Source organism: Leptosomus discolor, chromosome 14, assembly GCF_034619465.1.
Source record: "Leptosomus discolor isolate bLepDis1 chromosome 14, bLepDis1.hap2, whole genome shotgun sequence".
Taxonomy (NCBI): Eukaryota; Metazoa; Chordata; class Aves; order Leptosomiformes; family Leptosomidae; genus Leptosomus; species Leptosomus discolor.
Genome location: NC_141404.1, coordinates 12,767,594 through 12,839,388, shown reverse-complemented (window position 1 = coordinate 12,839,388; position 71,795 = coordinate 12,767,594). Strand labels below are relative to the sequence as shown.

The window sequence follows — 71,795 nt, the reverse complement described above, 5'->3', positions numbered from 1 at the left end:
CTGCAACATTTTAGATTTGTAATCTGAGCAGGGTCAGATGGCTCTGAAATGCTGCGGGCAAATCCTAAAATGAAAACAGTCAGAGAGTTCAGAGGGAATCTGCATAATTCCAGAAAGAGAAGTTATTGCCCTTTTGCCTGTGGCATAACGAGGCAGACCAGGGCAACTGGAGCAGAGATCTCTGGCTGCCAAAGAGACCATCTTTGCACTGACTTCAGGGGCATCAGCTGGTTCACAGTAGCAGCCAGGCAGGACTGGGTTAGATCTGGGAAGAGCATGCATGGGACAAGAGATGGCACGGGGTGCTGGCAGCTGCTGCCTTCTACTCTGTCTTGCCCAAACCAGCAGGACCACTTCATCTGATAAACCCTTGGAACAGCCACTGGTACAGCACCTAATGCAACAGGAGAACCTGTTCCTGGTGCCTTTCGTATTTAATGGTACACACAGATTTCCATACTCCTCCTGTTTCTGTCAATAAATAATCTGGATGCTCCTTCTCATTGCTCTTATCCAGGTACAAAGGACAGTGCAAGCTACATGCTGCGCCTTATCTTTCTCCTGATCAGCTCTATTCAAAATGAAAATCCAGATAGAGAAAGGACACTAAGGGCTGCTTGTTCAGTATTCTCTCTGTGATTAGATGATTACACCAGGGAAGAGAAAAGGAGGGACAGCAAAACCAAATAGTAGGAAGTCAGGACTCAATAGCAGGGCAGAAGAAGCCTTTTTATCCCACGACAAGTGCTGAAAGTCGGAAGAGGAGTTGTTACCGAATTGCAATTTGTTCTCTCCTGTCCCTTGTCCAGGGAAGATTGTATTTTTTATTATCTTAGTCTCAAGCATTTCAGCCAGTCTATGCTAATTCTCCATGCCTTTCTCCCCACCCCCATCAACTCCTGCTCCCACACACCTGACTTCAGCTTTATCTTCATCTTTTAAAGCAGCTTGAATCGCCATTTCAGACCCTCCAGATTTATGGTTAAAATTAAAGTTTTGGCAAGCCTCTGTCACTACGTTGCCCATTACTGTGGTACAATATAATGTAATTAATGTTTTTATGTTTAAGGAAGAGGAGGCACATATGTTCCTCAGCTGCTGATGAACAGATTTATAGGTAACACATCTGAGTCAGTGCCCATGTTTAGATGTTAGCCTGACAGATCACCAATCATTTTGTAAAAGCTGTGCACCACTGCCCTGCTTCCCTAGATTTGAAAGCAGGACTGTGCTGGGATACCATAGTGAGATGATAGATTTCAGTTGACACAAAGGGAGGAAGCAAAACATCAGTAAATGTTTCAGCATATCTATCTCTTCATAAGCAGATGTTCTTGCTTAACACGTACCATTAAGCTAGAGTACACCGAGTGCTTTCTTAAAGAGAAACCCAGCCTGCTCAGGGTAGGCAGTTTGCAAAGGCACCTGAGCCAGCCCATGTTCTGGCCTCAAAAACTTAAGCCCTTACTCAAGCAAAATCCTCTCCATGGAAGAGGCGAAGCTGCCAGGAGGAGTGAACTTGTAACTTAGATGGATCCTTCCCATTGCTTGTTCCCATTCCCATTTTGATTAGACTTAGCTGAGGGGCACAAGTTTCATGGTGCTGGAGCAGTGGCAGGTGGCACTCACCTGGGCTGAGTGGTCCTTAGCAGAAAGACAGGACACACAGCTAGAGGTGACCAACCCTCCCGCCGTCTCAGGAAGATGTTCTAGATGTCTGTCAGAGCACCGTCCAATGTCTTTACTACAAGACAGAAGTGTGCATGTGTTTAAACGCCACCAGTTTTCACAAAGTTTCGACCTCTGCCCCAGTGCCTCCTGTTCCAGCACCTCACACTGTTTTCCTCACTCCTCAGGCAGGGTTTTGCCCTTTCTTAAATCTGTTTGCCCAGAGGCATCACCAGCATCCCTGATGGGCTCAGCTGTGCCCCAGGGTGGGGCTGTTAGGGGCATGTGTCCATCATGGGGCAGTCCCAGCCTCTAGTCACAGAGGCCCCTGCAGCCCCCTTGCCAGCGCCTGGGCATGGGCCCCCAGCACAGTGCTACGTGTCCAACATGAAATGAACTGGAACTACATCCACCTGGGTAACTGCAGCTTCACAAGCGCAGTGGAGAAAGGCAGACCTAGAACATACTGAAGTTCACGGCTCTGCTGCACCTTCTGCTGCTCGTACCAGTTGCAGAGATTAGAAACACACCGATAGCCTTCCCTGGTCAGTGGACTAAAAGGGTGTATGACAAATATGTTGGATAAATACAGAGATTTAAGTAAGAGAAACAAATGCCTTGCAACAGAGGAAAATTCTGAGCTCCTGTCTCCTTTGCAACAGTCAAGTTTTCCTTCATTTTTATGGTTTTGTTTTGTTTTTTCATAGACTCCAACAAAGGGAGTCGATAACCTGGGAACTTTCTTTTCTTTTCATTGTGTCCTTGTGTACTGGTAAAAGGGTGAGACTCAAGGCCTCAGCCCACTGTCCTGCACACCAGAGAAGGGAATTCCTCTTCTTTTGAAAGGTGCAAGACTAAGCTCTCATTGAAGGATTTAATTAGCCTAAAGGATGCGAGTTTTCTTCTATACTTATAGCTGGGGGCTGCTTATGCATTTTGGTGAGTCATCCTCTACTTTCAAGCATAGGCTGTCTTTCAGAGCCCAGCGTAGTCAATCTACTGACTCAATGGCATTAAGAAAAAATAATGCAGTTTAAGAAAATCTTTGCACAGAGCAGATTTGTTAACCTATACTAAAGCCCATTCTGGGCAGCCTCATTCAGAATTAAAGTGGCTTTAATTCAAGTTAGTGTTTGAGATAAATCTAAATTAAATTTGAATTTAAATCATTAAATCTGCACAGGGATTTAGTGCAGTTTACATAATCAATTTTAAGTTCATACCCTTCATTAATTTGGATGACTATCATCCAGTCTTTGCTTACTTAAAAATAGTTCTAATGCATTTATTAATATTATAACACTCAAACTGGGTTATTCGTGAAGAAACGGGGAGTTTGAGCTTTCTTTGAAGTTTCACAAAATGAGAGTATCTTGCTGAAGAACCTCATTTTGTTCTCACGCATATTAAGGGCAGGAAGGGCTTTTAATTCCACTCAAAGAGCTTCTGTGTTGTCACAGCCAGTAAAGCAGGGACAAGGAGCATGGCTCTTCATTCATTAGCACCAGCCGGGGAGCCCAGGCTTGTGCTGCACTCACATGGCCATGCAGCCTCCCTTCCCAAACACGGGTGGCATTCTGCGCTGGGTCCTGCCTGTGCCCAGCTCACTCTTTCAAGCGCTCTGCCTGCTTTAGTCTTGGCAGCGGCCCCAAGCTGGTGCAGTGCTGCGAAGGCCACGTTGAGTAGGTGGTGGTAGGTCTGCAAAGTCAGCCTCGCCAAATCTGCTCCCACAGCTTCGCACGTGCAGACGTTGGCGCAGCTCCAGCCCGGCCCCTGGGCTCACCCCACTCCACGCTATCCTCTTCTGGAGGCAAGGACCAAACGCCACGGTGTACTCCAAGGCTGGGCAAGCAACACAACTCCCACCTCCCAGAGCAAACCGCTAGACTAGACTAAGAGGTTTATGTGGGCAATGTGGATCCATCTCTGCCACAGAGACTGAAGTGCCTTTGAAAAATGCAGCCTTCGGTGTAGAGTCCCTACTTTTTCCCCTCCTCCATGAAATGCCAGCCTTTTTTGATTAAAATTCCACCTGTCACCACATTTCAGAGGAATGCAGAGTGGATTCATTTTACAATATCAGAACCAGCTGCTCACAAAAATAGCTTTCACTCTCCCAAGGTCTACTAATCATTTCAGGAGATAAGTATAGAAGAGGATATCTCAGCTGACACTGGAGAGCACGAATGTTGACACAAATATGAATCTGAATTTTCTGACAGTAGGTGATCGTGTTGCTTTAGAAGGTTTAACAGACATGCCACTCAGCCAACAAGACCCTGTTTAACGCTTCACTTTAAGTATTTGTACCATCTTTGGGGTTGTCAGTTCTGGGAAATGCAGTTCTTTGAGAGCAGTTTCGGCAATCTCCCTGTGTGTTACACCTGTAAAAGCACAATGCCTGCTTCTTTTTCAGGCTGGCCTGATGATAATCTGGAATCATGTGACAGCTACTTGCAAGAGTGGCTGCTAAATCTTTTTCATGCTTTCCCTGATTTATAACAGCTAGTTTTCATTGGTGCCAAGTGCTCACTATACCAATCAGGTGTATGCAAAAGCAGCAGTTGTGTTACACGAGGATGTGTCCTGTCCACAGTCTCTGGAACTTCATCTCAGATTGCTCATGCTTCAGGGCCTCAGACTAGAAATCCCGTATTAACCTATTTTGTGTTGCTTCTAAATTTCAGTGGATCAGAAAATCCAGTTTCAAGCAGTTCAAACAACATTGGAATGTTTCAGTAGGGTCTTTTCTCTTTTGTTCCATGTCATGGGTTGAGGCCGGGCTGACCACTGAGGCTGTCGAACCAGGATGTTCCACCAAAAATATTTGACATGAATTCATAGACAGTGGTAGGTCCCCTCAAATTACAGGTTGGGGCAACCAGAATATTCAGATGAAGGCTAGCCTGTTTCTAGCAGTGAACTGCTGTGTTACACTTGTAAGGCTGTATTTGTATTGCTTGCTTCTGGGGATCTGAAATTTCATGGGAATGCACTGAAAATTATTAAAAATTAAACTTTGTATCTGCTTTATATGTTCAGCATTAACCTTGTCTTTCATTGTTTTCTAACAGTGATAATTAGGTGTTGCATTACTCTCGGGTATGCCTTGTAGCACCCCTGGGAGGGCTTTTATGCACAAGATAAATACTACTGCATACACAAAACTAAACTTTGTTGAGATAAAGCATCTGTTGGTTTCATTTTCAGAACATTTGCTTTTACCCTCTTCCTCCAGGCCGACACAATTCTTTTAGAATTTCCCTTTATCAGATTTTGTTATTCCTTCTACCTCTGGGTTGCTGTTTATCTCAGGCCTTTCATTCTGCACCAGTGTCATCCTCACCACACGGGTGGACTTAACCAAACAGTTAATGCTGTTACGTTGTTGGATCCTCCTGTACAGGACTGTGCTAGTGCACATCAGCATCAGCGAGGGTGGGAGCCTGACAAACACATGGGAACTGTCACATCGGGACCAGTGTTTGTTGGGCTGTAACTGATATGTTCCCAGTGTCCTGTTGGAGCAAATGACTGTAGAGGCAAACTCTCCTCGCAGTAAATATAACAGCAGACATTTTAAGTACTTAACAGTGAGAGCTACGAAAGCAGCATTCAGCCTGATTCAGGGACAGGCTGGGCCATCTCTGTATCAACCAGCACCTTCTTCCACAAGTAGTCCTCATGGTCACTAGTGCTCTTTAGTGGGATCAAGGAAATAGAAGTTTGGCTACATTTAGTAATAATAACAACAATTATGATGACAAAAAGAAGAAGGTAGGCCAATGGTAGTGATGGATATCTGCAAGTTTTCAGCATTTCTGGATATGAAGAGATTTTCTTAGCCTAACTTCTGGTTTCCAGTTTAAAATTCCCGGCTGCTACATCATGATAATCTGAATTCCTCACATCCATCTACACACACACAGTGTCACAAAATGCTCTGAAGTGAATGACTACTCAGTTCTTTCCCTACCCAGAGAGATGGACATACAGAAGCTAATTAGATCAATTAATGTCTAGTGAAGCTAGGAGAAATGCAGTAAAAACACTGCTGTCATACATGCCTATTTTAGAAATTTTTAGTTATGATTCCGAGATGTTTTAAAGTGGGTCATGTGTTCCTGCTTTTAGGATTTACAAGACTAAAAAATTCACTCTAGACAAAACTTGATGCAGCAGTCATGAACAATAAAAAGGCACCCTGGAGCTGCAGGAAAGTATCTATCTGATTTGAAAGTCTTGACTACAGGGATACAGGGATACTAATCCTAACTTTCAACAATAGGAAAATGGAAAAAGTGATGATAAAAATAAAGCTGCAGGTAATAATTGTCTGAGCATGAATTGTAAAAGTGGATCTTCAGTATTCAACCCTCCCATGAAAAAACCACATAGACTGCTGCACGTTATTTATTTAGTATTATTACTATAGCTATTATTATAACAATCAGCATGAAAGGCTAGAGCTGAATGACCACCTGCTGTTTGTGTTGATGCTCAATTTGCAAACAGTCAAGTACCATTTGGTTTGTGCCAGCTTGCTGCATTACTTCAGCCATAAAAGATATTGTGTAACCTAACAGCAGCTTTTTCACTAAAAATAGGTGTTCTGCTTATATCCAGTAGAAAACTGGTATTTAATGATTACAATACAACGTATTCAGATTCTTTCAGCTGCTTCAAGCTGAAAGAACAGCTTTTTCAGCTGCAACAAATGGGGCAAATCTCCTTAGAGGAAAATTTAGTAACACTAGCAAACTCAGAGACAAGACAATGGGACGAATCTACTGCTGCCATAGCACTGCAAAAGGCTGCCTGTGTGACCTTGGGCAAGCCTTCAGATGTGGTTTTAGAAAGGCTGAGCATTTAAAACTCCTCTTGAAATTACCAGCCGGTCCAGGGTCTAAGCACCTATGAAAATCAGACCCTTTAATCTTCACCATTTGTCATTCTGATACCACACAAGGGTAAAACGGATCTTTTGTACTGACCTCTGAGAGTCAGACTAGGCCCTCGCTTACAGAGTCCAGCCTGAATTCACGGGGTTTTATTTTTCTTATGATGACAGATCACCTGTCCAGAAAGAGGTCAGTTAGTGCAGTTACCTGAGAAAGGAAGTGTGATCTTGTGTTTAGAGGGAGAAACTGAGAGTCAGAGCTCTTGGGAGCTGCTATTATATCGCACTGTGGCTTTGGGCAAGAGGCTTCACCTCTGACTTTCAGTTAACCTGCCTGTAATACTTATATCACCCAAGCGTGGTGATATTGAATTGTTGTTTATAAAGTGCTTGGGGATTGCTGGAGACATAATCACCCAAAAATTAAAACCACAATTTTCAGCAAAGGTACAGAAGAGGGAACCTGTGTCTAGGCAGACAGAAAAGCCGTTCAGATCCCTGTTGCCGCTGCTTGGGCACAGAATGTGTTAAACTGCAGCATACAGAGACGTTTCTTATTCATTAACAGCCTTATTGTGTGATGAAAGGAAAGGCAAACTCTGCGACCATTTTGCTGATGTTAAGGATTTCATACACATAATAAATTATACGTGAACGTTGTTGCCATTCATCCATCCCAGAATTCAGCCCCTCAGGGACTCAATCATGCTGTTCTCCTGCAGCCAGGAATATCAATGCACTGTAACAATGAGCTAAATCCACGCGTATCTCATCAGCGGATGTTATGAAGATAACATAAAAGGGGAGTGAAGGAATGTGGACCTCGCTCCCTACCTGATCGGGGGAGAAGGTTACTGACCTCATCATCTAATGTAATAAACACTATCCAGGTAGGGAGCTATCACAGTGCCCTGAGCAATATGAAGCCCCACAGAATGAGATACAGCACAGTACATGCAACTTTCATACAGATTTCCGTGTGGGTAGTTTTTGGTTTTGATAAGAAGGAGGAGGCTGTGGGCCCAGTTGTGAAATACGGGCCAGCAGCACCAAGCCTTTTCTCACAGCACCCTCATGTGCTCTCAGCAGAAAATGCTCAGTGTCACAGGGGGAATACTGTGTCTTTCAGCAATGCTGTAACTTGCTGAAAGAACTAATTTAAATTAAATAGGACAGCCAGTACATATTAATTAAGTATCAATTGATTCTTAAAAGAGTTCTTATTGAGGGTTCTCAAGTTGGGAAGGGATAAATCTGGCTGTCATGTAATTAATTCAGAATGACACAGGCAACAAATGCATATTACATATTTTTTCTCTGAATATTAACTTGTAAAGAATGTTTACATATCCAATTAACATTTAACAAGATAACCTTATACTACATTAATTAGCTATCTGCTAATTAAAAATGTACCAAAATTAATACAGACATTAGGCAAGTCAACTGTACAACTGCTTATGCATAAGGGGAAATCAATATGAAATATTTGGAAAAGCTCTTTGAGGCAAAAATGTGGAGCATCTAGTCCTATTACATTCCTGCCACTGACTCTGGAAACCAGCATCTGGCCAAAGTAAACAAGGAGCAGTGGGGTTTACTTTTTCTTATGTACATGACTAACGAACTCCTTTCTGGCCACATCTTACCCCGGTGTTGCTGATCTTCCATATTTAGGAGTCCTTACAAAACTAGATTGGATGCTTCTCTTTGGTTTTGATCTTAAACATGGTGGATCGGAAAAAAGATGGGGATTTTGAGGGCTATGTGAAAGACAGATAAATAAAAGTGACTAAGAAACTCAATTGTTATTAAACTAAACACCTTGCTTGACCTCTTAAATAGACCAATACTGCAAACTTCTGACCTGTGTACAGTAACATATCCTCCCTGCAGACTATAATAAACCAACTGCTCAGTGAACAATGAAAGGAAAATGAGTGGTTGTCCCTGCGTTTTAAAGAACAGAAACAGTTCTTGCCCATTAAAATGAGACATTAAATAATACTTGTGTTTGTGTCTATTTCACCGATTTTAGCATCTGAGCACTTCTTTTGGCACCTGTGAAGAATTACATACACCTGATGGAGGGTCATTTTCTTAGGCAACCTGCTTTGCCTTTGCCAGTAATTGCAGCACACTGGAAAATCAAGCCGGTTTTGACTATAAAATGGGCTGTGATACTCTGAAACAGCATAAATTCGCCTATTTTTAAAAGAAGTAACTCGGAAAAGCAAAGCAGAACTAGAAAAAATACACCAAGGCTTTGCTCCTCTCTTGCACGTAACAGACCTCCTGCTTACATCAAGTATGCCCCCGCAGCAGCAGTGCAGCTTCCAGCCGGCACACTGGTGTGAAGGGTTGTCTATGTGGATACTTCAATGTGCTGTAAACCTTTGGGAAAGTGTCTTGCACTCATCAGTTCAACACTTGACTCAGTTATGTCCACCACGTGTTTTATTTCTGCGTATGTATGTGCATACATGGATGCGCACATATACACACATATACCTCTGAATCTTTTTGTATGATTACTCTCTTTCCAAACTGTAGCACTGATTAAAGTATTTTAAGATATAATTCATCTTTTTAATAACATCATCAAGCCATTTACATTCAAACATTACAATATTCCGTTTTCTTCTGAGTTTAATCATAATATGGATATAATTTAATCCCTTTTGTAAGATTTTTTAAGACCTATGTCATTCAAAACCTGGTAAGTTATAATAGAAGTGAAGAAGAAGAGAAAACGAAAAGCACAGAGAGAATTAAAATTTTATAAGGAAAAAATAAGAATTAGATAAACACTGAGATGTAACAGCGAAAGGGAGTGGAGGAAGATGCCACAGAAAGTGTAAAGGAAAGCAACTGGGACGCGAACAGGACAGGAGGTGGAAGGTAGGTGCAAAAATAATGGAAAAAGCTGAAAATAGAAAGTGATTCTTCTGCAGAGTTTAAAAGTGATCAGCAGAAAGACAAGGAGGACATGGGAGGGAAAGACAGATGTCCTGTTTTTGTAATGGAACTGACTATGCTAGTACCCCCGCGAAGCCTCTCAGCACGCCCCTTGTAAATGAGATGTTTTCGGAAGCTCAAGAAGAATCTGACAGAGTTGACAGCCTATATGGTCAGACAAGAAATCTCTGGGTGTAGTCTGTGGCCCCTCCCTACCTCCTGCTGCTCCCTGAATCTTACAAGAAAGCACAGTCCTCCCCAAAAGCTTTTTCTGTGGACCTAGATATAGGGACCTGTGAAGAAACCTGAAGATTTTCAGCATACACGCACTACCGAAGAGGGCTGTTAGTCCACTGCCATATTTTCAGCTGTGTTAAGACAATGAGCAGCTCAATTCCAGCTCAATAAAATCCAAGCAGCAGAGATAAACAGCACTGTTGAGCCAGAGAAATGCAACCAGATGTTGGAAAGGTACAGAGCAGTGCCGAGACCCGTGAATAAACAGAGGCTACTAGTCAGTAGTTATGGAAAGAAAGAGACGTTGTTGTTGGCACTTTGAAGTATTCAACTAACAGAAGTACCGTTCACTGCTAAACAGCATGGACAGGTAAGCTTGGCTGATGCTAGCGCAGCACCGACGTTTCTTCAGGGTGAAGGAGAAAGTCCAGCTGAGCACCAAGCATCATAGACTAGATTTTCTAACAGTAGAGCAAGATTTCTTGGAAGAACATGAAGCCTGCAGCGAAGAGGCAATGCTGCAGCTTACTGCTGGTTAAGTGAAGAGCAGTTAGAGATGCAGAGTGATACAGTAGAAGGAAGACTAGGAGTCACAGCGGTGCAGATCAGAAGCCAAAAACATTGGCTCCAAATGCCTCAGAAAGGCAACAGATAGAAAAGGAGTTCTTGGCAGCACTCTCTGGAATGGAATGATTCTGTGACTGGCTTTTGGCTGATCACAAGCTATTAGAAGGTATGAGAGAGAAGCAAATGCTCAGTGCTTCCATTTCATAAATCCAGTCCTGGAGGCAGTTAGGGGAAAGGATAGCCTTTTCAAGGTTCCATGGAGAGGAAGAAGTTATGGGTTATGTGGCTGTCTGAGATGAACATGACAGCGGACATGATAGACTTCAAGCCAGATGGAAACCATTTTTCACTTCTCTTATAGAAGAAAGAGAAAAGACACTGGGTAGGCCTTGACCTTTCTGTTGATAAGCTGCTAAACCCTGATTTTAGATTTGTAAGTGTCGTATGTATTACATCAATGAAGTGCACAGCAGTTCGAAGTCCCACTTCCCACAGTTTGTGACTGTTATCTAGGACTGACATCTAGGATGTGATTCTAGAGCTCAAGACTCTAACAGCAAAACCATTTTTTTTGAGGAGAAGGATGCAGATATTTAGCTTAATCTGAGGTCTCTTCAGGCCTTAGAAAGTTTTACTAGCTTCTAGGAACCCCAGCTTTGTCCTTCACCAAACTGATTGCAAAATTCAGCTTTTAACTGTGTGACAGGCTTCTCATGGACCTTTCATGGTATACTATAGCTCAGTGATCAGTAATACATTCTTTAATAGGAATTAATCTAACAGGTTTTCCCTCTCTAAAAGACTGCTTCAAAACCATGGAAATCAGTATGTTCCCATGCAAATTTTAAATCATTGCAAGCTTTTGAGGGTTTAAACACCTATTTGGAAAACAGCAAGCAGGTAGCAGGTATCTACATTGCTGAATTCTGTTGCCAAATCTAGGAGAGAAATACCAGTTTACATGTGAAAGAAACTGTCAAGTAAGTGGGCACGGGTATTGCAGTGGGAAAGCTGGCTTTTAGAGGGTTTCTAAATGTTTTATTACGATTGAGCCTGGTCTGAGTCTTGTGATCAGCTCAGAAAAACTCAGTGTTCTTTACAGCCTCTGAACTACTTGTATCTTTCTTTGGGGTGTGCTAATTCTGTGTATTTTGGTGTGAAATACAGTCCTGGACTTTTGGGGGGTGTTAGTATTCCAATAATTTCCAACAATATCATTTACAAGTAATTTTTTTTTGTTTTAATCGCCATGAAACTTTTAACATGTCCTACTTATTTGAGTTTCTTGGTCTCTCTGGATGCCACTTCCCCCATCCGAACAAGAGAAATAATGACAGCTACCTTACAGATGAGTCATGAAATATAGTCATGCTCATGTTTGTAAAATACTTTCAAGACACTGAGTGCCTGTGCTTGGCTTATAAAACCCTTTGCTATTATTAGATGTTCTGCTATCCTCTTTTCCAGAAATATACATGAACATTTCAAAACAAAGAGGGCGAGCTGCTACTCACTTTTAAAAGATTAAGTATGTACATAATCTGCTAGATTCCTCACTTCTCAGCTGATCTACCAACTTTCTTATACTCCTACCAATCACAAAAATTGCACAATGAGGGATTTTCAATTGTATCTTTACTCAGTGGGAAATTTTGAATGAGAATGTCCCTGGAAACAAGGGGGCAGGAAGTGGAATGGAAAGACAGAAAAAATAATAACATTTTTCAGTACTAACATCCAAAAGTTTCTTACCTATCTTGTGTTTTTAAACCTAGAATAATTGGGAGGAGTGGGCTGCTTGGGATTTTTAAAGTGTTACTATTGCTTTTACACAAAACTGTAAACAGAAGCAATCTAAGATTTCAGGTTAAATTACGGTGTGTTTCAGTGTTTTTCCCCAGAACTCATAGTAAATGTATGGTCTCTTACACCTCAACACAGAGCAGGATGACTCCTATTTGGAAGCATGATAGCTGTAGTCCCAGAGGAGACAATAGTTATTTGCTATTTATTGTTACAGACGGCTGCATTACCAGAGGGATTTAAGGACATTTAGCACAACACATGCACTCTATAACTGAGTGAACATGCCCTTTTGCAAACACATCTTCCCCTCCCAGTGCTGCCTGGAGCACTGAAACTTTCAGGCATTGCCTTATCTGCGATTGCTGACACCTGTTCTATGGGAAGAGATAATTCTAGAGCCCTGTCATTTTCTTCTCCAGCTGCCATCTCACCTTCCAGTCTCCTAAGGGCCCTGTCACCCTTAATCACGGTTTTCTTTGTGATGGAAACCACAGGTGAAGAACCAGACAGGTTCCAGACTTGCCCACAGCAGAATTGTTTTCACTGTATTCCCTGGGAAAAGGATGGGGAAAAAATGGGGAGACAAGGGTGAAAATGCAGATGTACTACAATAGACAGCTACACCAAAAGCAAATGAGCATGAATAACTCTCCTGTTGGATTTTCTTCCTCATTAATTCCTTCCTCCATATGGAGTTCAGGTACACTAACACTCCAGGCAAGGATGACGGTGTCATAAGGTTTGGGCTCAATTAAATACTTGTCTTTGCAAGACTGAGAAATGAATTTTTATTCAAAGCTCTCCAAACCTACATATACCAGTTCCACTCAAGTCAACAGCAGCAAAACTCTGACTCAGCTTTGTGGAGCCTGAATTCCTATTTATTCCTATTTCTTCCTATTTATTCTTCAGAACTTTTTCTGCCAGATTTTAAGGTGCTCACCATACATAAAACTTTTTCTTCCATTTACATGAAAACAAAAATAAAAAACCAGAAGCCAGTGTTATGACAGTGCTGGCCAGATTCTTCCATATACATCCAATACATCAAATCCTTGGAAAATATGGCTGCACTGATGACATTCAGCTTTTTGTGAAATCTAGCCCTCAATAATAATTCATTGTTTCTAAATTAGGACTTAACCTAACATACAGATATTGGGATGGTTACATGCCTCTGAGATGAAACAAGATTTTGTAGAGACTAGGGTCAACGTGACAAAGAATTCCTTCAGATTTCACAGGGTGGGGGTTGGACTGGGTAGAAGTGACATTAATCATTTTTCAGGTTCACTGTTTTGGCATCACAGTTCAAATGTTTTACACTGATCAGATCCAGCATTCAATGAAGGACTCTGCTGGAACAGCAAACCTCACCCAATTGCTACTCAAAATAATATTCAGTCCAGGTCTGCTCAGACCTCGGTCACCACGTCCCACACTATGATTTGTGGTGGGAGTCGATACTGTTTTCATTGCCTAACCTTACACCACAAAAAGCTGTGCAGCTACAGTAGAGAGTGATACTCTTCTTTGAATGTCACTCTATGCCATTTCTCTCTGCTGTTGCATTAAAAGAAAAATGAAAGGCAGGTTCTGGAGTATAGTATGTCTAATTTAACAAAAACTGTAAGAAAATGTACTGTGCTCTTACTGCAAGATTATGTGCATTTGCTGAAACTACACTGCTTGTTACCAACTTGGTAAAGACTCCTATTACCTTCAGCGGTCTTTGGATCTGACACTAAGTGAGGCAGCATAAATAGATCAGGATTTAGAGGAAAGTTTAACTGTGCACCATCAATTTTATAGCACCTTTAAACCAATATTTACAATAGCTAGCATCAAGTGATTCTCTATTTAAAATGCTCCCAAACACACTATTGACAAACCAGCAATTTGCCTTCCATCTCCAAACTCTGGATGGGTATTTTTGGCCCTATCTTTTTTTTTTATATATTGACACTTAACTTTTTCAGGGCAGAATGTATATTGACGGAGCCATCAAGAGAGCAAACACATTAAACCTAAAACAACAAGCAAAAGCTCTAAATAATACAAAGCTGGACCTACAAGCCTGTATGCTGAAAAGCTTTAGATAACTGGGTCTGCAAATAGATCCTCAAGCTTCCATTTGGGTTCATGTAACAAACAAAACAAAAGCAAATCTTGCAATAATAAAGACAATAACAATTTATGGTGCCAGGTCAGGGCTGGACTTGGCTTCTCTGGCTCCAACCGTTCAGCAGTATGTTAGTCGCACAAAGAACTTGAATCTGTTCAGAGCTGCCCTGCTAAAAACTGCATCAGCAAAGTCTCTGCTAAAATTTTTGTCCAGTAAAAAACAGGTATTATTTGTTTAAATGATAATTCTCAGGTCAGCCAATGGGCAAGACAAAGCACAGCTCTTCCTTAGCCCTGCCTGGGGAAGGAACTTGCAGACAATTAGGCTCAAGAGACAGCAGGCACCAGGACATTACCACACAGCAGCTGCGACTACCCAAGGCCCCACTGTCTCTGTGAAGGCTTCTGTTTGAGAGGAGAATCTGGTCCATCGTTTTTATCAGATTTCTTTCATCTGTTATTTGTAGGAGAGGAAACAGCTGCAGGTCAAGTATACTTCGGGCAGTACAGCAGCAGGGATCATCTTGACCAATGCGCACCACTGTGAGGTAGAAACCAAGACATCTGAAACTACATATCCCTTAGCAGCACAGGAGTAACAACAAAATAGAGAACAAAAGTTGCAGGTAAAGGTAATGCTATTTTCTCACAAAGTCTGAAGAAGGATGGATATTTTCAGTCCTCTACCTTCGATTCTAGACTTTGATTCACTTCTGTGTCCCTTTACCTCTTCACTCAGCTCAGCAATCTTGAGGCAACTGTTTTGATCACCAAGTCGTGTGTGTTTTCTCTTTTATAAATCATCCCTGTCTCAGTAGGATGCAGTGTTACAGCCCAGTCATTTGCTTCAGGAAAGGGTTTCCTTCCCTCTGGCAGTATGATCCTTTCTCCTCTCATGTTTGTGGATCTGGGCTTATGAAATAAACATTGGTTTCACAACTTCAGAAATAAAACTCCTTGTTCCTGTGCTGCATGAAGAATTCTGGCCTGATTTTAGGCCTCTCAAAGGATTAAGATCATGGCTGAAGGTTGCAGGATTGTTTCTTTTTGGAATTTTCTTCCTTTCTGTGACACGGGATCTACAGCAGCACTCAGGTCAAGCATGCAGAGGCTTAGCCTCTTCATACAGCCAGAGAGATGCAGGTATTTCTGTGTCTGTGCAAGCGCTCCCAGTGTGGGAAATGCCAGGGCTCAGCCTTACAAAGTTGGTATCTGATTCCTGCTACCTTTAGCAGGGTACTAGGGAAGAAAAGAAGAATGCTTTTCTCAGGTTGTGTCTCTTCTGAAGACTGGAAACGTGGGAAAGCATCTGTGAAATTACCATAATTACCACAAATCAGGGTAGTAGTATCAGGAAAAACACAGTGGCATGGGAGTCATCATGCACCACACAAGCCTGGCAGGAACACGGCTACTGCATACTGAAATTTGTCCCTCAGCTTTGTTGCTGAGGCTGGAGCAAGAACAGTAAACCTGGCTTCAGCACATCTACATGGCACCTCAGTGTCACCTGCAGCTGAAGTGTCGCTTCCTTCTTATGATCCCAGATCCATGGATTGCCAGCCACTTGAAGAATTAATATGCCAACAGCAGCCAAGTTGGGCTGAAACAGCAGGATCTGGTAAGTACCGCTATCACTGACACATTGCAAGCGCAGTATGAAAGCACATGGATCGGTAACTAATGTTTTTAGTGCATTGAGTGCTACAGAAGATCCCATGAGGTCCGTCCTTGCCAAATAATTTTCTGTTAAGTTTATATATCTCTTCTATTGTTAATTCCCCTCAACATCTTTGCATGTTTCTGTTTTATTTTTTATTTTATCCTTCAGCCTCTTCCTTCTTACCTTCTACTGGAATTGTCCTTATTGGCAATTTCATTCCTTTTGAATTGTTTTGTATGAAACTTTATTGAAAAAGGAATTAAGCTTCCCCATTGCACTCTGACAATATGGTAATTGCTGAAAACCTAGGAAAAAAAAAAAGTCATGTGAGGAACCGGAAACATTTCTCTACTGGAAGGAGAAGCTTAGCACTAGTCAGCTTATGTAATACAGTTGTTGACACGGTTTTCTTAAGAGCCACGCTTCTAGAAAAACTGGTTGTAGCTGCCTTTTAGGCTTAACAATCATGCCAAGTTCTCATGCTTTTTATTTCCAAAATCACAACATAATGCTCTAAAATTTCCCTTTCACTTGAAAGGAAGAGAAGCTCCAAATCTAAGAAGGTATACACAACGTTCCTCTTAAGTTATACCTGACCATCTCATATCTTTAATTTCAGTCCTCCCAGTAACGCCATGAAGCAGTGTATGGTGTCATTGCTGCACAACTTGAGCATCAAGAGGTTTAGTGATTTGTCACAGTTCACCCAGGGCCTGTGAAGAGCAGGCAATTCCCTCAGGATCTTTGTGTCTGGCACTGGCTAATGACTATTCTCTTTTTACACCTTTAAAGAGAAAAGATGGAAAAGCTTTTTTGCACAGGCAAATGAAAAAGTGAGAGTAACAGGTACGACCTCCCTTCAGTCCTGGGGAAAAAATCCCCCTTGACTTCAGTAAATTCCATCACTTGGCTTGTAACACATTTTCTTCCCTTGACTGAAAGGCAAAGAGACTCTCCAAGTCCTGCTCCCTGCTCACGTAAATGAGTCTTTTGACTGTTCTGTGTGGAACAACAGTGACGTGCAGTGGCTGCTCAGGCAAAGCACAGCAGTATAGAACCGGGAATGCTGTTATCACAGGGACTGCTTCTGTACAGTAAAATTACATTCAGTCAGCTGGATGCCCATGTCATGATAACGGTTTATAAGTGAGTTTGGTGAAACGCCAAGTTATGATTATGTGTATTGCAAAACCCATTTCAAGCACTAACTTATACTGTATCCTTATTTCTCATATAACAGGGCTATTTAGAGGGTAATAACTTTTAAACCAAATTAGTAGAAAATATTTGTATTGATTTGCAGCACTTGTATGGGCTGCAACTGACAGCACAGGCTGAAATCTCTGCATATAATAAAAGAAAATCTGATGAAAATTATTCAATGTCTAAACGAGCTACTGAGGAGGTTTAGCAAAGTTACTTATTCGATGTGAGGCAATAGAGCAGGAACACTGCTGTTAAAGACGGTGATGTACGGGAACAGTTATCAGTTAGTCCAATGTCACAGTTAATTAGTGGCTAAGTAAGATTTTGGGGATGCATTTGTCATCCTGGAGGGACATGCTGCTTTCTAAGAGCCTTTAGTGTTTTACTGCTTGTCATGCTGTCTAAATTCCAAAAGAATTAAGTTAAAAGGGGATTTGCTATGTTAGTGGTTTGATCTCTGTGGGATTATTTTCTGAACTCCTTAGGGCAACTGTTCCCACAGGCAAACCCAAGACAATGGGGTTAATCACAGGGTTACCTGGTCTTTGAAAAGACTAAGGCTTACCTGTATCAAATTCAATCCCCTTCCCAAATGGGTGAGTGTATGGTTCATCAGTCTTTTGGAAATAAAATGGTAGAGAAGCAGCTTTAGAAAGAGTAGGTGTGGGAGTTACTACTCCAATAAAGAATGTAGAATTGCTCAGGGATGGATTGATGAGCTCTAGACAGTGTGTAGGAAGAGGCCCTTGAAGTTAGAGAGGGCAGTTTGAATTATAAGACAAATATCCCAGTTGTTATGGTGACAGAGGGTCCCGACGCACGGCTATTACTGCCAAGGAGGAGCAAAAGGACTTTCTGGTGAACAGGAGAGCAGGAAAGTGAGACCAATACAGACTCTGGAGGGCAGGTCGGTGCCCAAGAGGGGCTTGGAAGCAGGAGCATGGTTTTTCTATTGGATATCTGTAGGGAAAGTGGCCTTTTTTCTCATTTATGTTGCTAATGTAACAGCCTCCTTGCTACCCACACAGCAAGCCAGAGACCCTCGAGGGGGAACAACAAATCTTACTTTCAAGAGGAAGACAAGCCAGCAGAGCTCCCTGCATAGAGTTACAGTCAGTCATGGGTCTCTGCATGCTAATGTGACAAGCAAGTGTTCACTAAAGTAGGACAATAAAGACCCTGTACTGTGCCTTTTTTGTTAATCAGTGATTCAGCAAAGATTCAGCTGGACTATTAACACCAACTTCCACACAGGTTCATCTGTGGCAAGCCACAAAAGCCAGGTAGAGCAATTGTCTTCCAGACATGGTCACGGGAGATGTTGGTCCTTCTATTTGTTTGCACCTGTTATTTCAGTGATGCTGCAGGACAGTCAGCTACAGCTGGTTCAAACCCTCACTGCTACTGTGTGCCGAGTACCTCCAGACTGACACCTCTGTGTCTTGTTGATGCATATGATCAGGGGGACTGCATGATTTAAGTAAAGATTATTTTTTTTTAATTGTCCCCTATTCAGCAAAATGATACTCATGGTAGTAAGTCCTGTCACCTGGGTGTTGACATAAATTATAGTAGCAGCTTAAACAATGAATATCTGAGTATGAGGTGATCCTGTAGGTCTGAATCTAAAAGACAGGCTTGTGAATGTCTTGATTGCTGTTGGCTGAGAAAGCACCCTGTAGCCATTTCCTTCTTCTTTTGTTTTCATTAAATATTGCATTATTCCTGAGTTTTTGAGAAAGAAGTATTTACATGTTTACGCTGCACACTGTATTAAACAGGTCTCTCATCTGTCTCTTCACTGAATGACATAGGCCTGGTCTTCTCAGTTACTTATGTAGAACTTTACCATTTTATCAGAAGTGCCCTGGACCAAATCAGGGCCCTGTCATATGTGAAGTTTGCCACTGACAGGAAGGAGATACAGCTTCCAAGTCTGCTGGCTACAGCTGCTGTCGTGCCTGTAATGTACTGTTTATAAACAGAAAGGCAGACAATTCCAAAGGCTTGTTATTGCAAGTCCCACAAAGATTGTTCCTTCTACAGATTTTGCCTGACAGTTATAAAATTCTTTTTATGTGGGTTTTTTGCATAATTAAATGCTTCACTGTATAAAACTAGTCAAGTGGGAGCTGTGGCAATAACAGGTTTATGATGCCAAAGGGTTTTCACAGTGCTGATGCAGCCAACTCCAAAAGGCTGTGGAAATAGAGACTCCTCCACAGAGCAATTCAGTTCAGCCTCTCTGTATGCTGCAGGCATTACAGGCAACGTTAGCTTATAAATATTTGAGAAGGCCAGGTTGGATGGAGAAATACGTTAGCTCCTTCAGCAGCCAGATGTGTTGTCCAGAAGCATAAGCCATTAGCAAATGCTGCTCAGCTATTGGCAGACAAATTCCTCTCAATACCTAGGGAGCATTACACTGAGAGAATCCCAGCCTTCCACGACAAGTATTTGCCTTGTCCTTGGCATAAATGAAAACAGTAAAACAATGAGCCAAAAGCTCTTCAGAGAACTGCTTGCTGTCCCTCCAACCCCAACCAAGGAGTCTTTCAGCTACCTTTGAAACGAGTGGTATAAGCAGAGTGTCACAAGGACTAAGATGCTACTTTTTAATACTTCACTGTTCGTCAGCTCTGGTCTGCCCCAAATGAAATGTTAAAACTAATAGCTTATGAGAACAGAACCAGGCTGTAGAGGTGGTGTTCTGAATAAGTGCAGTTTAATTCTCAAGAGTGGTGGGAGATGACTTGAGAGTATAAATACACTCAGTTGTGACCGCTTGGCTGATAAGCAGTAACTCATTAACTGATGATAACTTGCCTACTTACAGTCCCATATCCCTTCCTTTCTGACAGTTTCACAAGTATTAACTTTACTGCCTTGTCCTTAACGGTGATGGAACCTGAAAGGTTCCCGTAAGATCACAAAGATGGGTTTTCTTAGGTAATATGCCGAGAAACTATGTTACGCCTAACAAGAGATTTCAATCTGTCAATGCCACTTCAGTTACAGTGGTGTATGGCATTGCATCGCTCTTCCTCTCCCTCTAATACCTGACTCCACATACCTGCAGATTGTTAACCAACTGCTGTTCATCTGTTTGGGGACTATAGTTCAGGGATGAAGGAACTATCCCCAAATACTGTTCATCCAACATATAAGCAACTAGCAAATCAATCCTGCGCCACAGCTAAGAACACTTTTTTACAGGAGATGCTCTACCCTAGTAATTTGGCTTAGAAGACTTACAGATGTGTCTCAGTAGTCTATGCAGAGGTATATTCGTAGATCTGGAGTGGACAATGGTGCCACAGCTCCCAGGAAAGGAAGACTGAATCTAATAAATGTGAGGGGTTAGAGTTGGTCTCTTCTACTTTGACAGTCGTTGCATAGTTTCAAATTCAACAATGTCCTGGCGAATGTCACTGAAGTTGTTCAGCTCATACTGAGAGCAGAGCTTCTTGATGTTGTTGGGAAAAATGTTTTTATTGAGAGAGGGTAAAGAAATTAAGAGCCACAGAAAAATGCAGCATGCTGTTTCCTGCAGAAGCCCTCTTACAATTTCTGGACCAATCCTGAAGTCTGTCCCATCCAATTATTCATTCCTTAGACAGTCTGTCCTATTCAGGAAATAAGTGATGATAGAAAGCTATTTATTTTTTCTTATTATTTGCATCCTCAGGTATTTAATTTGATTAGTTTGAGCTTAATAGTTTTGACATTTATGCCACAAATGGAAACACAAACTAATACTGCTTGATCTAATCAAAACATAACCATCAATGGAATGGCTATAGCATCTGTCTCCTAAGAAAAAAAGCAGTAAAAACCTTTAAGAATATTTTGTGATTAATTTTTTTAAAAAAACGGGGAAGGTTAACAGTACTTTTCCTGTCACCTGACATTTTAACTTAAGATGGCCAGTGGCTAGGAGATGGTACCAACTGGGATTCAGCAGTTTCTAGATGAGATTTTCTGGGCTACAAAACACAGAAGCTACGGCCTAGTGAGCGTGACAGTCTCCTCTGCTTTTCAAACAACACGAAAACAGTATGTATGGAAATCAATGCTTTCCAAATCCAGCCAACTGCTTAGTGCAGCCATGAGATGTCAGTAGAGACCACTGTTTCTGTGCAAAGCACTATGAAACGGAAAACATCTCTCAAGTCAGAGCATTCGAACTATGAGTACTAGCAATACAAATGCCAAAGTGGGAAGTGATCGAGCAGTATATACTGCCACCACGAATACGCATCCAAAGATTGAATGTGACAGTGATATGGCTGCCGAGAGGACTGGCAAAAAGGGAGGGAAAAGTTCGAGGGCCTAGTTAGGGTTAAAGCTGATGTGTAAAACACAGAAAGCTATTACAGTAAAATAGCACTATAATGTTTCAGTAAAAGTAAAAAGATCTAATTTTTTGTAACCTAACAACCATGTAATCCAGTAGTTAAAGACCTGTAACCTAAACCAGGGAAGGCTAAAACTCTGGGGGTTGAACATGTCCTTCAAGGTATCTCGGCCTCCAAGAACATCTGACCAAATTCCTGTGAGTTTGCAATTGCTGGGCTAACCACTGTGCCCACTTAGCAAACAAACTAGGAGTACTGAGGCACAGGGGAGTCTCTCTTGACCATGGTTATACCAATTCTGGGACAGTTTGATTCTCTAGTACGAATCCAGAGAACTCATTCTAACTGGGCAAATTAGTCTGTTAATATGAAAATGACAGTCAGGAGGCCAAGGGACATGTGGTTTTTACTGATATATCTTGGCTAACTATGAACTGCTTCACTGCAAGGAATTTACAAAATGAACCAGAGAAAGGATATCTGCATTTCTGAAGTAGGCTCAGATTTCTTCAGATTTCATTTGCAAAACAACTGACAAAATTGGAAGCCAAGATTACTTGAGATCCCAAGGTGTCAATCAAGCTTGGGAAAATACAAGTCTTTTGGATCTCATGGGCCAGTTCCAGTTTTCCTTAACAGCTTCAGTGGGCTGGCACTCCATGCCTTGCTGTGTTCACCTTAGCGGAGAGGTTCTGGACAGATTCTGGCTCTCCCCCACTGCAGACCAACATGGGTTATGGACATGAGGCATGGACAGAGCATGTCCTGTTTGGTATCCAACCTGCCATCCTTTTTGATTTGGAAGGAGAAAATTATGAATCATGTGTGTCAGGTGTCATATAGTCAATCAGGTTGTACTGGGTTTGCGTGGCAAGGTTTTGGTAGTGGGAGGGCTACTGGGGTGGCTTTTGTGAGAAGTTGCTAGAAGCTTCCCCCATGTTCAATGGAGCCAGTGCCAGCTAGCTCCAAGATGGACCCGCTGCTGGTCAAGGCTAAGCCCATCAGCAACGGTGGTAGCACCTCCGGCATAACATATTTAAGAAGGTGAAAATGTTGCTGCACAACGACAATCGCAGCCGAACAGAAGGAGAACACATGAGAGAAACAACTCTGCAGACACCCAGCTCAGTGAAGAAGGAGAGGGAGGAGATGCTCCAGGCACTGGAGCAGCGATTCCCCTGCAGCCCGTGGTAAAGACCATGGTGAGGAAGGCTGTCCCCCTGCAGGCCATGGAGGTTAATGGTGGAGCAGATATCCCCCTGCAGCCTAGGGAGGGCTCCAGACCAGAGCAGGCGGGTGCCCAAAGGGGGCTGTGACCCCATGGGAAGCCTGCACCAGTGCAGGCATCTGCCAGGACCTGTGGCCCTGTGGAGACTGAGGAGCCCAGGCTGGAGCAGGTTTGCTGGCAGGGCTTGTGACCCTGCAGGGGACCCACGCCGGAGCAGTCTGTTCCTGAAGGACTGCACCTCGTGGAAGGGACCTGTGCTGGAGCAGTTCGTGAAGAACTGCAGCCCGTGGGAAGGACTCGTGTTGGAGAAGTTCGTGGAGGACTGTCTGCTGTGGGAGGGACCGCGCCTTGGAGCAGGGGAAGAGCGTGAGGAGTCCTCCCCCTGAGGAGGAAGGAGCAGCAGAGACAACGTGTGATGAACTGACTGCAAACCCCATTCCCTGTCACCCTGTGCCACCCAGCGGGAAGAGGTAGAGAAAATTGGGAGTAAAGTTAAGCCCGGGAAGAACGGAGAGGTGGGGGGAAGGTGGTTTTAAGATTTGGTTTTATTTCTCATTGTCCTGCTCTGATTTCATTCATAATAAATTAAACTGATTTCTCCAAGTCAAGTCCATTTTGCCCATGATAGTGATTGCTAAGTGATCTCCCTGTCCTTATCCTGACCCACGAGTCTTTTGTTATATTTTCTCTCCCCTGTCCAGCTGAGGAGGGGAGTGATAGAATGGTTTTCGTGGGCACCTGGAGTCCAGCCAGGGTCAACCCACCACACAGGTCTATTGGCTTTGGATCATGATCAACAAATGCATGGAGCTACTTTAACCGAAGCTGTGCCCAAACCAATAGTGTCGCCTTGGTCATCAGTAGTGGGTATACAGAGACATCCAAGCTGCTCTGCAGGAGCCAGCTCAGGAACAGCACAGACCCAGACTGAATCCTTGTGTTTTCAATGTCTACACTATATTCACCAGCATCTCCTCTAAATATCTTGTATATCTGCATTTTTTCCACCCTCAAGGATTCCTTTGACCTCCCCTATCCTCTGCCATCCCTTGAGGAAGGCTTTAAATTAGTGACTAGTATTGGCCAGTAGCTCTATGCACTCCACCCACTCAAACAGTACTGCTCTGCTGAGTACATGTTTTTCTTCACTTTAAATGCAGCCAATTACCTACAGGTTTGCAATTCAACAGAAAGCAATAGGAACAATCAGTGTCCTCATCTCAGTAACACATTTTGGGGAAAATACAGCAAAGAACTGGGTATTAAATAAACATTAGTTTCAGTAAGTGGAAGAAGCTGATAAGGTGACTTGTATCAAATTACATAAAGTCCTTTCCAGGAAATTTTCTCTTTCTAGCATAATTCTTCAATACATTCAAGGCTTATTTGACTCTCCATCTTCTCTCCTTTGTATTCAGAAGGAATTTCAGAGAAATTCAGGGGTTATACAACTATGCAGGAGCAAAAGATACTCTTTATTACCATTGTGCTAGATATTGCAGGAAGCCAAAATGAGAAATTTAGGAAAGCCATGGAAGTGAGAATTGATCTAATTCAATAACAGATTCATTGGCTTTCTAATCAGATTTGATCACTTGAGTATTTCATATTGTAGCTGCATAAGTATATTATAAATACCTACCACATGTGACACAGGCACTTCAAAGTCACCATATAAACTGTAGAATAGATCTGCAGAAAAAGTTAAAGAAAAATATATATCTTAGTTCTTCCACGTCTTGGTAAATAACTCCCAGCTCTGAAATGTCATTTTATTTAATTTTACAACATTCAAAACCACTGTAAAACCACCATAATAAATATTCAAAAAATAACTCAGATTATATTGTACTGTTACAGCTTACAGTAATGCCTGAGTAACATCATACAAATTATATTATAAAAAGCTTCACCAGCACCAAAACATAGAAATACTACATTTCACATAATTCATTTAAGCACATGGAATTTTGGCTACAGAGGATTTTTTCCTTACTCTTTTTATAGACCTGATTTTGTACGCTTTAACTCGTAAAATGACTCAATTACACAGTCCCAGCATAAAGCAACATGGAAAATACGTGAAAACCAATATGGGAACAAGTGAGAATTACAGAATTGTACTGGCTATTCACAGAATTTCTACTGCTCAGTCTATTCGGGATTTCTAGCCTTACTTCATTCCAATAACAAGCAAGGTCTGCCAACTCAGGTCTGAGACTGGGATTCAGAAACTCTGGTTTCATGTGACCTTGGGCAGCTTTTCTGCCTCATTTCTCCATTCACAGCATGGTTTCCTTACACCTCCAAAGACTGTAAGCTCTTGGAAGCTCCCTGCCACTATTTTTTGTAAAGCAATTGGTACTGTGGGACAAAGATTAGAGCTGAGCTCAGTAAGAGTACATGTGCAATCTTTAACACAAGACACAATGATAAAATTGTTCCGATATTTAACAGAGGTAGGTAAATGATGCCCTTTGCGCTACTGGAGAATGTACAAGCGGCTTGCCCAACGACACAGTGTGCCTTGCTGACACAGCTCCCGAGTCACAATCTTCAACTGTAATATCCTGAAGTCCTCCAGAAATACATGATCCAACAGAAATGCAGTGGAGCTGTTAACACATTCAAGTCTTTATTCAAAGGCACAGCAGTCAGGGGAAAATTTCTTCATTAACTTCAGTGGGCACTGAAGTAAATTTTCTCTTAAACACTATCACCCAGAGGGAAAACTAATAAAGAAAAACTAGATTACTTGGTACCTAGGACGAAATTCAGGTATCCCGTGTGTTCAGTTTTACTCAGCAGTTTTCAGCACAAGTTAAACATATTCTAGCACAAAGCATACGCACAAATTTTATGAAAATGAAGCATCATCAAAATTGCTAAGTAGAAACTGGGAAATGCATCAGATACATCTTCTGCATTACAAAATTGAAAAAGCAGCTAGTAATAAGCTGAAAGAGATAAGTATGTAGCCTGAGCATCTGCTAGATTGGGGCTGGCTGCAGTAGTTAAAACACCAGGAAAGGAAGCTGGATCTTTCTCTTGCGGTACTCCCCACTGCACTGCACTTGAGAATGTCACCATTGTAGTAATCTGCTGCATAACTAACATCAAGCCATTCACAGTATCTAGGCCTTTCGTTTTATCACAGCACCAAAGCTCATTTTTAGAAAATTACTAATGTCTTTGTTTTCACCCTGTAAGTAATGATTTTAGGAAAGAAAACAGGATGCTGTGTCTCTCCTTAGACATTACATGTAACTGACACGGCTTAGGCTTCTGGGGTTCTCTGGTTTCTCAAATCATCCCATTTTTGTGTGTTGTCACAAAGAAATAGTGTGATTGTGGCACAGGAGAGAGGACAGCCTCTTTGGGGAGATATGAGGGAAAACAAAGATCCTATAAATACAGAAGGTGTACACCAGAGTAAAGATTAATATTCACCTCACCAGATGTCCTAGCCATGCTCTAGTGCTGAGGATGATCACTGGAGTTCTCCAAATATTCTGAAGTTCTTCCTGTTCTGGATGTTTATTTTTGATTTTACTTTGCACAACAAAACCATGCAATAATAACTGAGGATCTTTACGCCTCACACTATCTTCCTGGGCTGAGGTGTACAGACATCATATATCCCTATGGTCCTCCAAAGACAGCAGGAAGATCACACTACCTACCACAAAGTAGCCACCTCAGAGCAGCGCTGCTGGTAGAGGCTGCCAACACGACTGGAATCCTAGGCACACTTACTAGGTGCCTCAGAGGAGAAACCAAAAGCTAAGTGGACTGTGCATACTGGCCAACAAGGTCAAAGGAAGGCTTAGTACTCCGAGGCACTTTGCTGGGACAGCAAAAAGGAGAAAAGAGATCAAGAAATCTGCCTTGTTCTAAGCAATGAATGGAGATGTCTCACGAGCTGCCAGCTGAAATTATTTTGGAAACACTAACACCGCAAGGTACTTTCTTCTAAAGTTACAAGAGTTTCCTCATTGACAACACTTGAAATCTTTTACTGATTTATCAGAATCTTCGTGTTTTATAGCTAACTGTGAGGAAAAGTATTTACGGCAGCTGACAAGATACTCAGTCACAGCCTTGCCACTTTTATTATCCTCAGCAACCAGATGTACCAAGCAATTCACATTTCTAGGCTCTGCAGGGTTCTGATGTTGAAATGATACCTGTTGTTCATAATGCCTGTTCACGTCGCCGTTTCAGACCCACAACTCTTGCTGCCAGAAGAAACACAGCCCCGGTGAGCACTTCTGCGACAAAGGAGATCCAGACTAGCACCAGCGACCAGCCAAACCTGATGTCGATTTCTACCAGGAGATCCTTACTCCTCAGGAGGCAGACAGCTTCTTCGAAGGCAGCAGCTGAATATGCAATATAGACACTGATCCCAGTAAGTGTAACAAGAGCTGAGAAAGAAAAACATATTGAGCTAGTTAGCATCCACTGCAGAAATTAAAGTAATTAACTCGATATCTCTTAGGGCTTCTTTGCCGCTCCTTCCTATCTCCCCAGGCCAGATTACCAGTTAGCCTCTGTTTACCTTTGAAATGTAGTTGAGGCTGGTTTTTGGGGAAGGGTGAGAGGGAAGTAAAGGGAGGGTTATTTCTGTCCATTGTGTTTAATCTGTTAAATACTGAAACAAAACGTGTAACAGCAAGTCTCCGACAATAAAAATCTAGTCATGTCTTTTACAGATATCCAATGCATGTACATCTCTGTTTTCAATTCTGTACTATAATGCATTCTGTTTTCTCACTGCTGTGCACCACGTACAGTTGTCTGCCTCTACACAAGAAAGCCCACAGAGACGGATTCTTGAATTTCAGGTCAGTGACTTGAATTTAGGCTGTTTTCTAGTTTTGAGTACGGTTAAGTATTGAGTGTTCAATGTAAATGTGTTGGTCTTTACTGTCACTCTCCACCAAGTGTTGTGGAGTAATGACTATTCATCACTTCCAAATGATTGAGCCAAAGACATCCTTGAAGCAGACTAAAAATAAATTAACAAAGGCACTCAAACAAGAAGCCACATGTTTTCAGAATGAAAGGACTGTGCAGAAGCTAGCAAACTGAGGAAAGGGCACACCTAGCACAAGTACACGCTACATCCTGGACCTGGCATCTATGTCACTCAAAGAACATATACTATGTCATAACTTTACTGGATCAGTGGCAGGAAAGATGTGATAGAAAGGCCCTGGATTAAAGGACTGTAGCCCAGTGAAAGTAGACACTGGGACACTTGTAGGACAAGGTAGGGTCTCATCTGATTCTGAGGGAGAAAAATTTTGGTCTGGCTTTCTGTTAAATCACAGTGTAAGTTTAGACGAGTCTGCATTTTTGCCAGAAAGACAAGTTTGAGTAGAGGCAAACCAAGACAGAAGAGTATTGGGTTATCCAACAGTCAAAATTTGTACTCATATTCCTGATTTTAATCATGCTATGATGCCTGTACTTTATTCTAGTCCTCTGAAAGGTGGGGAAATCACTTTATACCTTTTGTCAGCAAAAATGGAAATGATCGTTTTGTTGACATTTTCAACAAGGTGAGCTGAGTTCCGTGATCCCCCTTAAACGTGGCCACATTTCAGAAAAATGGGGGAGCATATAGGATGTCCTGGGATGTGAACACATCAGTTCTGGTATTTTCAAAAAAACCCCAGGTTTCTGGAATTGCATCACAAAATACTTCTTTCTGCTGAGACAGAATTATCTGATCAATACGAACATCGTGAACTGGAATATCCCACAAAACTGCATGCCCATTACGTGCACCAAGTCTCAGCGCAGCTGAAACAGCTGAATACCACCTGAGCAGGAGGAGGGTCTGGTCTCACACCAGAGGCCACCCTGCAGTCTGCTCCCGCTGTCCTGGGAAACAGCACTAGTTGCATCTTCAGAACATGTTCCAGCACCCCTCTCCTAATACTGACTTTGTGCTTCCTTTCCCTCTTTGCAACCCCAAGTGTCTTCGAAAGGCACAGTACTCTACTCCTCAGTGGGATAATCATGCTTTGCACTTCACAGCTTTTCATCTTTCCCTTACTATTTGGAGTAGTTTTCAAATAGCCTAAGCCTTTTTACTGAATACAGCTTTCTGATGTTCTAAGGAAATAGAACTCTCTTCTTTTTCTGCAGAAGAAAAGCATAATGGGGGATGGTTGGTCTTTGTAAGAGCACTTCAGACTAAAAAGGTCAGTCAAGACTTTGAGAGAGCAGCATTTGCTTCCAGCAATCTCTTAGCATTCTCTTAGAAAAAAGACCATATGATCAGGTGATGAAGGCTGATACCCCTTTTCTGTTGGGGAAAATTTCTGTTTCAAGTCACATTGTGAAACAGTACTGAAAATCTATTTGGAGAAGAAAATGGGAGACGCATTTAAACCCACTTTTCCTACTTTGACATAATGTTTTTAGTTTTAATTCATAAATGACTTTCTAAAACATGGAGGTTTTGGTTACAGCAAAAATAATAGAAAACAAAATGTAAAAGAATTTTACTAGCTTCAAATTGAAATGTTACACTCCAACTAAAATAACTCTTTGGGGGTTCCTTTTGAGACCTACAGTTTGGGGACACCACTCTAGCTCAAAACTAGCAGTGAAGCTAACCCAGGAATGCCCAGCAAGACCCTTTTCAGGAACTCGATGCAAATGCCTTTGAAAAAAATGTCACTTTTCTTAATAGTTGTAAGACCTGTGCCAAGGCTATCGAACCCTATGCTTTACTAATTCCAAAGTCACTTCTCCATTACTCCACTATCCCATCTGTAAATAATTTGGGCACTCTGCTTTGTGTTAATGGGCACAGCAAATACACTGTGTTCAAAGTGTGACTCACTACACAAGGACGTATGGTTGTGTGTGACTATTTGCCTTTCCTGACTCTAAGTTCCAGCCTCCTATTCCAGTATCCCATTAGGAGCTGAGCAGAAACCAAGTGAATGAGGACCAGCATTATTCTGAAAGCAAACTCTTGCTTAGCTTTTTTCCCCTGGAAGACAAAGTGATGTTTCCCAGATATAATCCCTTATTATTTAGAACGGTTAAGCCGGGAGTTTGATATAGTACCTCCAAAAAGAAAAAGTAGTCCTGTCATTAGAAGCAGTAGGTAGGCCCTGGCAAGAATACTGATGAATCCAGCCATTCCTCCAAAAATCATCAATATCAGGCTGAGGGGCATCAGGATGACAAATGTTCCGTGCATGTCTGAAGAAAAATGAAGAATGTTAATATTTTAATATTTTGTTATGGTGTCACTGGATGCACTAATAATTATTGAGTGCAGAGCCCCTGATCAGGATCAAGGCCTTATTCTGCGCTGCATAAACGGCGAGCAGGACAGCTCTCGAGTTTTTGGTTTAAGTCAGCAGGACAAATATATGGTATGGGGAAAAAGGTAACATACAGAGCAAGCTCTTCACAGGATCAGAGGCACAAATACAAAGGATATGTCTACATGGATATATTTATGCAATTAAACTGGTCTCAGATATTAAGCCTAGCTGGATAACAGGTGATGCATTGCATATCAGGCAGTCACTGACAACTTCAATAAAAAGTAGCCCTGGTTATCTGAATCACACAGATCACAGTGAGTGGCACTGTTCTGTTTGGGTGGTGATACCCAGAAGATGCTTTGTTTAAATGCTTTCTTTTCTGTCACATGTCCTCTGCTGAACTGATCTAGCAAATTGTTGACCTTTTCCTTTGTTGCAGCTGACCATCAACTGGAGGTAAATTTTCCCATCCAGCTCTAATTCTGTGTCTGTCATTGTTTCCTATAGCAGTTTCACTAAGCGCATTAACCTATCCTGTTTGCTTCCTCCCATGCTAAATGGTTTACATTAGTCTTTCTTGATCCCTGCAACATTCTAATAGCTATGTAAACAGACGGTTGCTATGTATTTTTTCATATTACATTGTTTTTTCCATCATAAACCATCTTTGTGTCATTGTTCCCTTGCATGCAATCTATCCACAACATTCAACCCAACCTTTTCTAGAATAATAACCAAAAGAAAAAGTAATTCCAGCTTCCAGTATCAATTTATTTCATACAAGAGCGAAGTGCAGAGTTACTGAGAAAGGAAAACTTTAAATCCGTTTTCTGAAGGGCTCTGGGCTTTGGTGTCTCATTTAATTGCACAGAAGAACAACAATACACCATTAGCTGGTTCCCAAGGAAAAGTAGTTAGTTAAGAGATCACAGTTTGTGTGTGATCAGATGATCAATTTTTTTTAAGTCACTGTAACTGCCCACTGAATTGGAGGTACTCCACCTGCCACTGGCCAAGGATCCGGCTCATCCTCTTCAATATCATTATAAAGACAAGACACAATCATGTACGTATCTCTGTTCAGTTCCAGAACCTTGGAAGGTTAGGAAGAGCCTGCATGGGATCAAGGCAGACACTGTTAATTTCTTTACTTGAGCGGAAAGTGGTTTCATGACATAATTACTTGTTTTGTGTAGTACAGAACATGCTCACAAGGAAAAATGTGGCAAATGACAAAGTTGGTTTTTGCTTCTAAATCTGAAGATACTCCCTGGGCTTTCCTTCAGCAAAACTGGCTATGGCTGCTGTTGCTAGGTAAGAAACCCAAATGTATATCAATTCTAAGATGCTAACACTCGAATCGATCTTCAGCTTATTGTGTATAAACCACTATGTCAAAATAGTCTGCAAATCTTAGTTTAATACTAAGAGGAGAAATAGCCATAGAACTTAGTTCAGGAGTTTTATATAGTTAGAAGTGGTTGTCAGGTATGTGATTGACATGATGTGACAGAATAGAGATCTGGCACACAATTTACTTCTCATATTCTAGAGAGGCAGCAGGAACAGGCCAGTCTTTGGCCCCATTTGTGCTTCCTGAGGGTACCAGGCCTGATTTTGATTCCCCACCAGTTTGACATCCACATGTCCTCCTAGATTTAGTCTTGCATGTAAGAGGTGAAAAGGCCTTGGGGGAGATAAAATCTGACACAATTAACCTTTTAAAAGTAGGAATGTGTGAATGGTGCAACTCTGTCCTCAGACCTGGCTTTGCTGGGAGGGAAGAAACATAAGCTCATCACTGGGCTGTGCTTTGTGATTTTCCAAGTGTCCCTCACTCATCAAAGTTGCTGCTAACGAACCATACCTCGGACAGTAGCACTAACAGTGGCTGTTTCTTTGACTTTCCTTTTCATGGTGTGATTTCAGCTACTGCAGCTAGGGCTGCAATCTTAGCCAGGACAAGTGCGGGTGAAGATAAGGCTCTGAGCATAACCTTTTGAAGAAAAGGAAAAACAAACCCATACCACCGTATTCTCCTGGGGAGTGTCGTAGATTACATTAATGATCTGTGACAGTTGCATGCAACAGCACAGTAACTCTGATTTTCATGCCCTCTTCAGTGAAAATCTCAGCTGAAATCCACAAATCCCGCTGTGACAGAACCTAACTTTTCCTACACACAGCTGGGATGACATTTCTCATTAATCACCTGCAGCTTTTTAAAAATCATATATTTAATGGATTGTATTTGGTTAAACTGCACTTCTATCACCTCCAGTGTTCTAGTTCAATACCTAATACCCATTTGTCCTTCTTCTATGAAATCTGCAACTGCCTAGGAAACTTATTCTATAATGCTGCCGTGGAAACCACTGAGGAATCCGAATTCATTCTGTCTGGCATATGATATTACGCCATTATATTCCTTGATTAGAGGGACAGAATTAGTTTATAGAAGGACACGCCTTAAAATATCTTTACTACGTTTCTGTCTTCAATAATCATCTGTGAAAGAAATCAAAACATTAACTCTGCAGTCATTTTAGTGTTTTCATGTTGTGTTGAAATCATATTTATGCACTATGAATGATACATATAACTATCTTCATTTTTATTAACCTAGTATTAAAAAAAAACCCAGCATAAGCATTTTGCACAAGAGGTATGTACACTTTCCTGTAAAACAAAATTCAGTTTCCCACATCTGTTTCTCATTGCTGGAGTTCCCTTCGGTCCAACACAAAAGATCCAACACTTTAATCTTGAAAATACTGAAACAAACTGATGAACGTTTAAAAAACACTCCAGTTTTTTGTAGCAAAAATTGCTTGATCTGAGTTAATGAAGTTTTACATCAGCTAGCCAAAGCTGTTTTACTAGAGGTCTGACCAAATGTACGTAAGAATGACATCCGCAGTGTGTGTCCAGGTCTGTGAATTTGACAGTTCTAAATTACCACCCAACACAGTTGCTGATGTTTGTAACAGAAATCTGTGGAATGAACTAGAAAAACTGAACAGGGCCAAAAATAGCCAACTGCAGGTCTAGCAGTTTTGTTAATCATCTCCTGTTAACATACTGGTGCTTAATTGTTTCAAACAAACTTTGAATTTGTTTGCACAGCTTATGATAGCAAATAGTCCCTAGAAATCTGTAATAGTCACCTCATCAGAAATACTCCAAATGGCAGCAGTTCACAAGAGCTTAATTAAGGACCTGTTTATCTTCCCCAGCAGTTACTAAATAGCCAGTCAGAAAGACAAAAGCCTCTAGCTGAAACAGAATGCTGGCAGCAGCTAACACCAGTGGGGCTGCTCTGGAAAGACTTTGCAAAGCCAGGAAAAAAACAGTGCACTGAGAAAGCCTGACCTGCTTGCAAGGAAGGAAGGGAGGAAACAACTCTGAGAAACAACAAGCAACAGAAGAGAACTGCTGTCTGTGGCTAAATGTGAGACTTCTGGTCTTGAACCCCAGGGACACGAAGGCTTGGATTCCCTCCTGTTCAGCAGAGAAAAGAGGATGGTGGAGGACAGCTCACAGGGTTAGAGCACCCAGGATAATTAGCTAAGCTCTGGACTTTGTGTTACACATTTTGGCTTTGTGCTCATCTCATGCCACAAGTCTCTGAGCTAACCTGGAAGACAAATTGCAGATACTAGAAATAAAATGATGTTGTACTTGGTGCAGGTGGGCACTGATGAAAACCTTCAATACTACGAATGGGTAGAATGATAAACATACACGATGCACTGTGGTTCACATTCTACTGCTACAATACCAATGAATGTGAAAACGAGAACATCCGTCAGAAGTTGTCACCCGTTAGGTCTCAGCTGCAGTGTTGCTAAAGTTACCTCAGACTTCTGCACATATTTATTGTAATAGCTACTGTAAGTACCAAAGCAAATGTTCACTCACGGAAGGACCCCTGCACTGTTGCTCAGAAACAAAGCAGATCCATTTAGGTATACACCTGCCATACCAATTAAGTTAGAGTTTCTACCTACATCATTTGGGTCTTATTTCACTTGGCCTCTGAACTGGCTCTTGCCAGGTATTCCACCCCTAGCTGTTTCCTTCTGATAACTTAAAACCAAAAGGAAAAATTGTGAAGAACTGTAAATCCCCCAGGAAAAAGGTAATGGCAGCCAAAGAATAAGGCGTTCTGGGATTATAAACATGTAACTCAGTCAAAATGAAGCAGGCCCATAAAGGGTGGGGAGAAGTGTGAGAGCAGCCAGTTAGTGCCTGTTACAGGGTTGGCATGCTGTAGGAAATCCAGCCTAGTTTAACTATTAAACTCATTTTGCTGAGGAAGAAACGGAGGCAGCTGTTAGACCATAACAAGCGATGCACCAGCAACTGCCCCTCCTGCAAAGCGGGTTTCCCCACAGGAAGCACTAACTTCCCTGCAGCCTCATCCTTCCAGCTACATTGTTATCTAAACCAGAAAAAAACTAAAAATACTCTGGGGAGAATAATTTAAGCAGTTGTGTATGGGCAGCTGCACACTCCAGTCTTGGTTTTATAAAAGAAAACCATTTTTTTCCAGCCATATATAAGTGGAAACCACATCCTTTAACTGATCACCTCTGGATGGCTCAGGAATAGAGGAGAGCACTAGAAAGTGACGAGTAACAGGAAATCAATAACCTGCCATGACGTTCATGTCACTAACAAAAAAATCAGGATTGTCAGAGGCTTAATCATACCTTGTAGGTACCTAACGCAGCTGGTTTGTGTGTCAGGGGCAAACCAGGCAGACATGAAGGAACAACAGTAGCCCCAGCTCTGCAGTGTAAATGGGACCCCGTACCAGTTTGGGGTGCAAGGCTAAGATTCAAGGGAAACTATCTGTTTTGTGATTTTGCACCTGTTTGCAACTTTGGACCAAAATGGCCTCTTAACATTTTGGCCAAATAACATATTATAGAGGTTGCTCTGAGGTGCCAAAAGAAGAAAAAAAAAAAAAAAAAAAAAAAAAAAAAGCTTTGTGGCAATTTGGTTTTAATCAGTCAGAGGAGGGGGGAAAGTCATGCCAAAAAAATCTCCACATTTTAAGAAATTTCACCATGTTTTGAAAAAATCTTAGCTACAGCTTTCTAGGGTAGGCAAATCATATAGCATTTAGTTAAGAAGAATGTAGATGGAAGAAATTTCTATGTTACCAAGCAGGGGTCACTATCCAGCCATAACTGAGACACACAAGAACAGGTTACTTGAGTGTCCAAAAAGTCAAGCTCATAAAAGAGTTTTGACAGGATACATTTGTATCCAGCAAAACCATTACTTTCTTCTTTTGACAGCTCATCATCTGTCCTGCAAGAAGTATTTGAACCAAGTCCAGAGTACAAACTGATTTTGATGAGAAATATTTACAAAATTGTTCAATTTGCAGGGTTTACACTGGTGCTGTCTTTAGCTAAATCTATACTGGTATTTACTAATTATTAACAATACAGACTTTGGAAAATGAAAAATATTTCTACTACAAAAATGCTCAAGAGTAACCTTTTCTCAATGTAACTTTTTTGGGGGGAGGGCGGGGGGGGGGGTGGGTATGTGATTTTTTTGGGTTCATTCATTGGTTGGTTGGTTGGTTTTTGGGGGGTTGAAAGAAATTATCTTACAAAGCTGCAACTCTTGGGGAAAATTTTTCAGTACATTAAATACTGCCATTCCTTCTACACACCAACTGCCCTCTCTCTATATGTGATCCTCAACATTTAGATGTGAGCTCAAATGTTATCTTTCTTCTACTGGAAAACGGCAAAGCTGCTCAGAACTCCTGATGCAGCTTCCTTTGAAGAGTGACATCATTCTTTTACCATTTAGTGAGAGATGAATTTGGCTCATCATGAAAAAAGTTGCTCTTTCTGCTTGTTTCCTATAGCTGGCACAGGAGAATGCAGAGCAAGACAAGATATCTGGGGTGTCTTTGCTGACAGATTTCAGTTTTAAAGGTGACATTCAGAGGACTATCTTAATCCTAGTGACCCTAATAACTGTCTAAATTGTGAAAAATTACACTTTCATTTTAATCCTGTATGGGACAGAGAAAAATGTACCTCTTCAGTAAAAAGATACTGGTTTAAACACAGAAATTTCAGAAAAGCTAGTGGCAGGTAGTCCAGTGGCTGATGTTTTAAACAAATATATAACCATGCCATAATGTAATCTGCAGTAGGAAAATATTTTATACACTGTGGGCTTGAGGGAGAGAGAGGGTATATGCCAATGTTCAGCTGGAGGGAGTGGTAAGAAAAGAAATTGAAGCTTAATGTACAGGAGAAAGCATGCTGGTGTCTAATCCATTAGAAAAATTGCTCAAGAGTACTCCTGTGACGTGAAAATACATCATACTCTCAGGCTTAACAAGGCCTAGGTTGATTGCCTCATTAATATTGCTGGTAGCACAGAACTTTAACTTGCATGCCCAATTTTTTTAATTTGACAGTAGCTCTATTTGAAGTATGCAATAAGCCTGAAAGGAATCTGCTGGGGATGAACAGGAGACTGGAAATGCAGAGGGAAGGAATGTGAAGGCTTTTCATTCTCTAATGTCAGTGACCAGCACTTCTGTTTCCACATAGACCCAGCTCCTGGCACTCAGGTATAGACTTTCTCCCATCTTTTTGGCACTTGTGTCTAGTTAAGACACGCCAGGAAGAGTATGGGAACTCCGAAGAACAGGGGACAGGATTCCCAATGTGTTACTGAAGCGCCTGCGTTAGGAGACAGCTCTTATAAATCGTTTTCAGAATAATCAGCAAGAAACATGTTTGATGGCGCCATAGCTCCTGAAATTCAGTCTGCCAATCAAACAGTGAGAAATACAGGTGTACAGCTAGACAGAATGAGATTAATTCCATGTGAATGTGCCTCATGCAGCCGCCTGCACAGGCATACACAGAATGAAAAGTAATTTTTTGAAGTTTGCCCATACGGCAACATGCAAAGAATTCAGTGTAACTACACTGGAATCCAGGATCCCAGAATTGTCTTCTAAAATTCTAGGTAAAATGTGTTGTAGATGAAGATGAAAGTTTGCCCTGATCTGCCTAAATATGATTCAGTGACGACAGTCAGAAGATATTTAAGAAAGAAGTGTACGGCTGAATCTCAGGACTTGATAAACCTGTATCTCAGGACTTAACAAACCTAGATGTCACTTCGAAATATCTGTATTTCCTAGAAGTACTGACATGGCACTTTCTACATTCAGCTGCTCTTGCTGTCAGTCTGTAGCCTTACCACCCTGAATCTGCATTGAAGCTGAACATGTAAACTATCAAAAAGTTCACTCTGTAGGGCATTCTAATCAAACCTAGTAGGTTCTTTCAGTAAAAGTATCTTTGATTTCTTATCTCACCATTTTTAGGCAGACTACACCTGTTTATAATAAAATCTGCAAGTGTTTTTGCAGACCTGAAGTCTTTGTCCAGGAACCTGAAAACAGTACTTGTTATGAAAGTGAGAGATAAAAAATTTCTCTGAGGCTCTGAAGAGCCTGTAAACATAGTTATGAAACCAATTTTTACTCATACTCACTATTTTCCTACACTTCATGACTACCAAATAGCTGTCCTTTGTTTCCAAGCCAACATAATTTCTATAACCAAAAGAGCTCTGTACAGTCTCTGTTTTAGTTTTTGCAGAATTCAGCTTTCATTGAAGACCTGTAATCTAAAATCTCCTTGACTGAGAACAACGACAGATGTACCTTTTGCAAAAATGAACACAACTTTTGAAATACTAATAATTTTACCCTGAAATTTTAGACTATCTCAACATAATAGTCGAGGTGCCCACACTTAAAATGTGATTAGTCTCATTAGGTTCAATTAACTTAGAATCATAGAATGATTAAGGCTGGAAAAGACCTCTAAGACAAGTCCAACCATCAACCCAACACCACCATGCCCACTAAACCATGTCCCGAACTGTCACATCTACACGTTTTTTGAGCACCTCCAGGGATGGTGACTCCACCACTTTCCTGGGCAGCCTGTTCCAATGCTTGACCACTCTTTCAGTAAAGAAATTTTTCCTAATATCCAATCTAAACCTCCCCTTGTGCAACCTGAGGCCATTTCCTCTGGCCCTAACTTTGAATCCTCAAAGGCTTAAGCAATACAGCAGACAACCATTTTGACTGTTCCTCAGTTTTCAGCAACATCAAGCCGCCAAGGCCCTCTGTCTTAAGCACAGAAGATTAAACAAATGGCACCTATCAATTTGGAAGCACAGAGAGACAATTTGTGCTGCTAGTCTTGAACCTGTCAATATGTTTGTATGGCTGCTTCAGCAGCCCACCGGGATCTCATTCTTACTTTTAACTTCCCAGTTGCTGCTGCAACAGCTACATTGGCATTAGTGCCTCATAGGCTTGCTTTGCTATGTTTGCTGCTCTTTTAGCTATATCATGAGATGCTGCTCCAAGAGACTAAAGACACTGAGCCTCTCTGAAGGATTGCTCAGGGAAATGGCTGGCTTTGAGGGAAACAGTACCATTTTAAGACACAGGACAAACGTATGTATTCTGCTTGCACGGGGAAAACAGCCAGAGTCAGAGAGGAGATGTAAGTAACTAAAAAAATTTTTAAAAAGCAAGCCCATATACAAGCATGTATGAGCGATGTACTGTGCAGAATATGATGCAAAGAAGCTAAATCACCTTTTAAGAGAAGCCTAAAAGCATTTAAAAATGTTTGGTTTGGACTTTCTGAAATTGTTCTGACATTGACAAATGAATCTAAAGAAAAAGAAGTAAATATCAACCAACACAGAAATTTTTGAACATGATGTTCTTCAAATACTTTGAACGCTGCTTTTAGCCATTGATTTATTTTCTTAAATTCCTGCAATACTTAAGGGTTTCTTCAGTGCAAGGAAACCCACTGAAAGGTAGATAGGTAGCGGTCTTAAGTGGTCTTAAAGATTAGGTTAAATGTGTGCTTAAGCATTTTCACTGATCAAACTCTTTTGAGGGGATTTGGAACATTTTTGCCTTTTGTTTTTAACAATTGTGTATCTTCCTGAGCCATTCCAGGCAGGTGTAAGAAATTAGCTGAACTTGACATCAAATAGATGGTTATTTCAACAGTAATCCCAGTTAAAGACCACATGCAGTGAAAGATACTGTACAGAAGCAGAGTCAAAACACTATCTCAAAGACCTCCTCCTCTGAATCAGAAATGGGACCTTGTAAGTGGCCAGGGAGGGAGGGAAGGGTGGAAGGAAGTATAGAAATAACATAAATGTTACTCACACAAAAGCTGTCTATGTGAATCAGTGATGTTTGCATTCTCATGCCAGAAGGGGTTTATCAAAGGGTAACATTTGCTCCTCACTAATAGAGAAGGGAAAAAAAATGAGAAAAAATTACGCTATAGTATCTCGTTGCAATATATTCTCTCTTTTTTTCGTATGTACATATAATTCATATAATACTACCTGCTTTAAAAACAGTCATTCCTAGGTAGGGAAGCAAAGGAGAGGATTTTCAGTACCCCTCATTGGCCAATTTCTGCTACCATGGGGCCTGACCACTGAAGTCAAGAGGGAAACACCTGTGCATTTCAGTGGGGCTCTGGGTACAGCAAAGGGGAGAATCCCTTCAACCTGCTCCTTCTCTCCTGGAAGTAACACCCTTTCTTGCCTATGACGAACATCACTTACTCTTTGGTTTTAATGGTGGAATCAAACCCAACAGTATTATGCCTGGCGTACAAATCAAACTAAATGGGGAAAAGCCTACAACGTCCACATAGGGTTTATGGATCTTTCATTAAAATCCAGAACTGTGAAATACCAAGCAAGATCAAATGCAGTACAATCACTTGGTTAACCTGGCAAGTCTTTAGTCACTGACCTTTAGTCAGTATAGGATTCAGTTGATTTTATTTATATTTCTATTACTTACAGATACACATTTCAAAGTAATAATATTTATATGCATGTCGTTTATATTTATATTACTTATTTGTGTACATAAACTATATATTATTTAATATTATCTATATTTATATTCTTTATATTATTATTTGCCATTTTAATGGCTTTAGCCCAGGACTTTCACCCCTTAATTCCCCCTGAGTCAAACGAAAGCCATCTCTTTCCTTCTAAACGGTTAATGTTTATTAAATTAGTCTGAATTAGAAGTTAAGGTAAACTCAGGTTACAGTAGCAGAACACCCGCTATCCCCAGCACTCCCGGGGCAAGGAACACGCGGGAAATTCGCCACAGAGCTGCCGACGGGCGCCGGGCCCCGCAAGGGCCGCGGGCTGTTTTCTGAGGAAGTGAAGCCACGGACAGACCCGCCGCAGCCGCCGGCCCGGCCCGGCCCAGCCCGGCCCCCCGCGCAGCAGGACAGCTCTGCACCGCCCGCTCCCCGCACCGCACAGCCCGCTCCCCGCGCAGCAGGACCGCACCGCACCGCCCGCTCCCCGCACCGCACCGCCCGCTCCCCGCACCGCACCGCCCGCTCCCCCCGTAGCAGGACCGCCCGGCTCCGCGCCGCACCGCCCGCTCCCCGCGCAGCCGGACCGCTCCGCACCGCGCCGCGCCGCCCGCTCGCGGCCCGCTCCCCCCGGCGGACACGCGCGGGACGCGGCGCCCCGCGGCGGCAGGAGCGCTCCTGGCAGGGCTGGAGCCCGCCGCCCCCCCCGTGCCACTCACCGCGGCAGGTCCGCCAGAGCCCCGAGTGCGAGCTGAGGGCGTCCGTGCCGTTCCGGGACGTCTCCAGCTTGGAGGCATCGATGATGTACCAGAAGTCCGTCGCGATGGCCACCACGAGGAAGACGAAGCTGGAAACTCCCACCAGGGCCACGAAGAGGGAGAGGACGCCCAAGTTAACCTTCATGATGCTGCCGCCCGCCGCCGCCCCGCCCCAGCGAGAACCGACGGTCGCGCCCGCGGCGCCTCCCCAGCGTCCGGGCCAGCGGGGCCCGCCGCAGGTGGCCCGCCTGGAGCCCCGCCCCGGCCGCGGGGCGGGAAGGGCCGTCTGCCTCCGCTCCTCGCCTGCCGCCAGGCGGAGCGTCGAGCCCCGCGTCCCGCCGCAACCCCTCGGCCTCGGGCCCGGCTCCGGCTCCGGCCCCAGCCCCGGCGCGACCGGGCCCGGCTCCGGCCCTGCGCCGTCCACCTTCCCGCCCTGCCTGTCAGCCCCCACAGCCGGCCTCGGCTCCCCCCGCAGGTCTGCCTGTGTGTGGGGAGGGGGGCGCTGAGCCCCCCGCGCTCGGGCATGAACTGAAGGTAAGGCTGCCTTCCTAGAGAGGGATACATGTTGGGAAATAGGGGGATGGGGGGTACCGTCATAGCTTAGGCAGCTTTGAAACTCTGGGGTGGTCTCGCCTCAGAAGGACAAAAGCTTCCCTATCCCGAACACCTCTATCCCTGTGGAGGGGTGGGAGCAGAAGCCAAGGTCTGGGGAGCAGTGCCGGCACTGGTGTTCCTAGAGCCTTTCTGCGGTGGTCTATATTCACCAGACACTACCTCTTGCCCCTTGCCTTCCAGGTGCCGAGCAAAAGGACAGATCCAGCCTAATTTGAAAGGTGCTGAGAGAGAAGGTGGTAGTGTGGCAAGTGCTGCCTGATGCGGTGGTGTCTGTACCCTGCTCGGGATCGTTTCATCGTCACAGTGTCACTGATGGAGGGAAGGTCACAAGCTGTATACCCTCTTCCAAAAACTTGAGGACAAAATGTTACATGATCTTGTGTGGGCCCCTAAACCACACTTCAGCTAGCCTCCTGCTGATCTTCGGCCCACTGAAACCTGTGGGATAACAAGGTAAATTGCAGTAACAACCTTGTCTTTAAATTTGCAGAGCGTTTTACTGTGTCACTTCACTGGCATAACGATGGTTAGGGTCAATAGGGCATCTTGTTTTCTTCCTTGTAATTCATTTCAGGCCTTCCAGGGAATTGCTAAGTAACTCCTGGTCATTAAAAAAATCATTCTCATTTATTTTCTGGCATGGACACAGGGCAGAATGTGTGACATCATTGCCCAACCATGGCAACAAACTATCGTGAACCAGTCAGATTTCAGCAGTAGGATCAGTTAAAAGGAAAATATTCCTTGAGAGTGTTTAATCAAACACAGTAATCCTCAGCACTACAGACCACATTTTGCTCAGCAAAAGTACTGAAAGGTGTGTATTGATGGGATTAGAATAGTCTTTCCATTCAGGAATACACTTTTCAGCAGCTGTAGCATTATTCTGAGCTTTTGCCATGTCTGTCTTAGATCTCTAGTTGTATTTGCAATATATGAAAGTGCCTGTGTTCTACAAAGTAAGCAGCTGGTACCTCATTGTAATTGTGATGGTCAAGTGATACAAGCCACACAAGGTTTATAAAGCAAGGTAAAACATTTTGCTAGACTAAGTGATGCAGTAAGAAAAAATGAATGAGCTTTGGGGCACATGACTCTTAACTGGGACCCCAGGCTTGTCTGTTTTTTCCCACTATGTTTGTAGGGTTAGTTGAAAGTTTCACTTAGCCCCACAAACACCATGTATTGAGCAGCTGTTCTATCAGCTCTCCTCTCGTAAATCTAAACCACAGGCATTATACATGTAAACCATCACGCCCTGCAATGATAGCCATTGTAATCTCCCAATTAAAATGAAGGGAAAGCAAAGGGTGTAAAACTGCAGGAACATTTAACCCAGTTGGGTCCAAGCTGTTACTCAGGTATTGTACAAAACGCTTACCTGTGATGATCTGTGTCCTGGAGAGTTCCTGTCCTAATCTTAGGGCCCACAAAGTTCTGGACACGTGCTTGTTTTTAGAAACGTTATTAAATAATTTATTTTAGCCATCAAGATATGTGGAAGTCCTTGTAGAATCTATCTAGACTAACTTCACAGTAAGCAAAAGTTAGAGCCTGCTAACCCCTGATCCTGTTGTGAGCAGACTGTGATGACAGAAAAGTCTATGTCAAGAATAAATCAACTCTACACGGAGGTTTAATTTCCACATCAGCATACTCTATTTAGGCATTCATTCTCATGCTGAGGAAAAATTAATTCCTGCAAATTCAGAAAACTAAAAAAAAGTAGAGTCCATCAAAACATCTTCATGTATTCATTAGGAAAGGTTTGTAATGAAAGGAAAAAGCCAGTAGTACAGATTCGCTTCTCCAGAGATTTAATTTCCAATTTACTGAGGTCTCTAAAAAGAACACAAGACTCTGAAAGTCAAATAGAATTTTCAGCATAAAAGATTCAAAATTTTAATTTTGACTTACTTTGTGGAGGAGATAATTCAGAAAATGCTCCCAAAGTTGCAGTCAATTATTAGTCCACAGGGTGTGATGCGGTAAAATTCCAGCTTGAGCACAGCAGAGCTTGTGTAAGTAACTTTTACTCTCTCCTTTCTGCCTGCAAGATTACATGGGTGCGGAAGGATTCAGAGGGCATCGTGCTCTGGAAATCACCAGTGTGTCTTCCCAGGATGCTTACTGGGTAAAATGCATCTATAGTACAGTTCCTTCTGAGTGGTTCTGAACTTGTCCTGTACTGGTGCAGCAGAGGCCCCAGCCCAGTTACATTTAATGATTGAGAGCTAAGTCCAAATGAGATCCTTGAGGTAAAGGTGCTGTGGATGTACTATACTAATTGTGCTAATAGTGGAGAGGAGTGAGTGAAAGCCAGAGAGAGTGATTTGGCACTTTGTAGTCAATCATTCTAAATGGTTTACTTAATATCAGCGCTTAGAATAAGAAACAGCATGTCATGAATCCTGTTACAAACACACTGGCTCTCAGCAAAACATCCACCTTCTCTCTGGACTCAACTTGTCTACATTTAAACGAGCAATTCCTCTCCTAGGTTCAGTGTTTGTCTTTTCAAACTATGTAAACTATCCATGTAAGTTCGGTCAGCACAGGTACTTTTTGAGACATTCATCAAAACCTTTCTTTTTAAAAAGACTCTTCTTACAAGATGAATTTCCCCAATGTTTATTTTGTTTCATTTCCCCTCCTCTGTATTGGTGAAAGAGGTGACTGAGCTACTGAAAGCAAATTATGTGTAAACTGAGGCAGGGAGGGATTCCCACAATGTTTACCCATACAACTGCAGGGAAGTAAAAGCCAGGCACCATAAATGTCCACCAGTGGCTGTAATTCATCGCTGCCATGGAAACAAGTACTGTCAACACACCTGATGTCATTCACAATCTTTTCCCAGGAAGTACCACTTTTTTTCTCCTGTTCTACTTTTTCATTGACTGAACAATTAAATAGAAAACCAGTTTGCCATTCAGCATTCTAGTAAAGCTAACTGGATTTTGAAATGTATTGTTCTGTTAAACTATTAAAAGATTAGCACAATTACTTCCCCTGTGGTTCAAAAGAGAAAAGGTAGAAGGCAATGTACAACATTACAATTTTCAGACTCACTGCTCTTGAAATTACTAGCTTTTGGCTGGTTGATCTGAGGTTTGACCATTAATTCTCAGATTTAATCTTTCCATCGTGCAGTTGCACATGGCCATTTGTTGAACAGCCACAACCTGCAGTGAATGTAAAGGAGGACTGACCAGTCACAATTTATCTCTGACAAGAGAATACAGGGCATCTATCACAGTGTCCTGACTCTTACTCAGTATTACCTGATCTGCCAAAGAAACCCACAGAGTGTAGACATGTCATACTGAAGTAAAAGGGCAATTACAGGAGGGACATGCCTGAAGTACCCAGCACAGATTGATTATCACAGCCAACTTTGGGGTTTTTTCAAGTCTTGTTGTAAGTTGTTTTGATGAAGAACTAGTTGTTGAGGTTATAGTAGGAGGGATATCTCCTTTTGAGCCAGCTGGCTAGATTATAGTCTGAGACTTTACTGCAACAAATTCTAGCAATTTTATTCTAGCAAATTACAGCAACAAGAAATTCTATAGTAGTATCTATCACTTCGCTTACCATTTACCAGGGAAGCGTCTTCTGTCTCCATGTGCACAGCACCATCCATTTCTAAATGTAGGTAGAATAATAATATCTCTACAGTGATCTTTGCAGGGATTGTGAAGGACCCATGGTTAATGTGGAGTTTTCATTGGACAGTCTATAATCTTTTTCATGATGTTAAGAGCAAATGTTTTAGTCTCAGGTTTAGTTCCGCTGTGATACGGGAGTGGCTTTTCTCCAAGGTCACTCAGGAAGTGACGCTGCCCAGGATGCCTAAGGAGGGCTCATTTTAATAAAGTCATTGCTTTTAGATAGAGATTGCTAGAACATGCTGTGGAAAAATGAAGAAATATAATTATCTGGCTTTCTGATACAGAAAAGGAGATGACTTTGTGGAGTATTAAAAGCAGTATTTTCGAATGGCACATATCAAGTACGTGCTTTTCTTTACAAAGTCCAGATTCTAATGCTTAACCATATACAGGGAGGGAAAGTGCTGGAAAAATAAGTACTTTGTCTTGTCCCATTAGAAATAGACCCCACTACAGGAGGATTTTCTGCAAGCTCTGTAACCATCAGCACGTGCTAGCATTTGGTATCTACAGGAGCACTGACAAATTCTTCATGCAAGTGTCCAATTGAAATATTTAACAAACTAGAATTTGTCCTGTATGTATCTGCTGGAGCTATTGCTCCTGTAACCCTCTGTTCAAGGGCACGCCACTAAAAAGTTGCAATCTATTGATAAATACTAATTTTAGGCAAAATCTACGATCATACTGTCAGAAACTAACTTTCCTACTCAGTTATATCAGTCCTTCCTACTGCAGTCACAAAAACAACAGATGACTGCTGCAGGCCATCTGCAGTCACTGATCAAATGCTGCCTCAGAAAGCAGCCCAAAACCTTCTTCTGTGGTGTTACACCACGTTAGTTTACATCACAGGGGTTTCCCAAATTAAAAAACCCTATTGATGTTACTATGGCATGTACCTTGGATATAGGCAAAGTTCTGGCAAAGCCATTCTAGGCTTTAGGATTGTCTGGTAAAACTATGGAGTGTAATAACTTACTGCTGCTGCATACAATATAGGATTGTGTTTTGGTGCAAAAAAGGAAAAATACAGCAGTAAATCCTGTAAACTCCGTACTGGATCAGCTAAGAACATTACCAAGTTACTGTGCGCCCCATAGGGTCTCGGGCAGTTGCTTTGACTGTGTGTAACAAAACTCATACAAAATACATACAAAACTTAGTATTTTATTGTCTTTAGGGGGTTTAGGTTTCATACAAGCTATAAGCAAAGCATATCAGGAAGGTTCAAAACATGCTGAATTGGCATTCTTTCTTAATGTATTTGTATGTCTCTATTTCACCACGTCATACCTAGGCTCCCTCCTTTGGACTGGGGTCAACTCTAAGTCCCAAGTTTTCCTGTTTTCACTATGTGAGAATATAGAGTGTGGGAAAGCTCTGATTATTCATGCTTGTGCTGGGTGATACCATGAACAAAAACTGAAGAGGATCTCAAGAGGCTGGTTCAGATAAGCTTTTCAGATAAGTTAAAATTTTCCAAATACTTTTGTGCTTGAAGGGCAGTACAAAACACTCAATAAAGAGATCTGTCACATCTCATCCCTTTGAAAGTTCTGTCTAGAGCCAAAAAAAAATTTCTATTTTTTAATCTAGCTTTTCTTTGAATAGGGAGCCAGTAGCTGAAAAGTATGCAAGACAGTTAATCCAGTGTTCTGACATACAAAGTGTTAGCTCAAGTATGTGAAAGAAAAGTTCCCGGTTTAGGCACTCTGCTTTCCTACCTAATGACATCTGAAAATGATCTTCTTCTTGTTGTATTGAATATAAGGTTTCTTCACATTTTCTTCTGGGCTTGATCTCCATCACTGTGAAACACCCAAAGATCAATTCTGTTCTTACGTGTCACTTTTCTCAGTTAGTAATAATCCCTCCAAGTCACCCACATGGCAGTCCCCAGTGATAATGGCACCGAGTTTCACCATGGGGCATCCCAGCTCAAATAGTGTATTTCAGCATACCCCAAAAAGTTGTCTTAGCCTCACATCCCTCAGATACATGAGAAAGATGCCAGGCAAAAAGGAAATTAGTATTGAAAGTAAAAAGCAACAGCTGGTCTCATTTCTCTTCTCTTCAAAGTTGTGGACTCTGGAAATCGATTTACGGAGCACTGGTTTGAATTCTGACATGGCTACACACAAAGAACTGCATAAAACTCTTGAGAAGCATAATTTGATTTACTGGAAATTGCTGTAGGAAACACAAAGTAAAAAAGGAAGTTTGTGTTACTTAATCGAGCACGTATTTATGTAGCATGTCAAGCAGAAGAACACGTACAGCTAATCAGAGAGTATTGAACAGCTAGAACAGATGCTGATAAGCTCAAATACTGAGTGACAGGCCTGACAAGGACAAATACTGTTCAGGAAGACTAGGGAAAAGAAGGCAGAACACGAAGGCAGTGCAGGAAAAACAGGGAGGCACCAATCCACCCAGAACAGAAATATTTTTGACTGCGGAAGAAGTATGTGGGGAAAAAAAGAGCTTGAGAGAGATTCACCCTTAGTGTCTCAGCACCCTGACTTGCAGGATGCATTAGCTTTGGTCTCCAAGACCTATCAAGAAAATAAAAATGGAGCAAAGCAGCTTTTAAAATAAAGAAATCATGTTAAAATGTGGGACTTTTTTTCCATCTTGCCCGCTGAGACTTTCACAGGGGGAGCTCTCTCCTTTTGCCTTGCCATGCAGACTTGAAGTGGCCTCCTGCATTGCACCACCTTGCACAGCCTTTCCTGGGTCCTTCCGTGTGTCTCCCCATCAGCCCTGACACCCAGTCGGGCTCTGTTCTACATCCATACCCAGACAGGAGGTTCCCTACATGTGTCTTTCTGTTTGTCCAACCTATGTGATTCCCAGCTGAGCACACCCCTTTGGTCTCTGAAAGGCTGCAGTCTCCTGCTGCTCCCACAGGACATAGTGGTGCATATGTAGCGGGGAAAAGCAGACAGACCTCTAGCAACACTGAACGCTTCCACCTTGGGCGTTAGCCAGACATTAATTACCCAGGCTTTTTTTTTAACATAATAAGGCCTCAAGTGCTCAGTATATGGATGAGAGTTACAGGAGTCTCACAGAATAGCCTGATCTGAATCCCCAGACTGAGCAAAGGTTATATTAACAGCCTGCCTCTAGAACAGATCAGGGAAGAAACGAATGAGGTGGGATGTGATACAAAAACTTTTCGTAGTATCAAGGTCAGTGGTTATGCTAAAGTGCTTAGTTTAATAAAAGTGTCTCATTTCCATTGCACAGTTATGATTTGTTACAGAGTAAGTGAAATACTGCCCACTTGAAGCAGATGGCAAAGGTGACCTCGTCTGTACGACTTTGCTTGAGGGGGATTACTCTCACAGTCTTAATACCAGTAGACAAGACGGGAGATTGTATTACGCAACAAGAAAGCATTTTTTGGCTCGCCCATCTAGCTCAAAAGAGGATGTCTGCCATGGTATGTGCAAGTGAATACAGAGGAGACACAATGAGAGAGAGGGAGGTGAGAAGCACAGGATGGCAGAGCGGAGCAGGTCCAATGAGAATCTAAACTGAGATTAAATGACCCCTGATGATGTGAACAGCCTGTAATAAACTGCTGTATTATCTAATCATTAGTCTGTCTTGAATAGGCCCCATTTATCTCTGGCATTGACCCAGTCAATGGATGAAATTGGCCCAATTCAACATTTAAAACAAGCAGTAAAACCTCTGTAAAGCTGCCTGGTATGTGAGGTAAATTAAAGTCTTCACTTTCCTGTTTTTCATACACTGCAGGTGTAAGGCTGAGAAATGCCTGAGGCTGATTCAACTGCCTTATTAGGCTGACATACTTGAAAAACTAATGGGAAGTGGTGCTGAGCAGAATGGATGGATGGAACTTTCTCTTACTTTCTGGAGCACTGACCAATGTTAAAAGTCTTTGCTAAAATGTTAGGAGAGCATTTGGTTTGGAGCAGTTCTTCACTGTAATCTAGTGCAGAGATACTGATTTAAAAGACAATTGATGATCCCTGATTTCTGCTGGATAATCAGAGTAGCTTTTGTATTTTGTGGGTTTGATGTGCTTGGGAGTGAAGGAGGGCTTTTCATTTACCTTAATTTTGCTCCTTTTCCCCTGATTAAAGAGAGATATTTTTGGTGTTTGCAGTCATATTCACTGGGTTGACATTGTCCTAAGAATCACCTGAGACATTACGTACATGCCTGTCAGAAAAATTTCTGTACAAATCAGCTTGTGTTGCACGTGAGAAGTTATGATGGGGTGATGTCAAAGGTATGCAAATTATTGTTCTGAAAAAGCCCATGGAGAAAAAACCTATAGTCAAGGAGTGTGAATGTATCCGATAGACAACCACAAAACAGTTAATGAAAAGAAATCACTGTGGAGTTTAGCTCTGTGCTGCTAGCATTAGCGCTTTGTTACTCAGTTTTCTGGCTGATGAGGCAGTGCGATTCTTAGCTTCCCCTTGGAAGGAGAAATGGATATTCAGGAAATGTGGAGACACAAAAGCTGGCAGCTGCAGTTGCCCTTTTTAATTATTTTTCAGTTATTCCTCTCATGCACTTTTCAACTTCAAGTAGTTATTTAGGAATTTTCAACCTGCTGACCAACACTGAGGTGCCATACGTGCTTGGAGAGCACAGCAAAATTCCTCACTGATTTATCATCTAGACCAACAGTCCTTTTATTCGCTGTGTTGCCTGACATTTCTGCGTGCTGCTTGATGGCTTCAGGAACTCATCTCAAGTACTTTGCATACCAGTAAACAAGACGAAGTAAGAACTAGTTCAGCATATCTCCTTTCAAAAGCCCCAGTACAGTAGGACTGAAATGATGAGGGCTGATACATTTTTTCTTCCTGACACCCTTCAGTTCATTTTTTGGTTTAGTTTTTGTTCGTACTGACCTAATGAAAGCACGTTCTGTCTGGCAGACACAATGAAAGAAAAGACGACAAGCAAAGAGGCAATACAGCATGTACTGGAAAGACATCGTGAGCTATCAGGGATATACTACTGCATAGTGCAAGAGCAAATATGTGGTGGTGTACTAATTCATCTGGTTATTCCTGTCTGCTTAGAATCAGCTCTGTTCTCTCTTCTGTTCCTAAGGAATTAGATTTTCCCTGTGATAGATCTATTTCAGGGTTGTCTATATAGTTTTCTTCTTCTCGGAGCCTCCTGGAGCAGTGCTGGCATTTTAGAAGGCATTCTGTAAGGAATTGTCCTAGTGATATCCTTTGGGCCATGAAAGGATGGGGAAGCGGTCGTTTCTTTTAAGTCCCCTAATTCCTGGTGCGATGTGACCAAGGGTTGCTTTCTTTGGGCAAATTCTTAGTTCACACGGCTGTGAGGAAGACAGGAAATGTAACTGAGGTGTATCCTAAAGTCTTTTAAAAAGAGGTAGGTCACAGGAATTTGCTGGCAAAGCCCTCTTGTGTCTAGTACAGAAACTGCACCTCCAGAGCTAGACTGTCCCCAAACAACTGTCATTAAGTTGCCACCCACGTTATAATGTCTGCAGCTACACCGGCTCCTTTAAGACCTTCTGCAGCCAGAAGATATTCCTGCTTTGCCTAATGATTATATATATGTGAAACAAGGTAGCTGCCTCTTTTAGAAAAGAAATTATAGCGGCTCCATTTCTCATATAATGTGCCTTTGCGTTCAGAAGATCCTGCGTAGTGTAGAGAAACACCTAGCTAGTAATACTTAGCCTGCACACCAGTAAGTGTCTCTTGTGGCAAACTGGTAAGATTTTCTGACAAATATAATCTGCTTTGTCTGCGTATTGTTAGCACTTTATAGTCGCGGGGAATATGCCAGCAGAGAGAGACTGCAGTAATAATTTATGTGGCAGCGTATCACCACAGGAAGTAAAATAATATTCTGCTCTTTCACAGGAGCCAGATAAAAGGAAAACAAATCTCCAAAGCATTTTTGTCAGATGTTCATCCAGTAGAATTGCCCACAGAAACTCCAGTGAGAGATCTGAATGGCTTACTGTGTTTTCCATTTCATTATCACTCAACACTGTAAAACAGGGAAAGATCACTTCATTCTCGTAGTAATTCTTAGCCTTCATAGAAGGATGTAGATGATGTGAAACAGACATCTAGAAATAAATACAGACTATGCATTACATTCCACGGTTTTTTCCCCGAATTCTTTAATTATTCCTTCCCCACAAGCATCTACTCAAGAAAAATACAAGAGCAGTTGACATTAGTATGTGATAAGTAATTAGTATGTAAATACCTGCTTTTGAACCAGATGCTCCTGCTGAAAGATTCAAACAACTTCAATAGCCCTTGCACACTTGCAGAGGCACTTGACTAGAATACAGATGGGAGCTTGGAGCACACCTGTGTCTATGATTTTGCAGTCAGTGGCACTGAGGTCAGTGGCAGCGCGTCCAGCAGCTGCGCTGCGCTGCGCCCACACACCACCTACGGCCTCCAGACAGCACGGCCGGGCTACACGGCCCCGCATTCAGTGCTGGATCAGCAGCCAGCTCTCTGCTGCAGATGAGCTCCGCTGGGCAATGGCTACCTAAGGCACCGAGAGCCAAAATGAAGGTACTGAAATCTGCCAGTCCGCTGTTGCCTAACTCGGCAAACTCCTGTTATTAGTTTCCCAAAGCACTCTGATATGGGGTTCCTGCTCAACACCTAACTTTATTTTACCTAGTTCATGCTACCTAGTTAAAAACCCTGCAGAATTGAGCAGCTAAGCCCCCTATCCCCCAAATAAGTGAGCCAATACTGCTATGGCTTCTTCTAATCTCACAGTGGTAGTAGAGTTCTGACGTTATTTGGGCTAAGGAAGAAATGCCCACCTGCCTCCAGAGAGGTTTTTCCAGTTTTTGTTTTGAAGCTGTTTGGAGGTTTTGCATGGAATTACACATGAACCGAGACAGGGTAAGTAATGCTGAAACCAAGTGATGAAACAATGGGGTTAAGAAAGGTGAGTTCAAACTGCTGTGGCTGCTTTACTGGCAAGACTAAAGTTAGCTGCTGGTTTCCATTTACTGACTCCCCAAACAGAAGTTTACCCAGGGTTTAGTGCCGGATAATTCTTAAATAAAGCAGCCCCGCGAGGACAGGGGGAGACCCCGCGGCCCCATCTGCAGCCGAAGCGGACGGCTGGGACTCTCGCCCTGCCCCGCGAAACGAGCGAGCGGCGGCCCCCAGCCGGGAGCCGCGCAGGGACTGGGTGCAGGCAGGGCAGGGCAGGCCGGGCCCTGCGGCGGCCCCGGCGGCAGGGGGGGGCTCCCGGCCCGGCGGCCCCGGCGGCAGGGGGGGGGCTCCCGGCCCGGCGGCCCCGGCGGCAGGGGGGGGGCTCCCGGCCCGGCGGCCCGCGAGCCAGCGCCGCCGCCTGCCGCCCGCCCGCCCGCGGCCCGGCACCGCGGGGGCTGCCGGGGAGCGGGGCGCGGCCTCGGCGTCAGCCGCGCGCCGGAAGGAGCCGTCACCTCCGAAATGGCGGCGGGAGGCGCCGTGTGGCGGCAGGTGGGGGCCGTGGGAGAGGCGGGGTCGTTCCGCTGGGCCCGCGCTCGCCTTGGCGCCGCCATGCCTGCGCGCTCCCGCCCCCCGCAGCCACCCCCTCCCGCCCCGCGGGAGGGCCCGAGGGGCTGCGGCCGGCCGGCCCCGGAGAGCGGGGGGGGCGGCTTCCGTCGGAAACCGGCGGGGGGCGGGCTGCGCTGCGCTGCGCTGCGCTGCGCTACCCGGGCGGGAGGCGGTGGTCCCCGGGGAGAGGAGGCGTTGGCTGCGGGCGCTCGCCGGGCAGGCCGAGGCTCGGTGCTTCGGGCTGTGCCCTGACGGCGAAACGGAGCCCAGCGCTTCGGGGATGGCGGCGCGTTGGCTTGTCCCCTCCGCAGGGGCGGGAGGAGCTGCGTGTTGTTGCTTTGCATCAGTTCGGATGTAGCTTGTGCCCAGGCCTCTGCCGGGAAAGGGCGGGTTTGGGGCTGCGTTAGGTTTTGCAGAAGTGGGTAGGACTTCGTAGCTGAAGTTATGAAGCTGCTGGTGTCACTTGAAGCTTGTTAAGCCCGTATGTTTATGATCTTGTTCAAGCACAAGCAGATGATAGAAAATTTAGCCTAATCTGCCAGGGTGTTAATGCTGACACCAGAAATGGCATCAGCAGTTTTTACGTAAGGGGCTCATAGCTGGTGAGACCCGGGTGTCTTTGTTGACCAAGTCATTCATATAGTGCTTGATGGTTTGTGTATGTGATCTAAGCTTGTCATCTCAGTTTTTAAAGCCAAAATTTTGGTTTCAGATCTACGGTTCATTAGTGTTTCACACCCTCACAAAATGTCAGGCTTTGTAGAGCGTAGGGAGAGAAGTACTCTCTTCATTTTTCTGTTCATAAGAAGTGATTGATTTGTTTGTGCCTAAGGACAGAGAAATGACTCTGTCTTGGACATTAGGTTATAACGATGATTTCAGGTGTTTATATTTTTTTTCTGGGGAAGGATAAAGAGCGCCAAAGACAGGAGATGTTAACTGCCCGATTAGTCGAGGCATATAAAAGGAGCTCAGTTTTCTTCAGGAAGAGCAGATACTCTTTACAAAATTTGGGGATTAACCTATGATAGTGCATTTGCCAATTGTGTCTGTTTCTGAGAAAATTCAGAGATCCCTGTGAAGAACAAGATCCCTTAAAATGGTGAAGTTGTGCACACAAGGCCTTCTGTTCCCTTGAAGGCCTTGACTTAGCATTGTAAGTCTGTGCATTCCTGGTAACATCTGTTTTTTTCAGGGGGGGTGTTTTTAATGCAAGCTAGTTAGTAGCTCTTCCTAAAATACGCGATGTCTGGCAGTGAGCTACTAGCAGTTATGTATTTGTTTATTCTTTGGAGCATTGTAAAAGAGAGCATTGGAGCATTGCAATTTTATTGAACAGCGTAATCTGATTTTTATTTTCTAAAATATTGCTGGAGCAATGTTCAGACAGCGTCAGGATGTCACTAAAAGCTGGCTGTGTTGGATGTGCAGCTTGCTTTCATGTTGGAGCATGGTGGAGCTTGCATGATCACATCTTGCCTGAGGTCTTCTCAGAAACTATGTCATGAGGTTATCTTGCTGAGCAAAACTGTTACTTGACGGCTGTTAGTAGAAAAGTACCAAATCACTTTGTGACAGCGCTTCGTAGCAGACTGTTTGGGTACTGTAGATGTCCCTCTCACCAGCACGTCATGGGAGATATAAGGAAGAAGGCGATGGATAACCGCACATTTAGAAGTGACACTGTGCTTTCCGATGTTCACTTGCACTGTCCAAACAAGAGACATCTCATGGTGCGACTGAATGCAGTCGGACAACCAGGTAATGTATGTTTAGACTGAGGGAGCTGTGTTCATAGTCATATGTATAGTGTAAAGTATGAATATGTGTATGTACAGTGGTGTGTATTCATATCTTTGTCATGTCTGAATCCTCCTTTGAACGGTTGATGTTAATTGTTACATATTTTATTCCAGTTAGAAGCAGAATCACTTCCTACTCTTGTCTTCAGCAGGAGGGCTAGCTGCGTTCTCCTCACGAAATTAACTACAGAAATGAAAACTATTAATGTATAATGTGTAGACAGCCTATCTTAAAAAAGAAATTTTAAATTATTTTCTGCGAAGAAGTAACCAAATTAGCTTGCCTGCAGGTTTAATTTTATTTATTTATTTGTTCATTTAGCTATAATCTCAATATAGCACTTTGGGAATCATGTTAAAAGGTTGGGCTGTTTCTTGCATACAAACAAAAGGTGAGAAGCCAGGGGTTTAAATAGTGTAACTTAAGTTTAGAATAAAAATTATTAGTAATTGATTTATGAATTTTTATAAAATCTTTATGTGATGATTTACCGTCTATTCCAGAGGAGCCTGACAGCTTTGTTAGGTTTTGGGTTGGGTGTTGGTTTTTTTGGTTTTAAAAGAGTCAGCAGCAAGAAAGCTTGGAATAGCAATGGGTTTGGCTGACTTAGACGATTTGAAGAGTCAAGGCTGTAGTGGGAATGACTTGGCAGATGCCTCTGACTGATGGCCAGCTTGTGGGTTTCTATAAAGTTGTCAAGGAAACTGACCCTGAAGCTGCTGGTAAAGGGCTCTGTAGAAAAGTACTGCTCCTGCTGCAACAGGAGTGTTAATTGCTTTTTCAAATGCAGTTATGACATAAAAAGCATAACTTTGGCAGCTGTTCTAGCATGTGACGATGTAAAAAATGATAAAAGTAGGCTTGACAAAGAAGTGGATAATAATAATAATTTTGACCCTGATCAGGTCAGTGGGGTAATTAGTGCTGTGGTTGCCTTCATGCTGTTTGACATTTGTTTGCTGTGATTTTGCTTGATGAAAGCACCTTTCAACAATGAAGTGACAGCAAGTGCGACCTCCTCTGAATGTACTTCGTCTGGGAAATTCCTTTATTTGTTAAGACAAGAACTGGATTGTGGTATGACAGCTTTAACAAACATGACGACAAGCTAGCACTGTCACTTTGCTGGTTTTTAGGGAACCTCGTGGGGATTTAGTCTCTGCTGCTTTGGGGCAGTTTTACTTTACACCTTTTGAAACGCCATAGAACATGCAGAGGACCAGAACGGACTTGGAGAACAAAAGCGTTTAATTCATTGATGGCATCCTCTAATTTGTTAGCTGTTGAAATCGGTTTAATCTGGTTGTCATGCAAACAGTAGATGACTTAAAACATCTCTCATGCTAGGGTAGGCAATGAAGATTTTATTAGATCTAGCTGAAAGTGGCCTCTCTAGAGAAGAACTTCTCTCGGGTTTCAGTAGACCGACTTTGAATGTCTTGCTTTTTAAAGAAACTGGAAGAGAACTCCATAAACTGTGAAATTGTGGAAAGCGGCGGAGGCAAGCACTTTATCTTTTCCCTTTTGGTGTGATTGAACATAATTCTAAGACATTTTTCTTGGAATCCTGCTGGTGTTGACCTTTTTCAGTAGTTGTATTTTTGGCTATCTTTTTCTCAAGTCTCAACGCATTGTATATGGTTTTAGAATAATAGTACCCAGCCTGAGATGTCTACAAGCACTGATTTCATACCAGAGTAGAGAACCAAATTCTATGATACTGTGTTCTATGACTGGCCTATTCAGTCAAGCACAGTGTGTAAGCACTGCTGGAGAGCTGAGATCAACTGTAAATGGAAGGACAAATGTTTCTTCTTCCTCATGTGTTGTATTTAGACAATACAGATTCCTATAATTAAAATGACAAGGCCTGTGTTTGGATAACTTAAATTTTTAATAGGTGCTGAATGCACTGGGTGATGGTTGCAGGGTTGGATCTTTCGAGGGGCTGGAAGGGACCTAACATTCTGTGATTCTGTAATGGCCTTACTCATTGAATCTCCTCAAAGATTCAGTTTGAAGACTTTTTTTAAAAAAGAAATGTCAGCATGTCTGGCTTTGCCAACCTGTCTCCTGTGAGCTTATTTCTGCTCTCTCATACTCATACTAAGCTGATTTCAATGCTTGAAGTTGCTTGAATTCTTGAAGACTTTTAAAACAATAAAAACATTTCTATTTGCTTTTTACTAGAACATGTTTCTTAGAAGATAGGAATTAAATCTTAACCAAAAGAAACACATTCTGACTTGTATTAACTCTTCGTTCAACTTGGTTTGAGCTTGCCTCAACAGAAGATCTTTTGGAGGATGTAAGAAGCCATTCCTTGTGCCAACTGTTAAAATAAATGTTACTCAGTCAGATGAAGGTGTGCATTGTGACTGCGTAGATGCTGAGTCAGCCAGTAGGCTGTGAAAGTGCTTCGTTTCCTTCTACTGACAGAACTTAATAACAGAAATATTTCTTTGCAGCAAATTGAACTATATTTCATGTTTTCTGTGTAATTTTTTGTCCTCCAGATTTTTAATATGTGAAGTGCATTACAAAATTTCACGCATGTGGAAGTTGTGCATAAATTGTGTTTTCTCCCCGCTCCATGTTCTTACAGTATTCCTGTCGTGTTTCAAACTCCTGTGGAACACAGAAGATTCGGCATCTGAGCAACATGTGAGAGAAGCTACAACAGAAAAAGAACACCAGCACAGAGGTGTAGAGGGACTGTGTGACAAGGATGGGAATAATCCAAAAAAAGAAAGAGAATTAAATAGTGAAGGAGTAGAAGCTCTGCTAGATGATGACGGAGACTTGGAAGTGGTCAGAAGACCTCAAAGTGCCTCTGATTTAGAAGCGGAGGATATTTTGAGGGACAGAGTGTATCCTGTAATTCTGATGAAAGGGAAAGAAGATGCTTTTGAAGATGAAGAACAAGAATGCACTTGCAGTGATGTTGTTAAAATAGGTAAATGGTAGGCTTACAGTCAAGGAGAAATGGAATGGATATGTTTGTGTAAAACAAAAAAATAGGTTTTCTTTTGGAAATAGTACAGCAGTTGTTAAGTGAAAGGAGATAATAAAACAAACATGATACTGTGATATTGTAAATATTTAAAAAATTTACCATTTTTCTCCAGAAGTTCTTTGTGTAATAGTATACCATGGGAGACTCGGTGCCCCTTAGAGTGGGGTTTTGAGGATTATCTGGCATTATTATATAGAATTAAGAGTGTTTAGTTCTGTATTTGAAAGACTTGATCAAGCATGACTTGATTTTCAAATTTGCTGCTATGGAAGTTGATTGGAACAACATTTTGAGATAATTATTCCTGCTTTACTTTCATTTTCACAGAACATACTATGGCAACACCCTTAGAAGATGTTGGTAAACAAGTACGTATTCTGCCTTGTGATACCTCCCTGTTCATGGATTGTGCTTCAGAATTTACTCAGTTTTAATTGCTTCTCTTATCCGCAGGTCTGGCGTGCAGCCTTTCTTCTTGCTGATTACATTCTGTTTAAACGGGACATGTTCAGGTGTTGCTCAGTGCTAGAGCTTGGAGGTGGCACCGGAATCACAAGCGTTATCATGGGAACAGTTGCCAGGAGAGTTTATTGCACAGGTAAGGCAGTTACTTTCAGTTAAATGTTTTCATCAAACTTCATGAAGTAATGCTTTCATCCTGGCATTTTCATCCTCATCTGTTCAGTTTTAGTTAATAATTTCTTATTAATGTGTATAAAGTTATGTTGTTTATTGAAAAATAAAAAGAGTTTTCTCAACAGATTGAAAAAGCAGTGCTACTTTTAACCACAAGGTTTTAAAAGCAAGATGCATTGCTGTGAACTCAAGATAGTGTTCCTAGATTAAAATAGGGAGCATAGGGATCTACCTTCTTTCTTCAGGCGTGGCTCAGAGCTTAGTACTGAAAGACAAAAGCAAGAGGGATACTAAGGAAGCAATCATCAGTGGGTAGAGTTGCTCTGAATTTTCCTTAATCTCGTCAGCTTGAGAGAGATTTAGGAGTATTTAGAGTATTTAGATCCTGAGATGTCAGGGGCATGCATGGCCCATGCAAAATAGTCCTATTTTGAATATCATTATCACTTTTTTCCAGATGTTGGTGAAGATCTTCTGGCCATGTGTGAGCAAAATGTTGCGTTAAACAAACACTTGATGGAGCCGGGCAGTAAGTGCTGTACAGTCAGTGTTTGTGCAGTTTCCTGTATGTGAACTACTTTGGGGTTAAACAGCACAGTCATCGACTACCCAGCATATTCACAAGTAAAATTAATTTTTGTCTTTGTTAAAAGTGACTCATTTAAAAAGATGCAAGATACTTGTATGTGCTCAGCTTCCTTTTGAGAAGAGCAAGACACTTACTCTTTCTCTGGCCATCATTTAAATCCAGCTGTAGTTCCTGCACAGTCAGTGTGTGAGTTTTGCTGAGGTTCTTGAGAGGATCACAGATATCCAGGTGCCAAGGTTCATGTAAACAGGGTGTAAATGACAGAGGTGGAACTCTGGAAAGGAGAATTATTCTGCAGGTGAGACACATAAAAGAGAACATAGGTTTTCTTAAGTTCATCCTGTTCTCTTGAGAGTGGGTAACTGGTTTTGTACAGTAAATGATTTGATGTTCAACTTGACTTGTTTCATAATAGATATTCAGCAGTTGTTTCAGTACAGATTTTGACTCTGCATTTGCTTGGGTATTGTCTGAAAGGCCATTTGTGACTGATGGAATCTTTCTTCACCCACAGGAGGGGAAATTAAAGTGAAAGAATTGGACTGGCTGAAAGATGAATTTTGCACTGGTAGGTGGTTGTAATGGGTCCTTTCAGATAGGATTTGGTGGTTTGTTTTGTTTTGTTTTCCCTCAGAACCGTCAAGTAAAGCTTATTCTGTGGTTTATGATGTAAGTCCTCCAGCACATACACCTCTGAAAAAATAGTTGAAAGTACCCGATTGTCTTTGGGTGCATCATTGCCTTGTGAATGAGTAAGGAGGGATTTACTGTCAGGATGAGAACAGACAAATGGTGACTGTCCTTTACTTAGGTCAAAATACAGAGGTGCAAACAAGATGTGTCTGTTATGTAGTGATAATGGAATCCAGGCACAGTGACGTGGATTTGAGTTACTGTAATCCAGATTTTGATGTGATGGCGTTGTGTGGCTTAGGGCTGCATGAACACACAAACAGAAGAGGTGGCGGGGAGGTAGGTGGTGATTTGAAGATGTATAAATACTTGTTCTAAATGTAGTGGTGACTGTGTTATATTTGAAATATATGCCAAGGGAATGTGTTATGCTGCTTTTAGCAAAAATAAAGACAACTAACTTGAGTAACATTTAAAGTGCAATTAGTGGTAGTAAAGCAGATCACTAGAACTTTCTTTCTAGTGATTGCAGGGTCAACACAAAATGGTAGTACTAGGTTATGTGAAGCCTACTTTATAAATTTTTATGTCATCAGTTGGATTTGATTTAATGCTTCTAAAAAATAGAACAACCACTCGAGCAAGTGGAATCTTTCTTTACACATTGAAAAGCCTCTCTTGGACTTCAAAAAATTCTTGTTAATGAAAATATTTGATACTTTGAAAAGCTATTTGAAAAGGTTTTATATTTTTTAGACTTTCAGAGAAAGTTTCTGTATTTTAACAAAGGCTAAATTTAAAAAAGCATGATGAAGTAGGAAGCTTAATCAAAACTTAGGCAAAGATGCATTTGCTTTTTTATTTAAAGGAGTATTTATTTTAACTAGTTAAATCTGCAATCTCACTACAGGGTAGTAATTTCTAAAGTCAAAGAAACTTCCCAGTCAGCCTTGTGAGGGCTGGACATAACAGAGAGAAAGCAAAGGACTGCAGGGAACTTCAGAGAATGAACAGAGGGAAGTTTTGATTTACCTTCAGGGGGTGCGCCATTTATGGAGTGGCAGATGACCACAGGAGTTTTCCAGCTGTCAATCAGTTGAGACATTTAATCATGTACACCAAAGCCATATTCTTTGTTACAGATCCTGAAGCTCCTTATAGCTGGTCTGAAGAAGAGATTGCTGATTTGCATGAGCACTGTACTGTGATAATGGCAGCTGATGGTAGGAAAATATAAACAGTAAGCTTTTAAATCAGACAGCTGAGCATTATCAGTAATAATTTAAACATACCTAATTTGCTTTTAGAATCTAATAGGTCAGATCCTTACCTAATTTGTCAAAGCTCTGCCTTCAGTGTTCCTGCCTGTATTTTTTTTTTTAAACTATTGTATTTACATTCTGCATTAGCAATAGGAGAACATACGTTGAAAACTGCTAGATTTTTTTCTTTCCTTTGGAGTGGTAATTATTTGTGACTAAATAAATTACTCAAAGAACACAATCACAAGTAAGTGATGAATTTGACTTTCAGAAGAGTTTTGTTGTCCTGCCTTTGTCTTACATCAGATAACCTCTGTGCAAATAGTGATAAACAGGCAGTTAGACTAATATATTCTGTAATGTGAAAAACAGTTTCAGATGCTGCACTCGCCAATAGAGCCTATACCTTTGGATATCTCTGTCTTTTTTTTTTTTTTTTTTTCTGCTCTTTTTCTTGCTTAAGTGAAATACTGAAAAGTGACAGACTAGCTTATCTGGATGGGAAAACCATTGTTGTTTAGATATAGAAATAAAGGAGGATTGGTTTTAGCTATGATATTGAAAGGTGTTACAAAATTGTTTTCCAAGGAGATATGGTTATAATGGTGTATTATGCTGCCTTTTTTGTAATTTTGTAAGAAATGATGCCCTATAGATTGTGATATCTTGTCTTTTTTTAGCTTTCCAGTAAGATATTTCCAGGCTGAGAGAAACTTGTTTTGTAAGTTAGGTATGACAGAAGTGATTCCTGTTGATAGGAGAGAAATCTTAAAGAAAGCCTGGCACAGGTAGCAGCAGTGGATACTATTAGAGGGTCAGTTGTTGCCATTAAAAATATACTTCGGGATTTTAATTAAATAGTGACTTGTTTGATTAGAATAATCAAACTAAGGCCTGTTGTTGTTTCATATCTGAAACTTAAGTAAATAGTGCACTTAAACATACCTATTTCATGCTCTTCGCCTTTTTTTTCGTAGTGTTCTATGATGATGACCTGACAAATGCCTTGTTCAGAACACTGTATAGAATCACACACAACTTGAGGAATTCTTGCACAGTTTACCTAGCATTAGAAAAGAGGTAAGTAGTACCAAGAACTTAAAATAAAAAGCACTAAAAACTTTACGTGCTTTCTTTATTTGGAAGAAACTTATGATTTGATTGAAGGTCAGCTCCTGTTTTTCATTGTATTAGTTGGTCACAGGCTGCAGTATATGCTCAGGACAAGCAGTTGTTTTTAATACATGTTGAGTTCTTATCGGTTCAGAATTCGACTTCCACAAGAGTTCAGCTTTTGTTGTCCTACCTTTTGTCTCGCATCAGATAACCTCTGTGCAAATAAGGATAAATAGGTGGCTAGAGTGACTTATTCTGTAATGCCTGACAACATTTGCTATATACTTTTGAGGTCATAGAGTGCAATGAAGGGGCTTAGGATTGGGGTATATGTTTCCCAGCTTAAGAACCTCTATAACAATTTCTCTTGTGTTTTCTTTCAAGGAATTCTTGAATTTTTCTAAGTAGTCATGTGTTGCAGTCCATTTGTAAGCTAATATATAAATAGGCTTTGCTGAAATCTCTGGAGATATGTAAGCAATAGCTATTCATATGATTTGTTGCCAAGTGTTTGTCCAGGAAGCCAAGCCAGTGATTCTGTTGCAGCAAAGTGCCTTAAAATCAATGGAAAGATTCATCCAAGAGTTACTGGGTATTGATGTTAACACAACTCCTGTCTGCTTTTCAGGAATAGCAGGGGGGTGAGTTTCTTTTGCTATCGAAGTTAGTTAATTACAGTGAGAAGACCCACCTTTTCCGTTAGCAGAGGAAAGTTACATAGCTATTTAAGATGCCAGTGTAGGAGAGACTTTTTAAATTAAATATTCTCTTGCCAGGCTGAACTTCACTTTAAGACATATGGATGTTACATGTGAAGCCTACAGTCATTTTAGAAATACTCTAAATGATTTGGAGAACCTCCAAGATAGAAAAATGAAATATACTGTGGAGCCCATTAAGCTCGATTTCTGCCAGTTTCTCATTTATGAACGAATTGAGCAGTTGGTAAGTGGCATTCATTAAAATAAATGCAGTGTGTTGGGCGAATCACCTCAGACTAGTTTTCAGCTGTTGACTTAATGTGAAGTAAGAACAGGAGAATAAATATTACCTTCTCATTTCTTTCCATTTAGGCTTTTTGTTGTTTTAAAATGATTCTTGTTTGCATTTACATAATCTGTACTAGATTGACATAACATGCCCTTTTCTATCAGCAGCAGTACAGTGGCTTAGATTGCACTCCTTTTCTCAAAAGTTAAGAAACAACCTCCATTACTTTGTAAAATACAGTTTTTGCGATTGACTAGAAAATGGGACCACAATCTCTTCTCATTTATTTGCTTGTAGAAGAACTTTCATTTCATAGTTTTAGTAAACCCAGTTTAGGGTTCAGGCAATAATGATCTAATGTTATGAAGAAGTTGATTAGCTGTAAACTTCTGTTATGCAGAAACATGTCAGACACAATATTTGTAGTTACCTATCCCAAGCACGTACGGTTCTTTTTCTTTATTTTTTTTCCCCAATTGTCTGCTCTTATGACTATTATGCAGGGTAGCCAATAGCTTGCCAGCTTCTAGAACGATACATCTAACAGATCTTTTTAGAGAACTTGCAAATCTTGTGCTGGATTGCAAATCTGTTACCAAGAAATGATGTTCCTGTAGTCAGCATGCTATTGCTGTGACTTCTGCAGTATGTACGCGTAGTAAGATTATGGGGGCCACTGGTACCTCATGCGATTGATTTATTTTACTTAATGCGGATACCTTCAGGCACAAAACATGCATACAAAACTTTAAAACGAGTTTTACAAGTGTATAAATGTAACCTGGATTATACCTGAATGTGCGAACTCATTCCCTAGCCTTTTTGCGGAAGGGTACTGGTCTTTGAAATATATGCCTTTTTAAAACACCTAAGGTTTTTATTGATCATGAAGTATACTGCCACAATTCAAGATGTCATGGTGTATGTGATAGTCTCTTAATAATCTTGTGTATAGCAGACAAAGCATACACTAATGTATTCTACAGAAATAGAGTGGTCTGGTTTTTGTTTTCATTGTCCCACAGATTGAGAAGGCGATGTGTGTTTGTATAACACATGCATTTGTGAAGCCTTGATTCCTCAGTAAATTTAGTATATTTTCAGTTGTATTTTTACTAACGTTATTGAAACCATTTGTCAACACAGGCTAAGAAAAAGAGCAAAATTATTAGTCACAATACTGCAGAAGGTCATGCAGAGCAATGACATTATTTTAAAACAAATTATTTCAATTATACTATTTATTATTTTAAAAAATTGTGCTACAAGAATGAAAAAATCAATTCTGTTGCTCTGTCTTAAAGATAGTATGGTGGTTGTTCTAGGAGATTACATAGATGGATTTAGCTTGCGTCCATAGATGGATGCTGTCTATAGGGGGAGGTATGGGGTGTGTCTTAAAACTTGTCTGCAAGTGGGCATGTTGAACTTTCTTCATAATTGCGACCTTCTGATCTGAAAAAATACCTGTATGTATTTTTTACACTCCTGCAGGAATTGTGGAAGATCATTGCTGAACACCTAACATGAGAGGGACATGAGAAAATAGAAGATCTTATCTAAGGATAAAGGCTTTTTTGGTGTTTTATTATAAAAGGATTTTCTTCGCAAGACAAGCATTTTCCTGGTGGAACTGTATTTTCGGAAAGTATTGCTATGCAGATTTGCTTTACTTCAGTAAGTTTTGGGGTTGGCACTTAGGACATGGTTTCTCTGATTTTTTTTTTTTTACAAAACTGTTTAATGTTGATCTCCAGAGCATGTGCTGGATGCCAAACAGTGGCAGTGACACAGTGACTTGCTCTTTGGGATTGATGACGTAGGTTTTAGAGTCAGACAAAGAGGCATTTAACCTTTTCCATGTAGCTAATTTGCAGATGTCATGCATTTTCCTTTTTAGTTTTCTGAACGTGGACACTGCTCGTGGTCTCATCCCAGTTCCACATTATTTGTATTTATGGACATTCCTGAAGCAGTGTTCTGGGTGAGACCTGTTTGTCTTTCTTGGGCTTGTGTTTAGGCAATCTGTGTATGAAACTTAGGACAAACTGAAAATTGAGGACTAAGTCGTTCTAGTTTAGGGCTACTGTCTGAACTGAAGACAGGTAAGATGTGTTTTGCTTAAGCCTTGAAAAATACTCCACAGAGGTCTTGGAGCTATATTGTCCTGCTGGAATGTTAAGCTATTCTGTCCTTGCCAGGTTGAGGGCAATAAGGTACCATGTGAAGTGATTGCTACCTCTCTTTAAACGTTTGGAATTCTACCCTCAATGTATACGTGTGAGGCTGGGGAGAAGGAGGTGACCAGAAACGTCTCGCCCATGCAATTGGGCCCTTCAGTATCTCAGCTTTTGGATTAAAATACAACATATTGATCAAATCTCTCCTGTGTTATTAATGAAACCAAAAGTCTGTTTGTATTTTTTATAAATCTTATGTGTACTCTTATGTTTATATCACTTGCCATATATACCCTGTCACAGAAATTCTTGTGCCTGCTGGATTCTTTAGCAGTATGAGAGTAGCAGTGATTAAGCTGTTCCGGCCTGCGACTCGTGGGAGTGTGCATACATTGCATTGGAAGCATCTGGTGACTCGAAAGTCTGTTTTACATTTGGTTTAGTTCAGTTGTTTTAGGTCAGGTGTTTCGTAACCTGCTTATATGGATGAAGACATATTTTTTTCATGTTCTTTAATGAGATGAAAGGTTATTAGATGATGATGGGCTTTTCCTGTGAGTATGGTCAAAGTAAAAATTACATTATGTTAGTGTTTATCTGCCTAGATTACTACAGGACTTCTCTCTCAGAACCCTTATTTGAACTTCAAAGATACAAAACTGTATTTTAATCCAAAGATTCTCAAACCAGTGTTACTTTGTTTGTTTGTTTTGCAATGTTATTTGGTAGATTAACTGAAACCAACTGGTTCTGAATGTAGCTGCTTATTTAAGTAGTAATTTTTTGAAGGCTGTAGCAAGAAATTAATTTGAACTGATGTGAAGTAGCATGTGCAGTTAGAGAAAATTTTTACTTGTGCAGGACTTCTGAAAGTCTTTGGAATTACCAACAGAAACTCATCTGAGTGGAGGGCTGCTGCAGATCTTTTAAATGTAGGATTCAGCTCTTTTACCGCAGCTGGCTTAAATTGACATCTGAAAAAGATTTTTATACTTGTATCTTTGGTTGAGTAAATACAAACCTCATGGCTGCCTGGGAAGCGAGCTGAAGTAGAATATCCTCCTAAAGAAACAAAGTGCATCTTTCTGCTTAGGGGAACCAACAGCTTTGAGGGCTCAGTGACTGAGATCTAAAGGGCAAATTACAAATTTGGGTATGACCCTTTTCACTGATGATAAGGAATAGTCAAAAATAGTCAACAATTCTAAGACAGAGGAATTACAAGAGTCTCACGATGCCTTAGCTTTGTGGTGTTAATGAGAGATAATTTAGCCTGTCTTGCTAGGGAATTGTCGGATGCTACTTAAGGATATTAAGTAAGGATGCCACCTTCTCAATTTTGTCTTTAATCCTACATTAAATATATCATACGTGGTAGTTGTTTCTAGTCAGTATTGCCCATTCCTGCAAGTCCTTTATTTCTGCGAAGGGGAAGGAACAGAAGGTAGATGCTTAATCTAAAATGTATTAATGTTTCTGTTCTGCTGTGGAGCTGAGGTTGGAAAGATTTCATTTGGAAACCTGACTCTCTCGTCATGCAAATTTACACTTTCAGCAGTTCGTTGTTTATTAAGATGATTGGAAGTGGGGAATTGTTTAGTCTTGAGCATAAAGAATATGATTGGAAATCAAGTAAGCGCTTAAAAAGATAATGCCTTGAGCACTTTATCTGTATTTATGTAATCAAGAAGGATTTTTTTCCTAATAAAGCATGATTTAAGATATAATATGCTCCTGTGGTGATGTATGTAAATTTTGAAAAATTGTAACAGGCAAAGTTCTTAGATTAGTTAGAGGGTTTTTTGGCAGTCCTCTCTTATACCTGTTTTTTTGCTGGTTTTTGCCATGATTTTTAGCCAGATGGAAAGGAGAGAAAATATGATTGTGAGGGGGAGAAGATGTTAGTACGTATGCAACAGTCCAGTGGAAATTGTGAGGCTCTCATTTCATACAACTTACAGAAAAGCCAAGTGATTCAGTATCAGTTTGGATGGTCTGGTCTTGTGGGCTATTGGGAAAGTGTTTGCATATTTCATTGTAAAACCCTAAGAACTCTGCTGGCCTATTCATGTAGTTCTTTTTGATCACCTCATAGCTAGTAGTAAAAAAAGGGGAATTAGTAAATGTTTCTAGTCAGTATTGCCCATTCCTGCAAGTCCTTTATTTCTGCGAAGGGGAAGGAACAGAAGGTAGATGCTTAATCTAAAATGTATTAATGTTTCTGTTCTGCTGTGGAGCTGAGGTTGGAAAGATTTCATTTGGAAACCTGACTCTCTCGTCTGCTATATAAAGTCATTCTGCACTTGGGAACACTTCTGGATCTGGTTGGCGTAGTCTGGTTGGTCATCCAAAGGAGGGGGAGGGAAGCCTGCGGAACGCTTGCAGTGCACTTATTTCTGATGAAGGAGAGGAGTGTCACAATTGTCTTGGGAAGTGCGGTAATGGATGGACTCATGGTCTTCCAGGAGGAATCTTGTTTGAAACAAACTGATTTTTACTTTTGTCACTGGTGTGTGGTGAAATAACACACATCCTTTCTCAGTCCTCACACTTCAATTGAAGATGGCAGGCATCCCTGCCCTGCTTTTACCTCCTCTTAAGGGGAACGTGGATGACATAATTGTAGATATTGGTCAAAAGAAGAACTTGAACTGTTATGTGACATTTGAATGTGCATTTGCAAGCTGGTAACATTCATTTCTTTTCGATCTTTGTTGATGTGAAACTTGGAGAGCTGCTTTGTTGTGAACTTTGGTTCACAAAAGTGAACTTCTGCCTGTCATTTTGTAGCAGATAGAACAGTTGTTTAAAATAATCGCTTGATGCGATACATTATGTATATTTATTATCTCTGTGTGTTCTCATGTGTAGGTGGCTATTCATAGACCATACTTGTAGCTCCATCTGCTGTACAACACTTTTTGAGTCAAAACATTTTACAGTTTGTTAAACACCCTGTTCCTTTCTATTTTAACAATACAGTATTTTGGAGTAACAGTTTCGGTTGAATACGTAGTTCTGCATTTCTCACCTAGACTTGCGGATGTGTGTATTACAGACGAACTTACCGTGGAAATAATCTTGAAAAAAAGTGATGTTTAATTACCTACTTCTTAACAGTAGCTTTAGGAGGCTGCCTCCAGCAGTGTTGGATTTTCAGGAAACATTCTAAGTGGACGTAACTTTGTCTGTGTGGTAGGGACTTCTCATTCATTAGCAGATCAGGACTTAAGTTGGATCTCAAAGTTTTATAGCAGATAATGAACAGACAATCTCATGAGATTTAACTCAACTGTTCTCCGGAGCTTCTGCGTACACTGCTACCTCCACTCCTTTTTCGTTTTCATGAGAGAAGTAAGGGCTTTGCCCTGGGTGGTGGCATTTTTGGGTTTTGATTGCTTGGTTGTTTTGGTTTTTCATTCTGGCAGACATCTTTTTGAAACTTGAAGAAATGATTTTGTGTGTTTCAGATTTCTGCTGTCTTTCATGTGAAGATCAATAAGGCAATGGACTCTGGCATCTTTTGTTAAGGAACCAATATAATACTTGCCTATCTCCGGTGGGGTAGCAAAATGTGCTTAGAGTAAATTGTTGAATTGATTATTTCACAACAATGAAGGTAATGAGTCAATTTTGGAAAGACTTACCAATGACCTTGCAGTATTATGTGATTTTACGAGCATTCGTTACACGGCTTGTGAAGCACAGAGCCGCATCCTGCTAGAGGCCTTAAATAGCAGAAGGGGAAAAAACAACAACAAAGATGACTGTACTTTTTCTGCTGCTATACAAGCAAATCATACCAATTACAAAATAGAAAAGGCAGAAATCCTGGACAGAAAATGGGATTCCTGAAAATGGTGGGGGTGGGGGGAATGAGCCATAATGGTCCAAGAAAGGAGCACAAGGAATTCCTGGAAACCCCGAGGGATTTGGAGGGGCATTCCTACAAAACTGAGGGAAAGCCTAGAAATTAGTGTTGGCAATTCCTGGAAAGCCAGGAATTGCAGGGAGGTGCAGTCCTACACGGCTGCACAGGAAGCAGCACAGGAAACCCCACGACAGTAGTGGGGGTGGGGGTTAGTTCGCAGGTAATTGGAGGACTCGTGGGAAGCAATAAGGGAAATTCAGGAGCCCAAATGTCTAGGTGATGCATACAGGTAAGCTTGATCATGATGTACTTATATATATTTCTTTTTCTTTAATGTCCTTTTATGTAGAGGTACTAGCCTGCCAAAAGATGAAGATGCAAGCTGTAATGCTTATGGAGAAATAAAAGGGTAGATTCTTGCAGACAGAATGAGGGAAGCAGGTGCTCAGCTCTATGACATCTGTGCAGCTGCCCTATTTCTTGCATTGAGCAGTGTGTTTTCAGAAGCAGCCTTTTATGTGGGCCGAGTTTTGGCTGCCTGTCTTTGAAGAGCCCTAAGATTCTGAGTCAAGTTCATGGGCTGCTGTGCTGTAGCTGAATCACAGTCTGTCCATCTGAACCGTGATCACTGAACCATACAGAATATGTTTCTCTCTGTGTGGGCTACGGGTGAAGGGCATCGTTTGGCATTATGCTTTGTTTTGATAAAAGAGTAGGCAGCTGCTGTAGAAGCAGTCCTGCTTTCAACTCTCTCTGCTTATTTCATATTCTAGTCATAGATTTTCCGCTTCCATAGTGTTGGTTACAGCAATTTTGCAATGTGAGTCAGATTTTTTTGATTCCAGGGAAGTCAAATTGCAAGTGTATTTCTCCATTGGATAAATGAGATCTAATCCAGCTGACTCCTGTGATCCGGTACTAGGCCATCAGTGGAATTTTGTTGCTGGGGGTAAAAAGAGAGAGCAGACCAAGTATTTTGGTGGCAACGTATAGTTGGTCTACTTTGGGGTTATATGAAACTATACTCTGAACACACGTGGCAGCGCATGGCATTTCAGCAAGCTGATTTAACTCAGTCACGTGCCTCCAACCATGACTACCTGTAGTCAGATGGTCAGGGGGGTTAAGGCCAAATACTGCAGTTGATTTTAAAGCAGTTGTTGGTGCTGAGTGTTGGGTACAGTAAACTAAAGACTGCTTCTGAAAAGAGGATGCTGAAATGTCAAGGATAGCTGCCTGCCTCATAAACTTGTAGAGATTTTTCAGTCTGAAAGTAAATTGAGAATTAGTCACTTAATGCTTAGCAACATGTCTTTAAAATGCAGTTCACCTCCTGAGCGTGGTTATGGTGTTTGTAACCTGAAAAATACAGTTGGCTTTCCTGTAGATTAATCCCAAAGGTTAGGGACTGAAACTTTTGTTAAGATCCCTGTCACGAGAAATAAAAAATAGGAAAAGAACAGAGTTATAGAGTAAGTAATAATTCTTCATTTCTTCCTGCATTGTGAAACTTGTTTTCATTTATTTGAAGACATTGTCAGAGAGAAACTAATTGCTGTTAACCAAACCCAAAAGGTTCTAGTCTTGAATGGGATCTTTCACAGCTGCTGGAAAGAAGCCGTGTCTTTTCAGATTCTTCTGTGTCTAGGTACAAATCCTGCCCCTTCACTGTCCCCTGCCCTCTAAAGAGAAGATTATGCAGTGTTTTTCATAGGACAAAGTGTAAATTGATTAATGTGCTGACTGTTACCTAGAGAGTTACACTAGACTGACCAGGTAAGCACGGTGTAATGTGCGTAGCTGAAAGAAAGCAATGGAAGGAGACAAAAGGTCTTTTGAGGTTCAGATCTGGTAGCAGGATTTAAAAAGAGCTACTTGCTCCTAGGCGGTCGTACGCTTGGGCATGTGACATGGGTCCAAGGGCGCGTATTTTCTTACAGACTTCGTCCTGCTTTTGTTTGGCTCCTCCTGGCGCTGACTTTGTGTGTGCGCTGTGCCTGTGCGGAGGGTTGGTGCGTTAACAGGGAAAGGGTCTCTTGCACAATCCTGCCTCTGTCGGCTGCCAGCAGGGTCAGTCCCACGCGTGGGTCCTCAGAGGTGGTTTCTTCCAACAGGTGACCCACGGAGTTTCTTTTACCGACGGCAGCACCCAGATGAACTAACAGAATATCTACATACGTGTGTGTGTGTTTATGGACCGCTTGCTGAGCCAGGCCCAGTGGTGTCGGGAAGAGGAGATGCGAAGGAACGTCCCTAGCTGCTTCAGCAGAGTGAGGGCATGCTCTGAGCTCCTGCTTCCTTTGTCGGAGGGATTTTCTTCTGTAACAGGGGTAGTGACAGCAAATTGAACTCTATAAAAATTTTCTTTATTTGATGGATTTTGTTCTCTGCCGTTTCTTATAACTAATAATGATTCTGAAAGAACGGGAGTTTTGTTCTACGTTTATATTCGTGGGACTTGAGCTGATCAGGCAATGAAAAGAATACACTAGCACCAGCTATAAAGTAAGTTATTTGGAAAAGGAAAGAGAAGACAGTTTATTGCGGGAATACGTAATCCAAAAACGCCTTTCCAGTCTCTGAGTGCAGCTTGGTGCCAGCACAAGTGACTGTACCATGTAATCCCTAGGGAACTTGTCAAGTGGACCATCTTTTGGTTCTTCAAGAAATGCTGTTTTTCTCTTTGAATACTGGTAGTGGATGAGATAGTGACAAGTAAGACTTTTATTAATAATAATTAAAAAGTAAAATTAACTCCTGCCTCAAAGATGAAGAAAAATACCTGTAATGAGTTAGGTAAGAAAGTTAACAGTGAGTTGGACAGAAGATACCATGACAGAAGTAAAGTTTACTGCTCTGTAATGGCCCAACTCAACTGCCGCTCAGTGGGATATCAGTAGTAGGTTTAAGTTGTAGATTGATCAGAAGGGACACCAAGAAATTATCTGCTCTATTTTCCTCTCCATTTTGAACCATTAAATCTTTCTTATTGTAATAAACTGTGACAGATGTAGGAGTTCTGCCCAGGATAAGTGGAAACGAAGAGGTGTAGATGGCCCAGCCTCGAGCCGTGTGTGCGGGGACAGAAAGGTCCTGTCACAGCATCTGCAAA

The 71,795-nt window shown here is 41.7% G+C and overlaps 2 protein-coding genes across 3 annotated transcripts; one reads left to right on the top strand and one right to left on the bottom strand.

Annotated features, from left to right (window-relative positions):
- Positions 1–26,909: 26,909 nt before the first annotated feature.
- Positions 26,910–40,889, bottom strand: TMEM114 (transmembrane protein 114). 2 transcript variants are annotated; one of them, XM_086473200.1, is made up of 4 exons: positions 40,701–40,889; positions 39,291–39,371; positions 29,808–29,945; positions 26,910–27,142 (listed from the first exon to the last, which is right to left on the bottom strand). In XM_086473200.1, exons 1-4 carry the CDS (start codon positions 40,882–40,884, stop codon positions 26,910–26,912), a joined length of 636 nt encoding a protein of 211 aa, XP_086329326.1. In that variant the 5' UTR covers positions 40,885–40,889. The 2 variants fall into 2 exon arrangements, with proteins under 2 accessions (XP_086329326.1, XP_086329328.1); XM_086473202.1 differs by lacking the exon at positions 29,808–29,945.
- A 13,299-nt stretch (positions 40,890–54,188) lies between these two features.
- METTL22 (methyltransferase 22, Kin17 lysine) lies at positions 54,189–64,410 on the top strand. Its single transcript, XM_009947772.2, has 10 exons — positions 54,189–54,348; positions 56,996–57,346; positions 57,734–57,774; positions 57,860–58,004; positions 58,500–58,571; positions 59,146–59,199; positions 60,407–60,487; positions 61,504–61,606; positions 62,419–62,587; positions 64,127–64,410. The coding sequence occupies exons 1-10, from the start codon at positions 54,219–54,221 to the stop codon at positions 64,160–64,162; spliced, it is 1,182 nt and encodes a 393-aa protein (XP_009946074.1). The 5' UTR covers positions 54,189–54,218; the 3' UTR covers positions 64,163–64,410.
- The last annotated feature ends 7,385 nt before the right edge of the window (positions 64,411–71,795 follow it).

Excerpts from the sequence above, each read along its gene's own strand:
- TMEM114 (XM_086473200.1), bottom strand. The coding sequence starts at position 40,884 with ATGAAGGTTAACTTGGGCGTCCTCTCCCTCTTCGTGGCCCTGGTGGGA. Across the intron at positions 39,372-40,700 it reads GCTCTGGCGGACCTGCCGCG|TGAGGAGCAAATGTTACCCT; the intron begins GTGAGTGGCACG and ends CTTCTCTATTAG. Across the intron at positions 29,946-39,290 it reads TTCACATAGACAGCTTTTGT|ACATGCACGGAACATTTGTC; the intron begins GTGAGTAACATT and ends ATTTTTCTTCAG.
- METTL22 (XM_009947772.2), top strand. The coding sequence starts at position 54,219 with ATGGGAGATATAAGGAAGAAGGCGATGGATAACCGCACATTTAGAAGT. Across the intron at positions 58,572-59,145 it reads ACACTTGATGGAGCCGGGCA|GAGGGGAAATTAAAGTGAAA; the intron begins GTAAGTGCTGTA and ends CTTCACCCACAG. Across the intron at positions 59,200-60,406 it reads GAAAGATGAATTTTGCACTG|ATCCTGAAGCTCCTTATAGC; the intron begins GTAGGTGGTTGT and ends TCTTTGTTACAG.